We start from the raw sequence: 72,089 nt of genomic DNA on the forward strand, positions 1-72,089 counted from the left end.
GAAGAAATGTGATCTCAGTGACTTTGACCATGGTGTGATTGTTGGTGACAGATGAGCTGGTTTGAGTGTTTCTGAAACTTTCACAACATCCAGTGGGCAGCAGTTTTGTGTATATAAGAGAGGTCAGAGAAGAATGATCTGACTGGTTAAGCTGACAGAAATGTAACGTTAACCCAGATAACCATCTCAGAATAAACAGTGCATCTAACCTTGTGGTGGATGCTTCTAGAACAGCAGAGACCACGTCCTGTCAGCCAAGAACAGAAATGTGAGGCTAGCGGTGACACAGACTCACCAAACACTGGACAGATGAAGACTAATGCATGCAGCCTGGTCTGATGAATCGGTTTTTTTTGCTGAGGCTGCAGATGTTAGAGTCACAATCTGCAGCATGAATCCATAGAGCAGAGGTGGATCTAGATTTTTCTAAATCAGGGGCTAAACGGGTGCTACAATTTACACTGAGGGGCCAATTATCTGTCAACATTCATGCACAATTCCTGATTGAGTAAGGTGAACATTTAAGTAATTCCTTGTTCACTATTAGCTCTATAACTTTGAATATATTTTAAAAATGGTTTCTTCATTAAGCACATTATGTACTTCAAAAAAAGCCTAGAAAATAAACATTTTATTTATGGTTAGTATAATTGGTAAGTTACTAGTTTAGTTGAAATGAAAAATGAATACAAAATAATAGGGAGAGGACAATCAGATTTCATCTGGGGCCCCCCTGCCCCCACCCCTGGATCCACCCCTGCCATGTGTCACAACCCAGGCTGCAGGTGGTGTCATGGTGGGTATCTGAGTATTGTTGCTGTTGCTTGTTCGTGTCATGAAACATGACGGTGAGTTCAGTGACTCCACTGACCTCCACAGTCACCAGACCTGAAAGTAGTAGAACACATTTGACATGTGGTAGAACAGGAGATTGCAGCATGAATGTGCCGCTGACAAATCTGCAGAAATAATGTGATGCAGTCATGTCAACATGCGGCAGATTATTAAAGGAACGTTTTATTTTCTGCACCCATGACATGAAGAACCGAGGCTGTTTTGAAAACAAAGGGAGGAACTGCCCACTGATAGTAAGAGTTTCTAACAAGTGCACGGTAAGTGCATGCTCACAGTGTGTTTGCTCTGGAGGCTGTTTACAATGGTTAGGATGGATCAAACTAAGCCGCTTTGTCCTGAAGTCTAAGAGAGTTGAAAATCCTTTAAGACAGCCCAATCAACTGGGTGACAGTTCCCTGTCTCTCACCGCTCTGGCTCCGGCTGGAGATGAGAGGAGTAAACAAACAGGAGTGAATGGGGTGTGAGAGATGAGTCATCAGTTCTGGGCTTGCAGTCGCTCTCTGTGTGCCTCTCTCAGTCTGCTGCACATCCGCTCCCCTGAAGGCCCTCGTCACCACAGGCATACTTCAGCAATTACCTTCTCGCCCACGACACTGTCAGTCACATGGGGCCATAATAACAGGCTGTCGTACTGTCCCACTGCAAACTCACTCACCAGCACTCTGGAGCTCAGCCTAACACACACACACGCACGCACGCACGCACGCACGCACGCACACACGCACACACGCACACACACACACACGCACACACACACACAGGTTTGCATCACTATCCTTATCAGTACGTTTGCATTGACTTCCTTTCAGCATGGATGGCCTAACCCAAGACTACTCCAACTAACACTAACCTTAACCCAACATCATATCGTATCGTACCCCAGAAATTAGATTTTGCTTCATTAGGAAATCTGGTTCTCATGGGGAATTCTGGTCATGACAAGGTCGGTGTTTACAGTGGAAAAGGTCCCAAATCGCCTATTTATTATCTATTTATCATCTTTTATTATGCCTCCAGTTTACTCAAGCAAACTGAATACATAAATGCACTCCAGACCAAGCCAAATCAAGCAGTAAATAAAACACAATCTTGACATTTGACCTTTTGTTTGGCTTTTCGTGGAGCTTCTCTCATGCAAAACTGTGCAGGTTGGATGCAGGCTTTGTGTTGACATGTCAAGAACCTGGCTTGTTGTCAGTTTGAACTCCTCAGTCAGCGTGACCTTCTGCTGAAAAACAACCGCCCGCTGTGGTGTGAAGAGCTTTATACTCTAACAGCAAAGTCTATAGCTGAGAGAAAACTGTTATATTTTCAAATCAATATTGCTTCTGACGCTGTTCCACACCTTGCATACTGCATATACAATGTTGGGGATTTGCTGATGCTGTACAATAGACATTTCCTTTTCTTTTAGCACTTCCCACTCATTCAGTATTGAACCTGTGGGAATCGGTTAATCTCACTGTCGCTCAAAGATGCCTCAACTCTTACTCATACAGTTCTCTCCATGAGGCGGCACATTCAACACATCAAAGGCAGGTGATACCTTGACTAGTGGATGTAAATGAATAGGACAACTCACTTGGGGTTGTCCAGACAGTTAGTGATCTGCACCCTCACAGTCTTATTTACCCCTTTTATTGTTATTCTGCATCGGTTTATATCAAGATAACAAAATGCACCTAGATAGTCTGTGCAAACATACATACACTCTTACACACATGATGGTCTGCCCATGTGCCAAGTGAAACCATTTCCTGTGCAGAGAAACTACCAACTGACAATCTGCCAAGGTGTAGTAGCAGTTGCAGCAGTTGGCTCTAAAGACAATGGTAGATGACACCCTGATTGATTGATTTTGTTTTGCACCCAAAACACACCCTTTTAAAACATGCGTGTGGCACAGTAACCTTTTTTTTTTACCACTGTTGAACTTGCAAAAGTGGATTTGGAAACGTTCTAAATGCAGCTGCGCCACTGGTTGCAGAGTGTGAGCTTAGATCGTTAAATCAGAGCACTGACAGTGGGAGAGCTGGTTTGTGTGACTTGCAGGTTGAGTGGGTGGGGGCTCCTCGTCACCTTCCAGTGTGTGTGGAGTGGAAATTCAATCTACGAGTCGTACCGGCTGAGTTCCACCGGGCTGCACAGAGAGATTTGAGCTCTCTCGCTCTCTGCCATGTTTCCAATCGCAACTCTGCCACTCTTGCATGAATCATACAAACAGCCACAGACTACTGATACATAAGACTACATTATAGAAATTCTAAATAAATAAACCATCTAAATATGTATTTGTTGAAACCTTTGCTTCCAATATTGCATCAGAAAAGAAGCAGCTGCTCTCACTCTCCCTCCCATCTCCCTCATTAGTGCCCCTGTGAATAGACCCGCAGTGAAATTATGAATGGAGAATGAAGGAGTGGAGTTCTGTTCCAAATAACAAATTAATTCATGATCCCAATTAGCATATTTACACAGCTACTGAAGCTAAAATGCAATGTGTAATTACATATTGCAAGGAGTGGAGTAAACAGAAAAATGTAATGCCACAACGTGAAGACTTCTGCTCCTCTAACATCTTTGAGTTTGCAGAGGAGACCTCATAGAGCTGGTAAATAATCGCCTGCAGCCCCTCTAAAGACCGACCAGGGATTCCTGCAGATTAATGGAATCCTAACTGGCACAGAGCGCAATTTATAGACCAACATGCAAGATATTATGACCCAAATTCTGTCCATTATTGAAAACGGCAACATCTCTCTCTGCCACTGCTAGCCTATTTATGTCATCCAGTTTCCATGGCTACCATGCCATAGATAAAATCTAAAGCACACACAGGTTTTCAAGTGCAACATCAACTTTGTGTTGTAAAAAGGGAAGAGTGATGACACTTCTTCCTTACATGCATTAATACACTTAAACAAAAGACAGATATGGATGTTAGCATCCATTAGCTCATTATCTGCATAAAGATGAAAGCAGGACACATTGTGTTTGTGTTTATTTAAAGATCTGAAAACAGAGTAAATCAGCCTATGTGTAGATGTGTACCCTACGCATAGCCCTACACTGTACCCTGACGTTCATCTCCCCAAAAATGTGACTATGCGTCGAGAGCTGTGATTGGTCCGATTGGTAGCATCGCATTTTCGTCAGACTCAACACCATTTTTGAATTGAGTTGAAGGAACAAACACAGACAACGTCTTTCTCTTCTCCGTTGCTGTTCAGTTTTCAGTTGCTGAAAAGGTGTTTGCTCTTCAACATCTATAAGCTCCAACTCCAACATGATTCCCTTAGTAGCACTCACCATTATTCTGAAGTAAACATCTCTCATCTCTCAGTGGATGTCCGCACACCACCTGAAAATTAACGTTGATAAGACTGAACTGCTTTTCCTTCCAGGGAAAGACTCTCCCACCCATGACCTGACTATTACCTTTGACAATTCCATGTTAACCCCCACCCAGACTGCTAGGAACCTGGGTGTGACACTCGACAGTCAACTCTCCCTTACTGCCAACATAACTGCAACAACCCGTTCCTGTAGATTCATGCTGCACAACATCAGGAGAATACGCCCCCTTCTCACTCAGGAGGCAGCGCAGGTTCTGGTCCAGGCTCGGGTCATCTCATGCCTAGACTATTGGATCTCCCTCCTGGCAGGTCTACCTGCTAGTGTCATCCGATCGAATGCAGCAGCTCGACTGGTCTTTAACCTAAATTGACTTACACTACTCCGATCCTCTGCTCTGTTACCAGTGGCTGCCCACATTCGTTTCAAAACACTAGTACTTGCGTACCGTGCTGCGAACGGATCGGGTCCAGTCTACATCCAGAACAAGGTCAAACGTTACACCTCAGCCCGTCCACTCCGCTCTGCATCTGCCAATCGGCTTGTTGCTCCCTCACAACCAGCTAGCCACTCAACAAAATCACTACTCTTTGCTGTCCTGGCTCCTAAATGGTGGAATGTGCTCCCCAATGACATCAGGACAGCACAAAGTCTACACATCTTCTGCCGCAGACTAAAGACACATCTCTTCCCACTATACCTTGGATAAAAAAACAAAACAAAACAAATAAAAAACACTATATTTAGTAGCACTTATATGGCACTTACATGTAGCACTTTGTAGTTGAAGAACAAAATTGTACCTTCTTGATTCTTGTTGTTCTGGGTTTGTACCCTCATGGTTGAATGCACTTATTGTAAGTCGCTTTGGATAAAAGCGTCAGCTGAATGAAATGTGATGTAAAAGTGTAACAGAGCACATCAACAAGATGACAATATTAACAACATTCAACACGTCAGCATGTTAAGAAGCAAGTTCCAAGTTAAATGTAACATGTGTGGTTTCATCTGTCCTTGTGAAAATCAAAAGCTTAAATACACAATGACACAAGCCAGATGGTTGCCTTCCTCTCCTGGTCACACACACACACACACACACACACACACACACACACACACACACACACACACACACACACACACACACACACACACACACACACACACACACACACACACACACACAGATCATCACCCTGCTCTTCCTACCAGCCTCCAGCGGGCCAACACTACATGTCCTTCTGAGAACAAAAAAGCTGAGGACAAAGCTGGCAACCACCCTTGTCTTCCGTATTTCCACCAGTTCAGTGAGGGCACACACACACACACACACACACACACACACACACACACACACACACACACACACACACACACACACACACACACACACACACACACACACACACACACACAACCTGGCTGGAGAAGGAAGATTACATCATTTCTCCAGAATGAAATGACTCATTGTTCCCCATTTAGCTGCAACTTCAAATAGCGACAGTGAATAAAACCCAGTGGTCTTTGTCAGCATATAACTTGGATCTGAAATGTGAAGCCTTCTAACCTTTGTCACTGTGTTCTCGGTGTCATCAGTCAATCGGGTCAGATTCAGGGTCCTCACTATCATGCAGTTTATGTAACTCAATCTATTCCTATGTGAGATAAATCATTTGCGTTGAAGCAGCGGCTGTGCACACACAGGCAGTAAAGTGTGTCGGGGCCGGGCCCTGTAGAATGACAGAATGAGGCCTCACACTGATACTGGCTATTGATACACTGAAGATATGTTGGCTTCTTTGTCTGTGAAAAACAACCTCGCTGACGAAGACTGGATGTTTAGCACCACCTGCTGGCTGAAGGGGATCACGTTCAATTACTGTCGGAGCTGTGTTTTCTCAGAGGCACAGTGCAGGAAAAAAACACACTTATGGAGAAAGATTCATTCTGAAAGAACCAACAAAGAAACATTCCATGTGCTACACATAAATATATAAGTATATATAATATCAGGGTGCTTCCACCTCATCTGTTCACTTGAGTGTATATAAAAATACTTCACATTGACAGACAGATAGACAGATATCCACTAGTTCTGAGATATCACGTCAAGTGTTGAATTACCTTTTCTACAACCATCTAAATTTTTAAATAAATCTAAATTTGTGCCACCGCCGACACGTCTTCTATTTCACTCCTTGTCTTTTTTGTCATTGCCAAAATAAAGGAATTTATTTTGAATTTGTCATATCTTTGTAAAAACAGGCATCAACACACTTTTCTGTCAGAGATGATCTCACAACAGCTGAACCCAAATAAGCATAATGATTTCTAAGTCATCTCTGTCATTTTCGTAGTTTCTTCTTTCTGTGTGGAGAATCAGAAGTTTCAATTGACCATCTCTGGGTTTTGTGGGGAGACGGGGATGAGAAAGGTGAAGAAAGAAAACAGAAAAGATGGTGGGTTGAGCTCTGTGGGCTCAGTCTTCAGTCTGCAGAGAGATGCTGCAGTCGCTGTTTATTTGGAGCCTGGCGATCCAGCTCCTCTTCTTCTCTGACTTTTTATCCACCACTTCCTGCTTCCTTCCTGGAGACCATGACGCTGAACCTCTCAGTCACATCCTGCTCCTTGTCCTGCAGGTTTTGCTGTAGGTGGTAGTTAACGTCTTGCAGAGAGCTCTTCTGTCTCCACTGGACCTGCAGCTGCTCCTCTGCTTTCTTCTGGGCAGCTCTTACATCACTGTTCATCTTCGTCAGGTGCTCTGAGCAGCGATAGAGGCCTGGGTTTGTTCAGCTTCCTCTCTGAGCTGCTGGTCGTTCTACAGCTGATCCACTTGTGGGTTTCCCACAGCGTTGTTCCTGTGCTGAAGCTCAGCCTGCAGTTTGTTGGCCCATGTCTCTCCAGCATTCAGCTTTTCTTTGAGCTGCTGTATTTCCTCCAGAAGAACTTTGTCCCTCTGGTTTATGTCGGCCTCCTCACCCAGGTCCTGATGTGTCTGCTGCTGCAGGTTCTGATTCGTTCAATTTCAGAGTGAGAACATCGACTTTGTTCTCAGATACCTGGACGTCACAGCGAGTCTCTTCTAACTCTTTTTATCGTGGCGATAAATCTCTGCTTTGGAGGAAGGTGTGTGTCAGTCGAAGAGAGTCTGAGCTGATCCCTCAGAATAACTCTGCTCCTCTTCAGCTCTCTGGATTTGTCCTGCTGGACTGTGGACCTGTCTTTACAGTTGTACATGGTGGTTCTGTGTTGCTTCGTTTGAAAGTGTTCAATTCTTCTGCCCTGTATTTGTCTCCTCTCAGCGTCGGCTGATGAAGAACTGACAGTCAACAGAAACTACACATAAATAACCCCTCTGTGTTCTATATGTGTTATGTAGCAGTGATCCAAGGCCACAATGACATTTTTGCATTTCGTTCAAAATTCCTCTCTGATCGCTGTTTCTTTTTAAACCTTGAATGCACAGAAAAGGAACGACCTAGAAAGAAAAAGACATATAAGTTCAACTAAAACATGTAAAGTTCACACTTTACAAGCAGCTCAGAAATGTATCTATTTTTATGGCCTTCTCGTTTTTATACAGATTTACAGCCACTGCTGAGAGTTTACATTATTGTGATGATTTCAATAGGGAGCTGGACACAGGTGTCAAAACACAGGGGCAGGTTTAAAGGGTTTTTATTCTCCCAAAGAAGGTGAGGAAGGTGGGGCCGGGGGTGGGAGGTCAGGTGAAGCTGGAGGATAAGAAGGGACGAGTGGAGGGAGAAGGCAGCGGGAGTTGGCAGTGACCAGGCTGGTCAGGCTGGGGCAGGTGGGCAGGAAGAAAAAGGACAAAGTATTAGAATTGCAAAATAGAAAACTGAGAACTTGAATTCACAATCTGGTGAAGAGCGGATGAATAGTCATGGTTTATATTCACTGCAGGGTTGATTGTAGATGGGAAGCAGGTGAGCGGCGAGCAGGAGGAGGAGGAAGAGGAGGAGGAGGAGGAGGACTGGAGAATGATGACGAGCCACACCTGCCACACACACACATACACAACACTGAGAGACACAGAAAGAGAAACAGACAGATACTATAGAAACTATAATATAATAATTTATTTGTATAGCACTTTTTAAAACACACAAGATAAAACAAGTAAAACACACAAGATAAGGTATACACAAAGACTTTATCCATCCATCCATATATACATACAGACATGCATGCAGACAAGAATAGAAAAAGAGATGATTCATAAAAAGTCTAACATATAGAAACGAGGGGAAGTCTGGTCCAAACTTCAGTTGCAGATCTACAACTGCAAAAGGCCGGTCACCTCTGGATGGACAGGTAGAAGGCCCTGATCTGTGTGTGTGTAACTTTTCTCGAAGTAAAGACTCTGCTTCTCTGATCTTTCTCTCCAGTATTACCACCTCTCATCAAAACATCCTTCTTGCAGGGTTTGACATTATGTCAAGTGATCATGTTTAAAATGAATAAAAACTCTTAAAGACAGATAATTGTGCTTACGTTTGACTTGGAAGATACAGTCTTCAGCTGTTTGAATAAAAGGGATTTTAACTACATCAACTGGTACATTTATTCATGAAATATCATGTTATTAGATTATTATTGGCCGACATTCATGGTCCCCAGAGGATGATGAACTGGTCTGATGTGTATTCCAAATATGGACTGGTCAGTTTTAAGAACCTTTTGACCTTTGGTTCATGCGATGACGAGAACAATTATCCAAACGCACATCGGTGAATGATTAACCTGGCAAGACCACAGAACGCCATGTCTCTATTCAGAGGCTGCATCCTCATGAGGACGCGGTCTTCGAGGGCTGCGTGGGCTGAACCACAATGAGATGGTCTGTCTACAGAGGATTTACACCGTGCCATCGGACGTCTCATCGGCTCACCATAATCTTTTTGAAAAATGGTTCATCCCTGAAGTGCAATGAATTCTGGGATGGGTGGGGCCACGACGGATCCACCTGATGCTGTGACACAATCATTCTTAAAATGGAGCTTCTGAAGAATGAACCTCCTGAATTGAGACGGAGCTCGAAATCGGTTCCATCAGGATGAAGCGTTTTGGTTGAAAAACTGTGCGACTTCAAACCAGTGCATGTTCCACGGGAGATCACATGCCAGCAAACGTCCTCCTGTAAACAGAGCTGTGATGACAGAAAGACTTTGGGCACAAACAACCAACAGTAGAATATATTGACATTGCACGAGTACAGCAACAGCAACGGTCCAGGCCCGAGATCCACATGAATTATGAGCAAACAAAGTGTGGAGTTTACGCAACACAACATAAACATGTGGATAATTTCACCTGTCAACAGAGATGGAGTCTATATTTAATCAAATCAAACAGACGAGTCGGTGATGAGCTGCAGCAATATGTGTCTGGCTGGGATGAATGTTTACACTCCTCATCCGAATGTATATATGCAAATCTGTCTAACTCGGGATTTGAGTGGATGGCATTTTTGAATAATACAATGTATGTTTGTTTTTTTAATAAATTGAAATATGACAAATCAAGATTCAGATAATTCAGAAAACAAATAAATAAACATTTCTGAGAAAAATTTCATGGGCCATTATCTACAAATACTGTACAAAAGGAAGTAGAATGTGCATCCCTCTGACACCACATTTAAATTCACTAGATCCAAATTTTAAATATGTCATAAATCCTCATAGATATCAGGGTAAACACAAATGTCACAATGTTAAAGAAAGTGTGTGTGTGTGTGTGTGTGTGTGGGGGGGGGGGGGGGGGGGGGGGGATCCTGGATCCGCCCCCTGATCCTGAGCTCTTTCCTGACCCATATTGCATCATTCCACAAGTGTTGAAGTAAATGTCCAGTAATGTTTGCGGATTTCTGCCAAATAACAGACAAACAAACAAACACAGACAAACACAGAACCTTGGCGGATGTAGAAAAATACTGAACAGTGAGTGAAGGTTCAGCTCTGGCACAGCAGTGGAGGAATGTTTATTTGCTGCGTGACACATGTATTCCTGTGTCACTGGCTGTCCCACTCACAGTCACACAATCGCAGTCACACACTGACATACACAACCCCACCGTGCCCTGCACACGTCCACACACTGTGCCACCTGTGGAATCTGAGAGCCCATTCATGGTGAGTGTGACATGACCTATAGGCCTAATACTTCCTGTGTGTGGCAGAGTGTGTGTGTTGTACAGCAGTGACAATTATTCACACCATACTTTACGGGGATCCCTGCCCATGAAGTGTGAAAATGTGTGTGTGTGTGTGAGTGTGTGGCGGGCTGCACACACTTCTCATTTGCTCTTACATTGTTCTTAGAAGATGTTCACTTCAAACTGTAGCTTTTGGATATCTGAAATATTTCCAGTGGACTAATCATAAGAATGTTGTTTTTTTTGTGCCTAATTTGACTTTGATTTCAACATCATATACCTATTTTATTCAGTTCTTGAAAATTGTGTAATGTTCCTTTAATCCTTGAAGCATGGAGGAAGCTTAAAGAGCTGTGGAGTCACATAGTTTTCATTCTTACTTACAGTTTTTTATACAGCAAAGACAAAATTAACACCTGTTTGTGACATTTGTGGAATAAAAGTTTTTTAACTGAAAGCTACATGGGGGGGGGGGACCTGTGTATTCCATGAGCAGCCTAACCCTAACTCACATAATATCATTTGGAGTACACACATTTATTTAGGTTTATTCAGTTAAGTTGATTTTTCATTAAAAAACTAATTCAGTTTTCTTTGAGGTTACCAGTTCCGGGGGTTTGTGCTGAGTCGTCCCTGCAGCTTCAGATCATTAAATACTACAGCTCACTAATTGGACCGTACCATGTTCCCCCTGCTTGATGGGAGGGCAGAGGTGTCTACTTACTATTTTCATTTTCACAATTGTTTTGATACCGTTGAGATAGTACTTTCTCACCATTGTGTTCAGTGATGCTGTACTGACAGGTTTTGGTCAGTGTTTTATCCCTTATGTGTCAGAATGGCCTGGATCAGCCTTGATAGGTTTCCTAGCTGTCAGGTAAGTTTGTACTTCTCACTTCTCCTTTGTTAGTGCTTGCCACATTACTGTTTTGAGTATTTTGGACATTTCTTTGCATTTAAAAATAAAATGTCTTTCCAGAAAGCACCTGTGTTGACTTGCTCTTCCTAACCCTAAGCCCATTTTCTTTCTGTGGGTGCCCCCACCCACTCATGACTCCCTGCAAGACACTAACCTACTGCTGAAAACTACTTAAGATGTGAGGGTCACTCAAAAGCTGTCATGAACAGAATCATGTTGTACTGCTGAGAGCCAGGATCGTACGTCACATAAAGACAGAGAATCTAACAAACTGTTTTCATCTCACAGATCTCTAACTGATCAGCAGCTGAACAGTGGATAGGTCAAATCTGGAGGGATATGGGACGATGTTTCATATTTGGTTGCTCATTAGCTACATTAGCATTTAACATTGTTACTTGATACAATGTGAAAGATGCTTTAATCCGGAATGCTGTGGAATCAAGCTTGTAATCTAATGCCAAAGTGCTTAAAACAAACTTTGGTGTTGATGTAAACTGTGTGAAAATGACACATTACTGTTGTAGGGAGTAGAATGGTTGTTTCATCCAAACGCAACAAAATGTGTAAAAAGAGAAGAAGTCTGATTTTCATGATCATCACAATTTGGTTAATTAAATTCCAAGTTTCATATTGCAGTAAGTATACTACACATGCATGAGAGCCAAACATTTACACAAAAACACCTTTTCACCCTTCAGTTTATTTCAGAATGCCTTGTTCTTTGTCATGTACTGTACCTCATTTCCCAAACATTCAGGAAACACTGTGTGTGTTTGTGTGGTAGCGAACAAGAAAACTGATCGGAGGGGAATCGCTGAAGATTCCTTCTGTACAGACGCAGTTTCATGATTCAGACTCGTCAATTCTTGAACTCTAAAAATAAAATTTGAACATAACCAGAGGAAAAGAAGCGATTGTGCAAAAATACTTAAGAGATGAGAGAACAAGACAAGAAATTGATATCAAATACTTCTTTTTTGAGTACTTGCCACTTTTTGGGATGTGAAGCTTTTACACCATCATCTTACAGACGTACATTCCTCTCAGTCCCCTCCTTCCATTCAATGTCCATCATGATTTTTTCAAGCGTTCGTCCCCACTAAATGTTACATAAAACAAGCACTTAAAATGCAGGCAACTCCTAAGGCAACATGTGAACTAAAAACAAACTAGATTCTGTATAGGGAATTATAGGCCCATCTACTTAGCCTTTAGGGGCATTCCCAGATAAAATATGTCCTAACGGAAAAACATGACACAAGAGCTATCATACAAAGTGAACTACTGATAGAAAAGACAAAAACATCGACACGCAAAAACAATACTGAAGTCAAAATAAAAAGGGAATCCATAGCTCGAGACTCTTTTTTTTTTTTTTTCAGGTTCACACAAACGCTGAGAGAATCCTTTTACTGTGATGTCTGACATCAAGTGCATCCCCGTGTGAACTGCACACATCAGCTGGAGGAAGTAAACCTGTGGACGGGCTCATGCTCATGATGAGAGAAGGGGGGAGATAAATACGGTGATTTGAGGAGAGTGTGTGTTTTGCATAACAGGGATTCCATGTTCACACTGTAGAGCTGGTTTCAAACCCCCTCATTTCTCTGAAACACCTGCACACGGTTTCACACTGTTTGCTGAGAAGCCTTCTGTCTTGGTTTTCACATTGTGGAGGACGGTGCGGCTGTCAGCCAATGAGGAGTGGACACACACTGACCGGGCAAACCCAAGACGCCCTGAGAGCAAACGCAAAGAGACGCCCCCAGCCCGCGCTCGTCTGCCCCCCATCACACATCCACGGACAGCGCTGCGGCTGACCCACCGGTCGGTCCTGGAGCGCGGAAGCAGGGTGGGGGGCAGTGACTGTTTGGTCTGCGGTGTCCCAGAATTCACTGCAACCATGTGCAAATGTATGTACAGTGGACGTCTCCCTGCCGGACAGGAGGACAGGTCTAAATGCAACATGCAGGACACAGTAGAGTTGCAGGTCTCTTGACAAAGCTGGACTGGGAAAAAACGAGTGTGAGTGAGTGTGTGTGAGCAGAGCATGAGGGCGGGGGGGTGTTGTAGTGCAGGGGGGAGGGAGCGTGGGGGGGGCGGTCAACGGAGGGGAGGGAGGGACAGTAGTGGTTCATAATGTGTCTCATCAGGACGTGCCCTGTCTCTTCTGTTGCTGGACTCGTATCAGCTCCAGCTGTTTTTTGCACTTCTGGTAGTACGTGGACAGACTCTTGTTCTCCTCCAGCAGCTTCTTGTGCTCCTGCACCAGGCGAGATGTGTTCTGCTGGTCCTTCTCATCTTGGTCCAGTTCAGCAATCAGCTCCTTCCTGCACACACAGGAGTCATCATCATCATCATCATCATCATCATTACATTTGAGACTGGTTTTCTTCACTTACTGTATCAGCCATTGGGATTTTGGAAGCCATCCAATAAGGTTAAATTGAGGCAGCGTTTCCCCAATAGTGATCTAGACTTCTAATTTGTCCCACAGCAGCTTCGTAATGAAACAAATTCTTTTTACACTTCTAATCATAACATAAAATACTTCTCAGTTGGTCTGTTGCTCTATCGCAGCCTCGTATAACTGTGTGCACTGTTATTTGCCGCATGCATGCTCCTGCGCTTGTGTATCATCCATAAAGTTGTTACTGTCCATGCAGACTGTCAGACCTCAGAGTTGCGATGCAGTTCTCTCACATGTAAGTACTTTTCTTTCACTGATCACATAGCAAATGTATCAGTGGCAGACCTCCACTTGCCGTTCCCTCCCAATGTGTGCGAGGGAGCGAGTAAATCTATTGCTTCCTATGGCGAAGCAAAGCCGCGTGGCTTTGCAGTTTGGTTTTCTTACTTGATTCTTGTTGTTACACAAACAACAACAGCCTTTAGAGCAGTGAAGTGCTGGACAGAAACACTGAACCACTGGATGCAGATCCAGAGTAAAGACAGGATGTGTGAACGCAGCAGTGATCTTTGTAGAAAATGCTGATTCCATCATGTTCTATAAATACCAGATGAGCTGTTTAGTCAAACACTTGTTGTGTGTGCGGCTTCTGCCTTGGATTTGTCTGCTAAATTTGGTGCTTGCCAACAGTTGACTTTTTCTACTCTCACCGCTCCGCATTAAGATAATGTTAAGTTGTCGTGGCGTGGTGACATTTATTCTGCTCAACTTGTGACAACGCACACAGAGTAGAACATTTTTCCCTTCAGTGGTGATGCACTCAAGTGAACTGATTTGATTCCACATGAAAGCCAAACACACAAAAAGAACAGAAGAGGAAAAGTGGCTGCTTTGTTCTTACTTTCTCTGGATCAGCAGGGCGATCTCTGTCTGCACCTTCAGATATTCCTGCGCCATCTTGCAGTGCTGCTCAAACACAGCCATGGACTCTTTGGAGTTGGGACAGGGAGCGAGGGGCTGCAGACACAGAAACACATGCAACAGCACGTTGCTGTTAATCGACTTAAATGGTCTGCTTGTGCATCACTGCAGCTGGAGCCTGAGCAGAGGACAACACACCTCACTGATTTACAGTGTGTATGTATATTCACATAAGCGCCACCTTTTCAGGGACAGTCCCTTTGTAATCCAGATGCTACCAGCAATTTACAGTGTCCTTAAATTCATGTTTGAGAGGAAAGAGGTTGGCTGCAACACCACCAGGACATAACTAAAATTGTCAGTATTCAAATGTAACACACAAAATAATGGTCGACTGTTGTGTTTGCTGGAGGCTGAAAGGATGTTGTACCTGCAGCTGGTGATCCAGGGTGAGATACGCCATGGGAATGGAATTGTCTGAGCCGTTGGTGTCTGAGAAGAGAGAGGGAGACAGAGAGCGAGCGAGGACTGTTGTTGTTATCATTTGATGCGTCAAATCCATTTTCTCATGACTTCCACTTGGGTATAAGGCTGAACGTAGAGTCAAAACGCAGGACCATGTAAGAAAGCATTCATAGGGAGGACTGATAGAAAACTACTGCTGCTACCGCTGATTACATACTGTAGCTGGGAAGTGGAAACACCGTCTACGCAGAAGGTGTTAGCATGAGCAGCTCCTTGCCCTGCGTTTCTGTGCTCGGAACTTGAAACATTACAAATCCTTTGGATCATGTTTATTAGTGTATAGTATTAATACACTAAAGTTTCTGCACAGGCGTAAGGCTTTTACGCCTGTGCAGAAACTGGAATGATAAAAAAACAAGTTAGGAAATCCATATACACATAGTTTGACCATGTTGTCAAGTTATTTCATTTTTAAAGACATGAAGAAAACAGAGGAAAATGTAGACATATTCAATGTTTTCATTCTACTTTTCTTTTGTAGGTACAGTTGACATTCACTCTGGTGTAATGTTGTTGTGAGTACCTGTGGGATCCTCAGGGGAGAAGTAACCTCTGCTGCCCGTCTTATCAGGTGGCATCATCCTCACACTAGGACTGGAAGACCTGCTGCTGTTCCTGCTCCCCTGCAAGATGACGCACACGCACACACACAGTCAGTCATGTGGGAAGCCAATCACAGCCTCTTAAGACTTGCAGCAGCAACATGTGATCTAGGCCGTTAAAAAAAAACAATCCAGCGCACCAATCAGCTTATCGTACACTTTTGAGACAGGCTTTTATATTTCTGTGATAGTGATACAGTCATCAACTTCACAGGGGTGTAGTTGAGATTTAAATGAAGAAAATAATTGATTGTGCATAGTAAAGAATAACTAGTTATACCCCTTAGGAACTAAAGAGCATTGTTTCTAAGAAATATCAAATGTTACCCACATTTAAGTCTTGAGTGTGTCTCTCTAGATCCCATCATAGGAAAGAGAATGGTACCAAATGAAATTTAAAGAAAACCCATAATCAATAACATAAACACACCGCTGGGAATCCGGAGGTCAGATTGATCCCACAAACAACACAGCACAATCTATCTTCCTTAGCGATAGCATTTTTGTACAAAGTCCTTATGGTGAACTCTGAATGAACTTTTTGTTTCTAGAGCCCTGTGGATTTTCTTCTAAACAAATGGAGACAAATGTTTGGGAAAGCAGGAGAAATGCTTCAAGCCGAGGAGCTTATTTGAGAAACTGTGAGAGTGTGTGTCAGAGTGTTTGTATGTGGAGGAGCACTGTGCTGTTCCTCCACTAATATCTTCATTTTCCTGGCTCTGACATATCAATCACACATCTCCCCAAGGATTTCTCTCTCCAGACCCAGAATGCATCCAACACTTAAAAAAAAAAAGACAGCATCAGTCAAACCTCCATGAGGCTTCACAGGAGGAGAGGAAGTCAACAGTGAACACAGCAGCTGCACGCAGGTCTCTGGTCGGTCTATAACCGTCATGAAACTGCACAGATCCCTCACACACAAGCTGAATGTTCACATGTCTACTTCCAGAGGTAAAAGACAGTTTATGTAAACTGAGAGAAATGTTAAATTTAAACCAGTGTGTTGCTGCTATTGTTGATGGGCAGGTGTTTGTCATTATACTAAGTCACTGTGCACTGATCAGGTTATCATTGGTTTGACCCACTTTCACAGCTGTTGTTGTTCATTTTCATAATGGAAAACAAATAAATAGAGCTGTTAGGGACAAATCAGAAATTCTCCTGTAGTGTCAGCGATACTGGGCGTGTCTGACACTTGGTAATGGTGCGATCATCCTAACAACAAATCAGTTTCGTGCTCAGGACACACAACATAGCCAGCTCTGGCTCTAGCATGCCATGCTAGCTGTCAATGCCATACCAAAGGGAAGTACACAGGAAATAAACGGCACAACCACGTGAACACACACCAGGTTCACCAGCTGCCTCTGCCTCTTCTCTCCAGGTTATTCCAATGTTTTGTGTCAGACAAGTGCCTGAAAACCTTTTCTTAACTTTTACCGCATAGCAATAGAACCATACTGCAGTGCAGCAATGGATGGGTGGGCTGATTGAGCCTCCTGCTGGATATGCTGGAACGTCAGGGGGGATGGGCAGTGACTTGGGCAACACTTTCCACCCTGCGGGCGAGTGTCATGGTTGAGGATATAAACACTAACTTCAGATTGGATACCACATGCTCCAGGGCGAATTCCACGGTTGCCTCATAAGGAAACTGGAGAAAGCTCACCAACAGGTGTCTGCCCCAAGTCACAAGTAATCCCCCATAAGTCAGTGTCACTGTCAGTCAATAATAAAACAGTGATGGTAACCGCTTTATATAGATATTTAAAATATATTGACCTGTCTGCACAGGCAGAGAAACAGATGGGACATTGTAATACATATAAACATACTCTCTTTTAGTACATTTCCTAATGTAAAAAGCAGCTGTAGCTAAAAAATATTCAAATGAGACTAATGTCAATTCCCTGCCCCATAAGTCACTCTAACCATCAAGAGAGCAGTTCTCGCATTCATTTCTTTTGCCCGACTGTGTCTTACCTGGTTGGACTCTGTGCTGATGCCTGGCAGATCCTGCACGGAGCGACGTCTCTGAGACTCACACGTGGCTGTGAACGGGATGGACGGGGCAGGGGAGAGAATGAAATCAAGAACAGTTCGAAGTTAGTAACTGTGGGGGATCGATTCTGGTGTTTGCTGGTGGGTAGGGGAGCATCCAGACCCACGGGGAACAGCTGCACTGATTTAACCATTTACATTCTGGCCTGTCGACATGTGCTGCGGCATGGCTGGAACGCAACCGCAGTGCTCCAAGAACTCAGCTGCACTGCCGGTGCACGACAAATATACACATCAGTCATTGAAGAGCAAATCTATCCACAGAAATAGCTGAGCCTGCTTATATGATTGGTTTGCACTGACTGGCTGGTTTGGGTTACAGGGCAGTGGTGAGGTGAGGACAAGGTCCCCAGGACCTGGCAGGTACCGCACTGACTTATCACTTGTTTGCCTGCTGCTCGGCGGAACACCAGGGTGAAACTAACGTCCCTGAGCTCTCACCTGTACAGGAACTGCCGTCAAAACATAAAACCTGCTTTACACTTGAAGTTGTATTATAGGAATTTACCAGCCCTGAAGCCCATATTTTCCTCCCAATTTTTATTATTGATCTCATAACAAAAGTGAATGTCAATCAAGTGATCATGTGGTAAATAATAGTTTTTTATTTTTTTTCCCAAGCAGGATCATAGTTAATGAATCTGGAGTCAAATATCATCACTGGATCGGAAGATGTTTTTATGAGTTTAAAATATATGTATAAATGAATTTACCAAATGCTTCAATTTGGTTCTGTAGTTTTTCTGTTTAACTGAGAACTAAACACAAAAATAACAAATATGAGCATTCCTATACTTTGTTTAGCAGCAATTAGCTTTTTCCCCGAAAGGGTGTGTATTTTCCAAACTCTGCATGACCCAGAACTGATCATTGCACACTTACTCACACAACAGACACAGACTGCTGGGTTTCTCTGTCTAAGCTGTATAGAAGCTCTATCTACGACACAATGAAGACAACAAAACACAAAGACACACACTAAAACTAGAATTACCGCACTGCGGTTGTATGCCTCTGCCAACCAGTGCAGTTTCTAAATATTTCTACATAGTTTTTATTCCATATTTATATAACGACAGGTCACTGTGACCTTTGACCTCTGAAATGTGATTACTTTATCTTTAGTCCAAGTGACAGCTGATCAAAAGCTAAATAAATTCCCGTAAGCAGTCTTGAGATATCACATTCAAGAGGCCAAAAGCATGTTTTTGGAGGCCAAAGTGACCTTAAAGGGAAAGTTTTTCACTCATTATCTACTCACCACTAGAGCTGGTCGATATGGAAAAAGGTTTTATCGCAATATTTGTTTCCATGTCAGTCGATATTGATACATATATCGCGATATAAATCAAATAACCAGAAAATATTTTTTTTGCACATTTGTGTTTATGTACAGTGTTCTTATGTACAAAAGTTTTTTCTTATGCACAAAACAGATTTTACTTGCTTGTACAATCATCCTGTGCCACTGCACTTTACTTATAACAATTAATACAAACCACTAGAGTAAAAGAAGGAGTATACAATGTTCCTGCATTTTTATTATTATATCTTTTTTTAATATTGCCTTTTTCTACTTCTTTATTCTGTTGTTTACCAGATTCTGACGTGCCTGCTGCTGTGACAACTGAATTTCCCCGGTGTGTGGATTAATAAAGTTTTATCTTATCGTCACATAAATCAGCGCCACAGCACTTCACACACAAACTGATAATCACATGGGATATTCACCATCTAGTCCTATATTCTAAAATAGTTATCAATCGATGATCGGATCAGGTTAACCCTGATGTCCTGACTGTGTTACGTCTCGTGTTGTGTAGCAGGTTTAAACATGTGTCTCATAAACTCTGGAGCGAATAAATCCAACACAAAGTAAACATCAGTCCTGTACGTGTCCTAATAACTTGTGATCAGTGATGGTGTTCATTGTTAAAGTGTAAAGTGACGCATGTCAGGGGGGGAGTGAGGAGCAAGCAGACTCCGACACATGACTGGACCTTAAATGTTTGTCTGTCCTGAAGCAGCGCTGGTTATAATTATTCAGCGGTGTAAACCTGCTACATTTATGTTTAGTCACTACATCAATGCAGAGTCGTCCACCTCTGTGCAGGAGCCCAAACATTAACACGTGTGCTGCTCCTCCTCCTACGCTCTGTGCTGTGTGCGTCAACCTAACCTGATGTTGGTGTAACTTTATTCCAGCCACGATTGATTCTCATTATCATTGGCTGTTCGTGTTGTCCGCCAAAACTTGGATGGGATGAGTTCTTAAATTTCTATCAAGGAAAAGTGATATCACGATAATTATCTCTATCGTTTTATCACCCAGCCTTACTGACATATATGCCAATGGAGGGGTGGGGGAAGTGTTTGAGTCCACAAAACACTTGTGGACTCAAAGGGGGTAAACAGTGTTGCAGCCAAAGTTTCCCCTTCTTCAGACATAATAAAACTGAAAAAAACACAACATGCCTACATACTGCTTGTGTGGGGTCATCCTAGTCGGGGCTTCTGGACACTTGGATGACACCACACAAGCAGTATGGATGCATGTTACCCCTGAGACTCCAAAAGTGTCACCCTCGGCATAGTGGGGAGTGGATAATGAGTGAATTTTCATGTTTTGGTGAACTATCCCTTTAATTTTGAGATATTCCTGACATATTCCATTCACAAGGCAAAACATGTGTTTGAGAGGTCACAGTGATCTATGACCATAAAATTATAATCAGGTCAAAAGTGAATTGTGCCAGATGTAAGGAAATTTACTACTGGCAGTCTCGACATAAAACATTCACAGGAACATGAGGTCACTGTGACCTTGACGTTTGACCTCCAGGCACCAATATCTAATCACTTTATCTTTGAGTCCAAGTGACGTTTATACCAAATTTGAAGACATTCCCTCAAGGCCTTCTTGAAATATCGCATTCACAAGAATGGGATGGACGGACGGTCAATCTGAAAACATAATGCCTCCGGCCACTGGCTGCAAGGAAGCATAAAAAACACAAAAAACTTCTTGGATCTCATCTGGATCTGCTGTTGTTGCAAGATTTCCAATACAATGCTCAACCTGCGTTGTTTGCCATTAAACCAATACATTAAAACACACCATTTAATAAACTCAGACTGCTGCTGTACTAATTCATCATCGTCACCAATAGGTGGACCACGGTCCGGACCGGACACAGACGCCGTTCTATACGGACCCAGACCTATTATTAGATTTTGACGGAGTATTTCTATTTTATCCTGAACTATTTTTCTCGTATTTACGGTTGTCTTATTTTCACATGCGCAGCATTTTTGTCTTTACTGTAGTAAATCCTGGCAGCACACAGTAGAATTTACTTCTGTTATTAAACAAGGGAAAGTGGGAACAAAGACAAAAGTGTTAAAGCTGTTAATATTTGTTGAGATTGTTCATATGTGAAATGTAGTTAAGAAAAAGAAAAAACCAGGATACGCAGACTACATCTTTTTTCTTCTTCTAAAATTAAACACTATTTTAAGATGCCAAAGCTCTTTATTTTGTTTTTAAATGCAAACCTTATTTCACTTGAAATGAGAAAATAACATTTATATTAGTATTAGAGTACCCTCCAGTTCAGTGTGAAAATTCATAATAAACATTGTTGAAATACTATTGAATTGTACTTTCTTTATTTTAGTTTTTTTGGTCAGTTTTTGACTTCATAAAGACATTGATATAACTACCAGGCTACTTCAAAATATATGGCACTGAATCATAACGATCTTAGACATTATGATGTTTCGGACCTTTGTTTGAGGAGATTTATTTTGGATAAATTATTATATTAATCAATAATGAAAAATAATTGTTAGATTAATAGAAAAATTAATCGAAAAAATAATGGTTGGATTAATCGTTTAAAAAAATAATCGATCGGTGCAGCCCTCCATGCGAATGACAAATGCAATATGTTAGTAGAATGTTTGGATTTCTGCTGGCAAAGACTGAGAATGTGGCCAAGCTCGTTTTATGGTGAATTTAACTTGACTGTAGAGACTGTAGCGCTTATCAGAATAGGACATTTTTAGAGAGAACTACAGCCAAAAAGCTGCCATTTAATGTTTAGATATATATATTTTGTTACTTCCCTGTTAAAACATTTTACCAGGACCCTATGCCAGAGGTACATACCCAACAGTGGACTTTGTAATCCATTACCAATACTCAACGTCTGCCAGGGATATGAGTGCTGGGGAAGAAAGGCCTGATGTCCAAATGTGTACATGCAATTATTAAAGTGCTCTTACTTGGATAACATGCAACAGCTGACTCCTTTAGTCACTGGATTAGATTAGTCTCTTATTCAACGCGTCTCACACGGATCCAAAAAAGAAACCTTTTCTGTCATCCAGAGCTGTCCCCAGTCCTTTCATCTGTATCTCTGCTTGTAATAATAGCTCTGACCTTCAATCTGAGAGAGATTAATCAAAATGACTTTTTCAAAGTTAATGGATGTTAAGAGAGCAAGAGGAGGAGGGGGGGATGCCATGCTTCCTCACTGTCCTCTGTGCATGAAAGGCAAGGACAAGCTCAAATACAGATAAGTGGTGTGTTGTGGTTTACTCCTGCTGTCCATGATCCAGTGCAGCCAAGCCAGAGAGATGACAGGGCCATGAGTTAGGGAGTTGTCTCATCTGTGACACCTGATGTGACGAAATGTGGATTTCCTCAAGTCAGCTTTTGGCTCTTAATGAAATTCTAAATGGAAGGTTCATTAGCCTCAGAGGAGGATAAATTAGCTGCCACTAAATTTTAGATAATAAAGGTGATAACAGATGAGAAAGCTCCAATTTCAACTCTGCCCAATAAAGGAATCACAGAGGGCAAAGACATAAGGCAACTCTGATGTGTGTTACTCCAGAACCTGCTCGATTCTATCCGAAATTTCTCATTATTGTGTCTATAGTGACAAATTTAATAGGAATGGAAATTCTGTGAGGGGCATAACATGGAGTGACACACAGGAGCACAGCAACCTACAGGCTGAGCCAAGCCAGCTCCACCCAGTCATCAGGAAGCCCAGTGGTCCAGTGGTACCTGTTATGACGATCTTGGGGACATCCAGAATGGTGCCGTATGATGCCGTTTTACGGTGGCCTCGTTTATACTGTGGGCGTGCTGCGGAAAAACATACACACATACAGCTGCGTACACAAAAAGCATGCAGACTGAGACAAACTGGGGGGACGGAGCCCACAGCTGGACTGGACTGGAAATGTAGGCCACACACATGCAGAGCATACAGTGCATGTGCAAGGGCAGCATGCACCCCGTCCATTCCAGGCACTGTGCAGCCACTGCACTATAGCAACAGACAACAGCATGCATGAATTACACAAACTCTCTCATGAAATGAAATTTTTCTTTTAAATAAATAAATTTAATCAACAAAACAAAAAATAGACATAAACTGTGTGCTGTGCTGTGCTGTAATCAAGTTTAAATCAGAACTATACGAGGGAACTCCTGAGGTGAAATTTCATCATGACACCACTGGCGAATCCGTTTCTTTCTCTCAGAGCATTCGAAGGGGGGGGGTTTGACAGCTGGGCCTGGCTCAGATGTTTTTAGAGACCAATCTTTACCTCAGAGCAATGTAAGCACATGACAAACAATCTGACTCAGGTGTTGGGGTAGCAGCTTCTTGCGGACTCAGAAAGGCCTCATTCCAGCAAGGCTCGCCTCGACCATAACGCTGCATGCCTTTCATGTATACATGTTTTATCACAATAATTATAAAATCTAAAATTGTAAGAAACTAACATCATGCCAATGTCCCTTCATAGGCTCCCTTCTTACTTTTCATGACGTTAAACTTTGTGCTTTGTAATGTGTGACATTACCTGCAGGTGCAAATGGCATCTTGGGCTCCAGCTCTGAAAGGTCAGCACTCATTCTTTTGCTCTCAGATGATGCCAGGCACTGTGTCCGTGAAGGCAGACTCTCAACGCTGCCTCCTCTGGACAGAGGCAGACTCCTCAACGGGTCTCCCTAAAACAGCAGAAGAAAACTCACTCCAGTAGATGTTTTTCATATTTAGGTTTTATTTTCTTTGTTTATATTTGCTGTAAATGACAATGTTTGGTTTTGATAGGACTGGGAAGGACGGCCGTACCTTTGGCTTGAAGTAAGGTGCAAACTGAGGAGTAATCTTGATTGTGTCGTTGCTCCCTTGAGAATCGCTGCGCTCCATGTTTACATCACTTTTGGTGCTTGTGCTGGTGCCAGTGTAGTCCACATACGAACCTGTTATTCCCAAGAAACAGGACATAATCAACTTTTGCTCATTTAAAAACCAAACTCTTGTTTGTAATGTTTACAGCCTGCAACTGTAATGCTCCAGTATTGTTTTCTGTACTGTGAGGTATCTAAAATAAGAAAAGTGCAGTGACTCTTTTCCACTGTTCTATCAATGCTGATAACCACTGTTACAAGTTTGACAAAATCTCTTGTACCTGTACTAGTTGCAGAGTTGCTCTGTCCATCATCTGAATACTGGTATGGATATTGCAGGGGTACATCGTATCCAGGGAAGTACTGCAAAAAGTCAGAACGAAGGGCAGGTAAAGCTGGATTCAACAAATATTTTTATCCAAGCTCACTGTATGAAAAAGTGTCCAAAACAATAACTAATAATAAACTTCAGTTCTTTCTGTCCAGTGTACTAGATGCTAAGGAAATTGGAATAAATCACATTGGGTGAAAGTGTGTTTTTGTCAACTGGATTGAACAAGCAGGCAAGCCTGTGTGTTACGCAATTAGGTGTTGTGTTGTGGTGTGAATACTACACAGACTTTTTGTGTTCAACTGGTTTAGGCTTGTGTGAAAGCTGTCAATCAAACTTTTGTTCGCTTCAGTTTGTTTGTGGCTCGAAAGCAAAGCAGGAAAAACCTCACACAGGGCAAGAATATTATTTTTGGTCAGGAGCATTTCATCCTAACAAGACTGAAATGCTATTAGAAGCACTGTAGTCTATTGTATTGTCATACATGTATGATAATAACTCTGATTACCTGATTAATTCTATCATTTTGTGAAATCTGTCCTGAACTAATGTTCAGTCCACAGAATTAGATTCTCTCTCCTCTCTACACACGGAGCCAGGTTGTATTTACATGACAGTGTTAGTCACTGTTCAACATTCCTCTCATGCTACTCAAGTCGCTGTATGAGTGAAGGCATTCACTCAAGACCATTCCTTAAAACTGGTTAATGCTTCCCATGTTATTAAAGACTGCATGTACATTTAAAGTTTTACCTTTTCTTATTCTGCTCTCTGTGATTCAACTGCTTAGGTGAGGTTTATTGATTCATTCCCTTCAGTTTAATGGCAGCCTTTACAGATGGTAAGCAGTATGTGGGGACAGATTACCTTCATTAGATGAGTCATGATCTTCACAATCTCCTCCATAGAAGGCCGCTGAGAGGGGTCTTTAGACCAACAGCGAGTCATCAGACTCTCAATGGGCTTGGGCAAGTTTGTGATTAAAGGAGGTCTTGTACCTGAATGTAGAGAAACATTATTTTGTTAAATGCTCACACACAGCCAAAGGAACAAATAACATCAAACAAGTCAAGCAAAGAAATATTCCAAATGTATTCTAAGTTTCTTGTGAGCTGCTGAACGAGCCAGTAATGACTCAGGCAGGAAGATTCAGTGGTGAAAATTATCAGACTTATCCCCAGGTATTATTAGTGTCGCATTAGTATTCTCCTTCATCCATCTCTTTACAAAATAAACTGCAGGGAGTGCGGCTCTTTACTTTCACAGTCGCCCAGCAGGCCTGGCTGTGCGGGCACATCTGGGAACTCCCAGTGGCTCACAGCTGGACGTGGCCTTTGCTTCCTAACCCCACCATGAGCGGTCGGTGACTCACCATTGTGCACAGCCCACATGATGCGAAAAGCCGGTCCTCCAATTTCGTCAAAGGGCTTCCTGCGAGTGATCACCTCCCAGAGAATGATCCCCCAGCTGAACACATCACACTTCTCGCTGTAATTGCTGCCTGCAAGTACAGAGGAACCCACAGCAACACTTAGGAACCTTGCAAACAAAGAAAAAAACACATTCTCCGTTTGACATCACTGGTAACAGTTATTCTCCGTGGCACAGTAGGGATGAGAAGGAGGATGTGTTTAGGAAAGCACAGCACCTTTTGTGCCATTTCTGTTTTCAAAAGGGAAGGAGGAGGAAAATAAGGAAGCAATTTTTTTTCCCAAGGAACAGCTCCTGTGTTGCTTAATTACACGGCCTATTCTTGCAACATCACACACCTACTTTAAAGTTGCTGCACTGAGGCTTTCTGATAACATTTCACACTGATGTTAATTACTTGTTCAAGAGTTCACCCAGAGGGCAGCAGTGCATCGTTAAGCTGCACGGGAACCTTGTAACTTGCCTCCAAATATAAGATAATGACTTGGCTTCAATTCATCTTTTCTGCTGACCCCTTCGCCAAGAACATGTCTCATCACACAGAAATACATTTGGGCTTCTGGCCGAATGAGAACACCAATTCTATGCTTCCCGAGGGAAAATAAAGCCACCAGCATCAGTCCATTTATCTTCTCACTATGCTTAGGAGAATATACCACCATCAATAAGGCGGGAGAGTATGATGATGAATCAAAATGAAATGCGTAAATGGTGGGACGTTAAGTGAAAGAAAGAACGCGTACAAATAAGTGAGTATGTTCAATGGTTTGTGGTGATTCTGATAATTTATCGAAAGGAAACAGTGGATACATATGAATATGTTTTAGTCGAGAAAAGAAAAACAGCGGACAGGGAAGTTATCTAAATAAATGCTTGGAATGCCGCTCATACTTGCCTTCAAATACCTCTGGGGCCATCCATGCTGCACTTCCTTTGTTGTTGGTCATGTGCGTCTGAATGTCGCAAGCTGTTCCAAAGTCACATATCTTCAGCACGGTGCCGCCTGCCACTAGAAGCAGACTGAAACAAAGACGGCAAGAAATAAACACAAAGAAGCTTTGAACATGAAAAGAAAAGAGTATTTGGTGGAGTGAAAACACAGTGCCGTTATCAGCTACAGGTACCACACAGTAGATTTTTCACCTTAACTGCAACCCCACAAAAAGTTAACAATAACCAATATATGGCAAATAAAGCAAAATATTTGCAAAAAGGTCAGAACAAAGATGCAGTTGTCTTACTTATTCGTTTGATTGACTTGTGAACCCAAAGACCAAATTGACCTACAGGCTTGCAACCACTGTGCTAACATGTTGAGGTAAAGCATTTGTATTTTAAGTGATATTCCAGAACTAAAAGCTGAAGGTTATTTTATTTTATACAATCACACATTAAATTATGTAGCTTAAACTAACATGATATATTAACGTAATCTCATCATGGAAATAGGAAGTGTACTCCAGGAAGAATCACTGAACAGTTTGTCCCTAAATAAATTCATGTATAATAACCAAAAGTTGGCTAGATTTGTCACTATGTGTAACTTTGTCATTCTTGGAAACTGCACAACACTTTACAACAGCTGGTCTTTCCCTGAGAATCCTGCCAGGAGCGTTCTCTCCATCAGACAACAACCTCTGGATATCCTCAGTAGTGCTGTGTTACTTAAGCGCTGAGGGGGGCTGAGCGTGTGAGAGTCTGTTGTTTTAAGTTCTGTTCTGAATGGCCACACACACACACACACAACAGTCATGGCAAAGAAATATTTGTGCAGTCCTTGTTGGATGAGGTTGCAATGCTTTGTGACATAAACTGAGTCAGATTAAATTTGACTTGATGAAGTGCATCAAAGTTTTTTTCATCAAATGTTAATGCTATTCTGACCATGGGGCGGTTCAACGATGACTGAGGGGCGATTCAATCCCAGTCTTCCCCATCTACAGGCTGAAGAGACCTTGGGCAAGATACTGAACCCCTAATAGCCCCTCATAGAAAAAGTGCTGCCCATAGATGCACTGTAGGAATGTGTGTGAATAAACTGTACTGTAAAGTACAGTTTATTTATTACTGTTTTGACTGTTTGAGTGACTGTTTTGAGTGGTCATCAAGACTAGAAAAGGACTACATAAATACAGACCATTTACCATATCTTACCTTACATTTCAATATAAAAGATAGAGAAATGAAAAGTCAGAGTAGTTGTAGCAGCAGTAGTTTTTTGTATTTCTATTCTATTTATCCTGTTTTTTTAATATATATTTTTTACAGGCTTTTTTATTTTCGTTCTAAGCCTGTTCAGCACTTTGATCAACAGTGGTTGTTTGAAACATGCTATATAAATAAACTTTGAATCTAGTAGAAAGTAAAAGGTAAACTTTTGTCAATGAAAACAAGAACAAATATTTCTGATTAAGTTGCGACACTATATTGAGATAATCACACATTTCTGCACTCAGAAAGCCTGACCAACAGAATGAATGACATCAAAGTAGCTTAAGGGAATAAGGCCCTTTGTTGGCACAGTGAACCTGGAGACAGGAGTGTGTAAGGTGAGGAGGAGCATACTTGGGTGGCTTGAGGTCCCTGTGAATGAGAGCCTTTGGTTTCATGCCATGGAGATAGGCCACGCCTTGGGAACACTGTAAACACCAGCTCATGGCATGGGAAGCAGTGTAATAAGGGAGGGGTTCAGCACCATGCAGCACTGTGGACAAGAGAGCACAGTCACAACAACCACAACAGATAATACATGTCCAGAGGAACCAAGCAGCCACATACAAACATAACACACAGGGCCAGCTAATGTCGTGGTATAGTTTCTTTTACGAGTTTATTCAAGAGGGGAAGACCTGAGAATACATTGTTACAAGACTTCCAGGATAAATTCTCATGAGTCTGTAACTAAGGAGGACAGGTAAATGTAAAACACAGCAGACATCCTTATGGAGATATTCACAGTGCTTTTCAGAGCTGAGAAACCTCTAAAGCTGCTTTCAGACATGCACTGAACTCCGGAGATTCTCTGCACTTTCTCTGGAGGAGGTGCATGTGTGAACGCAAATGTCCAAGTGAGCGATTCTGGATTATCTGCAGACTTTCTTCGCCTGGCGCCGTAGTATAAAGTCAGCAGCAAGTCATCAGAAACCGATTTGAGAACACAGTAGCATTTCCCCCGCTGGATTCACCGTGAGCGAGTGAGGGGGTTGTTGACATGTCTAACACGCATCAGACGTAAAATAAATAAAAAATCTATGTGTCATACACATAGAAGACACCGACGAAGATGTCAAGAAGGTTTGTGGTGATAAGAGCCAACGACTGTGTGGACATGCTGCAAACAAAATCATGTGATCTCTGCAGCGGAGTTAATAGGTACTTTCTGACTCTGCACCCGCCTGTGCCACCCCTCGTCTGAGGATTTGTTGCTGTTGTGAAACGCGTCGTGCCGCGTTGTGCAGGTGTGAAAGGCAAAGTGAGGATAAAATCCGGACCGATTTATCCGGATATTATCCGCAGGTCGTGTGTGAAAATGGCAAGATTTTGTGGTTCACACTGGTCTTCTGTTAAGGTGAGAGTTGTTTAAAACGGACTGATTGGGGTTCTTGAACCTATCAGACATCTTTTTAGTGCTGCTGCCACATTCTCAGATCTCAGCAGTTGACTTTGGAAATGCATCTTTTTAGTATCGACAGTGGTGAGCAGTCTGCTGTGAGAGGGGAGAAACTCGATGGTCACGATATAGTCATTTAATATATCTCAAGTGGAACAAGCAGTAGTACATCGAGTATATTCGATATATCGCCCACCCCTATGACCATCAGTTATATGATTTTAGCTGAAACACTGGCCTAACCTTACAGAGGTAGAGACAACTTGTTTCTGCTCTATGCTGTGATACTCTCAGCTCCAGTGTCTGGCGGACAGAGCTGGCAGCCGCCCAGAGGCGGAGACGCACCGTAGTGTGGTAGGATGCCAACTTTTACTTTTGACTGTGTATTTACATCTAAGATGAACATGAACCACGAAAGGCAAGCACCTTACAAATTAGTAAATGTAAACGTGCCAACATGGGGACAGCCCTAGAAATGATAGCATCACTACATATTGCTGTTTACTACATGTCTCAATTTACCAGATTCTTTTGAATGTATAACGCAAGAAGAAACCCGACATTTACAGCATGTCACTGTGCAAAGTATTTAACAAGTATTCGATAAAGGAACTGGACGAGGGACTAAACATGCACACAGTGGGAGGATTAACTGAACAGGGCTGCTTCTCATGTCTGTGCAAGGCTGTGTTCATTTCACCACTAGCACAGTGGAACAAGTGCAGTCACTGGTAATACAACAGTATCTTTCTTGAGCAAAACATGAAGACTCACCATTATACAAAGACCCGCCTTCAGCATATTCCATCACTAGGCATACCTGAGAGGGAAAGAAAATCATAGAGCAGAATTAACCAAACAGACAAAACAATCAGACAGAAACACAGTGACATACACCATTGGTGAGTTGGCGCATCATTGTGGCTATAAAGCTAAAAGAGTGTTACATATAATAATGATCCAAGTAACTTACTGGATTATTGCAGGAACCATACAACTTCACGATGTTGGGGTGATTCACACGTGAAAGCTGCCGGAGCTGAAGACAAAAGGGGGAAAATGTTACACAGAATTCCATCTGAATGCATCATGTTCAACACCTTGAGACTGTCATTATTCTGCTCCATGGGGGGTGCACAATGGGCAGGATTATGGAGATCAAGCCTCCAAAGTTTTCAGCAAAGTTGCTCATCACTGGAATAACAGAAAAATGAACGGTCTGACTGAAGTACTGGTGGAAAGGAAAACAGACGCCCTCCTCTCCTCCCCTTGTAATCTTATTTTGCCCAGCCTCTTTTACTTTAACATGAGCCAGGAGAACTCCCATTGGCCAGCTTTTACATGCATGTTGTCCAAACACTTGCAGTTGGGGGGGCATTTTTTGCATGTACACATTTGAATCTACAGGAACTTGCAGACTGATAAAAAAAAAGGCTGAGAGTGCTGAATGACAGCCGATGCTAGCTCCTCCCTGGTAATGATGATACTGAGGTACAGAAAGGGCACCAGCCACAGCATAGCTCTAGCATGTGTTCTAGGTCCAACCTATAGACCACCAGACTTAACCCCTTCCCCAGATCCCACACAACAAGTGGCACCAGAAGACCTGCAGGTGTGTCTGAATACACAACATTACTCAGTTTGTTCATATTAGCTCAGAGTGGCTGGATGAAAGAACTGGATGGAACAGTTTGTCTTACTTGCCATACAATTTAAATAATGTTAATTTGATTCACTGTAATGTGGACATTTGGTTGTTCATTTTCTAAATCATACTGATAAAAAAAAAAGGGAATGTATTGTTTGTGAAGACAAACCACCCCTAGATTGTTTCAGTGAAATAAAGGCAACAGTAATATTGCTTTCTTTTATTTAGTTTCATATACACTCAGTTGCCCCTTTACTGGGTTGACCTGTAAGATGTAATGCAATCCAAAACAAGAGCTCACCCAAAATGTTCAATTTAGACTGACACAGTCAGAGAGGTATGGAATTAACTAGTTTGCCTTTCACATGTGAACGATAGAGCAGGAGATTCTCCGGTCAGGTGCATTCACAACAACAAAGCGTTCAGGTGAGGGGTGACAGCACAACGACACAGGCGTCAGCCCTTATCACCAAAAGCTCTCTTAACATCTTGGTCAATGTCTTCTACGTGTATAGCACCACTTTTTCATCTTGAGATGTTTCTATTCTTTGGGGTTTTTTTCAGTTTTGCGTCTGTCCCTTGTTACAAACGTCATCAACACGACCACTCGCTCGAGGTGAATCTTTTGCTGTGTTCTCACATCACCTCATTCGGACATTAACCGCAGTATTTACTTGCGGGCTGGCAGGAGAAACCCAAACTCAAAAGCTGCTTTCAGACATGCACTGAACTTCACAGATACTCTGTATTCACTCTGGAGGAGGGGCATGTGTGAACGTAAAAGTCCAAGCAAGAGGCTCCGGATTATCTGCGAACTTTCTCCGCCTGGCCCTCTAGTATAAAGGAGGATTCGATACGTGAAGCAAGTGAGTGGGTTGATGCCACTACTAACACACGACAGACACGAAAATTAAAAAAAAACTAAATAGAAAACTAATACCTCCAGTGAAAAGGCGGGGACAAGAGTGTGTGTTCGAAAATCCTGTGATCTATACAGCGGAATTAATACATTACTGAAGCACCTGGCTGCTCCACCTCTCGCCTGAAAATGCTGAGGATTTGTTGCTGTTGTGAACTTGTCTGTGCAGAGAACCTCCGGCTGCATTGTGCATTGGTGAAAGGCAAACTGTGGGTAAATACTGCATCCAATTCTCTAGACTTTACCTACAGTTCATGTTTGAAAATGGCTAAATAAATTGGGTCCGGATAATGTCCTCAGGAGATTATTCAGGTTTCAGTGCATGTCTGACAGAGTCTTAAGTCCACTAAACTTGTGGTAGGAGTGAGAAAAGAAGAATAACAACAGTACCTCAACAATGAAGGCTTTCCTCTCCGATTCGCTCTCGATGGTCTTGATTGCCACATCTTTGCCCTTCCATTTGGCTTTGCATACAACCCCGAACGCTCCTCTCCCCACAACCTGAAAATGGACAGTCAACAAGACAGTTACTTGTAGATATTCTGCTGCTGATGTTTTAACAGTCAGTTGTTTTGCGAGCGCCCTCTTGTGTGCTGTGGTGTGCTGGGGAGGCAGCATGAAGAAGAGGGAGGCTATGCGACTGGACAGACTGGTGAGGGGAGCTGGCTCTGTGGTGGGCAGGGAGCTGGAATCCTGGACATTCAGTGTAGTACATTCAGTGGTAGACTATTACTGCATTACTTTTACTCTTGCACTGTTTTCACAAAAAAAACCAGATACTTACATCTGCTATACCATAACTTAACAGGTTATGTTAGTCAAATGCACAGCTTGGAATCCAGCTTTAGTTTTGTTTGTTTTTTAAATCTGTATTTATATTTGGCTTCAATACCTCCGCCTCAGTTTTTTGTGCCTTCCAATCACCTTACACTTAAAATATGTGTATTGTCAATATCCCCATTAGCACATACTTCTTGACAGTGACAGCTTTGTAGTAGTTCTGGTGACTTTCATCTCACTGCCAGTGAACTTATTATTTACTCATTTCGTCCTTTTTAATGAATCGATATTCAACCTTCTACACCTTTGGCTTCTAAATGTTGTAGAAAAGTACTCTTGCGACATCCCTGGACATGAACAGACCACAGGACTAAACACAACATACCTCCTCAACTTCAATATCCTCATAGTTGATTTCTTCAAAGGGGTACCCAGGTGGTGTTTCAAGCATGTCGGCGGAGGGCAGCGTTTGCGACATTACCAGCTAACGTCAGCTAGTAGCTCACTGCACACAAACAAACCACAGACAAACAAACACAGGTTACAGGTCAGCGTTCCGATCGCAGTTCAATTCAGTTCAAGGATGCCCGGACTTGCTTCGAGACCAGTATCTTCACTGTAAGACTGTCTAACTGACTCGTTACGTGTAGCCATGGTTTAACAACACTATAGCTGCATAGACAAGTAGCTGCTGGGTTAGTTACACATTATGTCGCGACCTGTCAAACGAGATAGTGATGCAGCCAACCAGCTGGCTAACTGCGTAGCTTAACTAGCAGAGCTAAGTGTAGCTGCCTGACACAGACTCACGGAAAGTTACGTAACAACACATTTACCTTTTGACATACGTAAAGGCAAGTTACGGATCCATAGCACCACTGTGCACCGGTGCTGGGCACAGTTTTATATTATATTATTACAGTTGCAGGTAAAAATAAGACACCTAAGGCCTAGGCTGTGTTAGCTAGCCAGTTAGCTAGCTGGCCTGGCTGCTAACGCTAGCTACCGGGACTTGTTAGCTTCAACTCTCCAACCCTTCGCAGTTGACTTGTCACCGGTGCCGGCTCTCTGGGCATGGGGGTGTTTTCTTCTATTCATGCACGGTAACCCGAGGAATAGCGCCCATGTCTAAAATCGTTCGCTCTCTATCCACTTGATAGCAGAAACATAACTTTTTTCATAACTCGGCTAGCAGGCTAAGCTAGGAGAGTATTTTTATTCTCCGCAGGAGCATCAGGAAGTGAGTGCGCACTGCAATCCTGTCCCCAGCACACGGAACTAAAGTTCTCACTCCAACCTAAAGAAAAGAAAGAGTCACTTTAAAGTTACATTTACTTTATTTACATCGTTTAAATCACCACGTTGTAGTGAAGTTAACGCTACTTTAACTTTCACTCATCGGTTAGCTTTCCACAGACTCCATAGTCATATGAGGGGACCCAGCGTATTTGCTGATTTTATTTTTGAATGTATTTTACATTAGTCATTTGTTAGACAACCACTTTTCTTTTCTTATTCTATTGTCATTTTACTTTACAGCTCTTTGGTCAGTTCTGGTTGTTTTAACACTTGACTTGAACTTTTCTTTTCTTTTAATATTCTGAATTTGAATGAACTTTCTATTTTACACTAAACTATATGGTCACTCAGACACACCCACTATAACAATGATGTTTGTCAAATATTGTACTTATTGTTATTGTAGCAGTGGAGGAATAACAACAAAACATCCCTCTGCTCAAGTATTCTGCTTTGTAGTTTAGACTTTTTACTCTCTTATTTTACTAACAACTATAATTACTAGTTTGATTCTGATTTTATACAAAACAAATGATCATCTTATCAAATATGAGGCTTTAGAAATTTGTTTTAGATTAAGCAGTGTAAATAAAGTATTCAAAAATAGCTCCACCTCAGAAGGTTCCATAATTAAATGAAGCTTACGTGATAATTAGAATCAAATATTATAATTTGTATTCATTTAACACTGACAGAGTGCTATGAAATCATTTTACTGTAAATACCATTGTGCCTTTATTGTATTATACATTTGTATGTATCACCTTAAAGAAAAGATGTAAATACTTCATAATGTCTGTACACTTTTTTATATTTTGGGTTTTCTATGAATTCCTTCTTCTGTTCATAAATTTTCTTTTTTTTCCAGCTCAGGCTGGTTCAATAATATTTGTTGAACATCTCAAAGGGCCTATAAACATGGGATAAGACACTAAACTTCAAGTTTGTCATAACTTGAGATTAATACAACTTGTTGGTTAAGAGCACTTTTGTTGGACAAAAGTTCCGTTGACCTTCGATGTAACAATTCAGCCTCGCAAGCAAGACACCCCTTGATCAGGCAGGTAACACTTATGTAAAATCTAAATTAAATTTATGAGGAGGGATGTTATATAAACACAACACTTGATGAATGCTAATTACATGCTCCACACACAGGGAGTAATAAGCAAGTTCCCAATGGAGGCTTTCCAAACCACTAGGCAAGCACAACTCATACTAATGAGCATGAACTAATTTGTTGTGATATTGAACAGAGGGTTGTTAATAGCAGGAGCCATCTCTCTCCCCTGAAATAATTATTCTAATCGCTCATTTCAAAGGTGATTAAAATGTTCTCACCTGGCAGTTTTCTGGGACTTCCTGCACTGGCATATGGTTTGGGACCTGAGTTCAACAGGAATTTGCATGTTTGTTTATTCTCCCAGCGGCCGAAAACCTTTCAGGAGTCAGATCTTATAAAGAACTCTCCTTCTGGATAGATGACATGGACTACTCGCAAAGGAGGCATCCTTTGCAGCACATGGCATCATCCTGCAGCAACGTGATGTGAGTGATGAATCTGGGTAATATCCTGCCATTCCAAAGGTACTTTAGCCAGCTAGGAATGGAATTTAGTGTGATGCTTGAGAGGTACTATTGGGCTTTCAGGGGATGCTGCCGCCACTGAGAGTGAGAAGAAAGAACAATCATTGAGAAGTGATAACAATGCGCACTTTCGGTCTCTTTTCAAACATACATGAAAAGTGACAGAGAAAGTTATGTAAAGATGGTCACCTCTTCTTATTTTTCTAGAGCAACTTTAGTTGGTCAGACACAGCTCCCTTCTTCCCAAATCTGCGCATTCTCATCTGAAACTTGTGGTGAGCCCCAAGACTCTGTCCTGGGCCCCAGTTCATTTTGCCTATGCCTGCCCATGGACAGATAATACATCAAGTATTTCTAAAGGTATTTCATTTCAGAGCTTTATTTATATGGCACCAAATCATAATAGAAGTAAGGTCAGGGCACAGAGCAAGTCCAGACTGTGCTCGTTAATTAAAAAATGCTAAAAATACGAATTAATTTCCCATCCCCAACGCATAATTTTCTCTTTAGCTAAATATACCCTATAATCTCTACAGGTCTCTGTGGATGAGGAGTTAACTATTGGCCAGCATGTGAAGTGTTTGATTGTATCCTATTGTTTTTTTCCGACCCCAAATTCAAAAAACAGTATTAATATACGAGCCCTACTGTGTCTCGTATTAAGATATAGGTGCTAATACTCACAGTCATCCTGTCTAAACTCTTGTTACTCCCATTTTGCCTGCAGTGAGACATTCATGTTTTGGAGTTTGTTATCTTGAAAGCTGCAAATCTTCACACACAATGTCTCATGTGACACAATCTAGAGGAACCAGCCACTATCATAGAACTGCTGCAGTCCATAATCCCAGATATAAGGTCTTCTAATGAGGGGGTTGCTCTTTGCTCCAAGTCAAAATAGTAATAGGAATAGAGATTGTGTTTTTAAAATTACAGTTCTTAACCTCCGATTTAGGGACACTGTGGACAACCACGTGTATACACTAACCATAGTTTAGTTTTATTACTTTTTTACACAGTTCTCATGTCTGTATTTATTTATATTTTTTTTGTTGTAGTGTTTGCTCTTGACTGTAAATCCTTGTATTTTGAAGCCGTGCACAGGAGGAAACAGGCTGTTATGTCCTCACATGGCCACTGGGTGCTGCTGTTGCACTTCCAACAGCTGGCTTCACCTTCAGATGAGCCCCGATAGTGATGAGACACAATTCCACTTATGTAAAGCCTGGTTATTTCATTTGTTTGTGCGCCACCATACAAAGAAATTTCTCACAATTACAATGCATTCATTTATATTCTTATGTCAGCATCAGCATTCCCCTACATAGGAAATAATACATTTCCTCTGCTAAGTTGTATGATTGATTATGGTTCACTTGTGCAGCTGATGAACATTTGTCTTGTTTTTATGGCTTTTAAGTGCCACAAGCTCTCCGTGCTGGTGTTATGGATATCTCTGTCCTCGATAAGACTCACGATGTTTAATTAGAGTAGAGGGGAAAAAGACCTTCGCAAATGTTCACCCAAATCATTTTCTATAAGTGGAACAACCCCCCACCCCCCCACCCCCAACAAGCAAACACTGTAAACACTGGGGACCGCTGCAAAGTCATTTTGCAATATCATTTAAGCTTTATCTAAATGCTGTGTTGGCTTACGCTGAATTTCCTTGACAGACGAAATACATCACCTGAAAAATCCCGGAGGCCAATTAGTATTAGTCTGAGCAACCGCTTCTGTAGTAGAGTCACACAGTGTGAATCAAAGAGCTCCACCTGAAAGACTGGCTTAAATCCTATACGGCTCTGTAAAGACTGCAGCAATGGGACTATTATAGCTGGGGCATGTTCAAAGCCCAGGTAGAAATTAATGCATTATTGGCCTTCAGTCTGTTCTCACTTGAGGAGCTGATTTGAATCTGATTATTATTTGGAGCATGAGTAGGTGTGGGGGACAAGAAACCAGCCTGGATTAGCCTCTGACAGGTTGGGTTATTATGTATATATTTGTACATTATATATTTTGTCATATTTAACAAGGTTAAAATATTGCTCTCAGCTGCCCTCAACTTCCATTTCTTTCTACTATGGAATTTACTTTTATTAAAAAAGGTAAATGTCTTGAGGCAATTACACACATTTCTGATGTCAAAGGTGGTGAAAATATGTTTTACTCAGAAAGCTACACTGCACTAAAGCACTTTGACAAGTTTATCCCCATAACAGATTATGGAGACATTTTATGTTGCTTTTGTGTGTGTGTGTGTGTGTGTGTGTGTGTGTGTGTGTGTGTGTGTGTGTGTGTGTGTGTGTATGTGTGTGTGTGTGTGTGTGTGTGTGTGTGTGTGTGTGTGTGTGTGTGTGTGTGTGTGTGTGTGTGTGAGTGTGTAGCATTAAAGGCTCCGTTTAGTTGAAGAATGGAGACATTATTTCACACAGCTACAAATGTTAAACATGACACTGTAATGTCCAAGTCCTGTATCAATTTGATGTATAACTCCAGATGAATGACCAAATCACACTCAACAGACTGTGGATTCTAATTAAAATTCACTCAATTCCCCATCATAAATCCATAACGTTTTTACCGGACCTGCAGTCTCTTTACAGACACTCAAATGTGTTGCATGTTCCAGGATAGGGCTCACTGGCCAATCACAACAAAGATTCACCCCGACAAGAGCAATGGAATTAAATGGCATATTCCCCAACTATGTTAAAGAACTGACTGTGGTTCCATTGCTTCAGCTGAGTAATAAGTAAATGTCTTTAGATTTTTGTTGTAGTAACTTCCATTTCTAAAAGGCAGCAAACAACCTTTCGTTTTTTTTCCCAAATCTTCTGCTCAGCATGGCCTGCGAGTTTCCTCCCCCTTGCTTTACAATGAAGAGAACAACAACGGTCTAATTTAGTGACAGGTCAACAGGGCATGCAGTCCAGAAGTGCAGTTAAAAAAATGTTGGTCACAACTACAACACATAACACATTCAATATTTTACTTCATCCTATTTTTGTTAAATTTTCAAATGATAAATGACAGGAACACTGAAAGCACACTACCCACAAACCTATTTTGGAAGTAGCTTTTCCCCTTGACCCTCATAGATACTCAAAACAATATAACAATAGAATTGGCGCAAAATCTTAAAGTTCCAACCAATCAATATTTGTAGGTCAGATTTTTTTTTAAATGTCAAAGATGCAAATGTGTTGCCAGTGATCTAACAAAAGATCTATCACCGACTCTGAGGTTCCACTGAGTTCTATTGTTTCATCTAATTGTTGTTGGTTTTATGACCCACAACTGAACTATTTCGGTTCAGTCTAACCACTCACTAGCTTTGGAGAACAAAAAACTGAATGCCGTCTGCTCAGCACCAAGCGGCAGACGAAGTTAGCATCCAGCTGGTAAACAGTGTTAGTGGCTACAGATTTTACCACTTTAAAATCTGGCGCTTTAGCAAAAAATATTTTATACACCTTCAGCTTTATTAGCTTTGCCTGAGCAAATATATGTTTTTTTTCTCAAACGTTGGTGGAATCCAAACAAGAGCTAATACGGAACATTGGGTAAACTTGAATTTGTCTGGCAGCTAGAATAAGGACTAATAACCTCACCTCCCTTAAATGTAGCTCTGTTGTTCACTTTCCTAGTGTTTTAATATCTATATATAAGAAACAGTCCAGAGAGGTTTTGACAATCTGACCATTATGGTAGATGCACTTAACATATCTGAATCTTTCTGGAAACAAACATGTGAACTCTTTGAGTATAACCAGTATCCAACAATTCTTCCCTGAAAAAGCTTTTTTGTTTCCTGTTATGTATTTTTTTTCTCTTTTTGCATTCAGCCCCGTACAGAGCCCAGTTCATTTAGCCAGATATATATTTTTTCCAGGGGAATCAATCACATTCAAGCAAATTGCAAAACTGTATGATATTATCAAAACTCATAGATTAGCTTTCTCAAAGAGCTCCCGTGGGATCCATCTGCAGGAAACACTACATTTCATCCGGAGCCACTGGCTTGACAGGCCTGTCTGCGGATATGTTTTGGCTTTGGGGTATATGATTATGGAAAGCAATCACTGGTACACAGTGGGTCAAAGCTGAAGTGGTTTTACACTCGTTTAAAAGCTTGGTGTTTTTATTGGAAACACGAGAGGTTATCACAGGGCTCATATAGCCTGTGACATCATCTCAAGGAATGTCTGGTAGCCAAGTCTTGAAACGAAATCATGACTGCTCCCACAGAGCTCCAGATAAAGACTCATTTATCAAACCTATTTTACCTGGCTGCGTCCTTGACAGTGCATCCAAAAGGCCCCGATGAAAGATAAGAATACCTTTCTTTACAGCTGCTTTCCACATTAGAGACATGTTACTACAATCTGTTATACCTGGCGTCTTGTCCTTTGGTACTCTGACCACTCATCCAGCCAAGAGTCTCTGCCTGTGATAAACACAAAGCGTCATGCCAAAGAAACGGCCGGTGCAGCAGCACATCAGGGTTGTGCATCAGAAGGCCTAGAGGAGTTGGATAAGGTAATGTCCGTACCCTTGAGCAGGCGGACAGTATCAAGGCGGGAACAGTGTGTGGCAGTCTGCAGAGGGGGGTCAGACGGGGATCAAGGTCGTCCTTGTTATTTGTGATTATTCCTCCTGGTATCTGCAGGACTGCTTTTGGCGGTGATAAGAAACAGCAAAGAAAAGTAAGACACAGTTTTAGAGCCGCTCCCTCTCAACTCAGGTGCCCCATGAGAAATCGTTACAGTGCAAGGAACTCATTTCTTTTTCGGTGCCGGTGGGTCAGACGTACAACTTCTCAGGGATTTAGGCGGATTATGGCCACCCTTTAGCACCATCCCTCTGCCTGACCACAGACTTTCCACGCCGACATCTATCTACAAGTACAGGAAGTTCACCATGCAGAGGTGACACTGGTACCTGGCCTATGCTTGGTATCCAGGCTTCAGTGAGAAAGAGTTGAGTTGATGAAATGTTCGGTAAATGACAAAGTACCGAGAGGCACAACAACATAAAGAAACAATTGAACTGCATCTCTTAAGGTCCACTTCAGCTGTTGTTAAGAAACCAGTTAAAGCTATTGGAGGGCTTGGATCAATCCTGTCTGTCTGTCTGTGGATTACCTTGCACTGTATTAGTTGTAGGTTAATATAGTTTTTCATTGTGAAGGTGTTCTTGCAGATTTGGGTCCAGAATTCAGTATTGTCAGTAAGTGATAAGTCGTTTTGCCATGATTTGATTGCGATGGAAGCTGTTTGCTCAGCTATGGATATTAATTTAGATAATTTTGAAAGAACTTTCCTTGGGTTGGAGATTCTGTTGATTTTCTCTACCAGTGACGATGGGAGTAAATTGTTGTCTGATATCTTGATTTTAGACTTTTAGACTTTTAGACTTTAATTGGAGGTAGAGGAGATATTGTTCTTTTCCAATATTGTACTTCTGGGCCAAGTGTCAAAAGTGATAAAAAGTGATGAACTGGTCGTTATGAAAGAGGTGGTGACGGTGTGGGTTCTTGTTGAGCAGAAAATCCGTGTTGTGCCATGTTGGAGTGTATTTACAGGGTTTCGTTGTGGATTTGGAGATTTCTTTCTTGTCAATACTTCCAAATCTAAACATTTCTATTCTAGGATGTACTGTCATATTAGGAGATTGATGAGTGACCCCAGTATTATCATCAACATGAACATGCTATCAAGTCTAAATAACACCTAGAAACAACTTTTCCTTCTACCTGTCATAATCATATGCGATACCCTGCTCTATAAATGTGAAAGTCTCTGAACAGTGTTGACACCAGTGATGTCTGACCATGTGTCGAACTTCTTCAGTTCCCAGAACAGCAACGACGCCGTGCGTGATGTGTGTGGGAGGAGTGGGAGGTCCCGTGGCAACACCACAAACCTTGTTAAGCATCTGAGATTTAATCACAATACAGAATATAATGAGGTTATGCAACAGCGGCCTGAAGAGGAGGAGAAGAAAGGTGTGAGACAGACTTCACTTCGCTGAGGTGTTATCCAGGTACAGAGAGAGAGAGACAGAGTGGAGCTACTGGCCACGTTTATCACTGACCGTGGGAAAGTGATTCCTGTCTGTCTAAACTCCAGATTGTGGGTTGACGTTCAATTCAATGGGTGTTCCCTGTATTCATAAAACTGCAGAATTTCATTCAGTCAAATTTATATAACCCAGATAAAGAAATAAATATGGTGATGAAGTAAGAATGAAATAAACAAAATAAATAGCTATAAAGATCATGGCTGCAACTTTTGAGTGCATCATGAAATGAGATTTGTGTTCCCGGGATCAGCTCACATCAATTCAATAAAATATTCCTCAGTTGTATTATTATTTTCAAAGCCCAGGATGCTGAAATGGCTGTTTTATTGCCAATACTCTCTGTCTGCCGGTGAGAGTACTGACGGAAATAATGTCATTCTCATGCATCTCACTGCACTCTCTCTTTCAAAATCCGGTTTAAAATGCTTTTAATCACACACAAGGTTCTGAATCATCTGGCATCATGGTTTGTAACTGAGCTCCTGATACCCTGCTGTCCAAACAGGCCCCTCAGGTCTGCTGGTCTGGGTTTTCTAACTAATCCAGAGTCCAGGTTAGAAACAAAGGGTGGTCGAGCCTTTGTGGTATACTGGCTCCTCAGCTCTGGAACCGTTTCCACATTTAAATCTTGTCTTAAAACGTACTTTTATAGAATGACGTTCCCTAACAGCTGACAGACTGCACTTCTCTGGCCTTGAGCTATTTTCTTTCATTGACAGTTTTTATCTTTTATTTTGTCTGTGTGAGAGTTTTGTACAGTGCTGTGTTTAGGTGAAAGCAACCTTCCAGACTTCTTTCTCTTCTTCTCCTCCACCGTGGAGAAAAAAAAGAGCCTCAGACAAAAAGCCCCTTTCACACTGGACAAAACACCAACACCCACCAACATCTGGCTTTTGTTTCCGGGGAACAATCAGCTTTTTACCTGCTTTGCAGCGAGCTGGATTGTTTTTTTTGTTGGTTCTCCTGTACAAAAGGTAACTTTATTCAGTTGTGCTCCTGGTTGTGCAATTCGGGGTCATCATTCACTGCTTCCAACACTTACGGATTGTAAAGACTGCACTTTACTGAAAACACAAAGAGAGGGGGAGTAGATGTGGCTCCTGAAGAGATTCTGTTTTTGTCCCAGATGTTGGTGCTGGTCTATTGACAGTGAATACCGTATGACCCTTAGTCACCTAAATAGAATCAGTCTTAACAGTGATTGTTTTACGACGATATTAAGGTCATTTGGACTAACTATCGGAACTAAGATGTTTCCAACATAATCTATGTGTGTCCGCCCAAGGTGAATTTTGAATCCTTAAAACTAGTTTGCCGACTACTTTCCATGAAATTGACACTCATCTCCATATTTCTGAGTAGTTAACATCATGGACATCATTTGGATTGTCACATTAAATACAAAAACGGAACATGGCGCTGTGATATTGTTGCACAAACACAGATACACTGAGCTGTTGTTTGAACAGAGGACACGTTGTGAAAATACGGTGTGAAATGGGGTCGCCTCCTTCGCGAGACATCTTGGAACAGCCCTGGTGCAGTCTTCCCGTTTTGTGCTGCCCTGCTGCAATGAAGCCTTTAGCAAAAGCAGCTGGTTTGAGGCAGTTTTGCAGCCTCAGAGGGACGGTGAAGTTGCACGTGTGTTAATTAATTGGTGGTCTGGATGTCCTTCACACGGTACACATCCTTCACATAGTTTGCTCCTTAGTCTCACCTTTGGTATCTAAGTAAAACCCATACTATTCCCAAATAAGGGATGTTTTCTTTGCCCCTAACTCCTCCATGTTAACATTTCACTGGCTTGCTGTGATGTAACTCCCCCCCACCCCCTTAAGATTCTCCTCTAATGCCTTGTGCTTGACTGAGTAGTTTGATTTTGCTATATGGTGGTGGCGATGGTGACCATCACACAGACCAAAAAAAAAAAAACACCCTGACAAAACATACAATACAAACAAAAGCCAGACTGTACAGAGATACAGCATTACAGCCTCTACTAATCAATCCTTCAGTGAAAATAAAGCATATGGCGGGGTATAGCCAGAATGGGTATCACGCAATATTTGGGGTGTCATTCGGGAAAGTTGAGGTTCAATCTGTAGATCATTCATTTTAGAATACCATTTAAAAATATCCTGCCAGAAGGGGACAGATGTAAATCTTCAAAATCTTTTGAAGATTTACATCTGTCACATATATCAGATACATTAGGATACATTATATTCATTTTTATATTTGAATTAAATTTGTCTTTTCTTTGGACTTTTAACCATATGCAAGGAGGCTATCGCATTTATGTAGTAGTGTTACCTCCCTATTGCTAAGGTTTGTTACCTCGGATAGAACTCTTACATACAATGACTGCCCCCTGGTGATCAAATCGTCTATCGGCGATCTCCAGTTCCGCAATTTACTGATGGATGATCAAGTCGAGCTGCATTTATCCTTTTACCATTTATCGAAACATAATTGAAAAAATACTTTTCTTATTTTCAAAGATATGCTATATTGAGTGTAAGAACAGTCCGTCTATGCGTTACAACACCTCCAAAAATAACAATTACCCTCCAATTTGCTGACATGCGTTCAAATGAGATGTGGGCTCACACTGCAGAGCCATCAGAGTGACGGAGGGTTTGGAGTATTTCCACAGCTCTGTGGCCCAGCATTTATCTCCACACGGCTCCTTTTCAGCTGAGGAGACTTGTGGCAGCTGCTTATTTTGCCCCTACCTTGGCATGGCTGATGAACTGTGACAGCTGATGTCTGAACAACCAGTCAAAGAAACTGCCTGTAATGAGGAGTCTGCTGCTTGAGAGACAGATGCCATCATATTTCAGATAAAGTTATTCCCTTTGCACTGCCGAGGCCGGGCAGGCTCAACGTGCCGGTGGCTGTCACGTGGTCGGGTTATTTCTGTTTGTGTGCGTGTGTGCATGTGTACGAGTCTTTTTCTGGGAGGCGTAGGGGGGTGGGTGTGTGAAAAATGTGGCTCTACACATATAATTTCATCGAAAATGCAAAATCTGGCCTCCACTCTGGCTTTGCTTGCCAGCTGCGTGTGGATGGAAGAAGCCAAAGTGAGATTCAAAGCCAGATTGTGCGGTTTCAGACAACAATATGAATATATCTTGGCTGGATCTGTACTGAGAGTCCTAATTGAAAAGCTGCATTTCCCTCTGGTTTAAAGGTGATTCAGTGGTGTTAACGGTCATATGACTCATATTTAAAATTAGTCATTAATGTATTCAGCTGATTAAAACTTACTAATAAGCATCTTTACTGCTGTTGCAGACTCTCTCTGTTCTAATGCCAGGTTTCCAACAGAGCTATTAGTTATCACACTTCCATATAATTGGGAACTCGTGAAAGCAAGATTAAATATTACAAATCATCAGTCTTTAAAACTCTGAGCCTCCAGTTTGTCACCCAGGCTCTGTGTCAAATTGTGTTGCAATCAACCCAAGATTGATGTTTGCAAAAATGTTGCAATATTTCAATAAGTAGTCTGTAATGTGACGGGTTCATTTTAAGTCTCAGTGCTGGAAAACATGGTGAGTCATCATGACAGCGGAGCAATCTGTCACTCATATGTCAAACAAGTGACCTGGATGACCTCAGGCTGCACCAGTGAGCAACTATAGACATTTTTTTAGAATATGGACATGAAATCATGCCAGTGATATAATGTATGTAAAAACAGTGGTGGTAGCACAGAGAGGACCTCGTTTCTCCCTGGATGTGAGAGTCCAGAATCAGGTGTTGTTATAGCGTGTTGGGAATCAAGTGAAAGTTCATGCTCTGATACTATCTCATCTGAAGCAGAGTCATATCACCAATGAGAGACACTGGTGTGACGACATATACCATGTTGTCAAAGCTCACTATATGCATGATCAAATCTACCCTAAAGAACACTGTATGTTGTAATATGCCCTTTTCTTATAATATTTTGACGTAATTCTCAATATTGTGATTTTATTTCTCCTGTTTTTTCATAAATTTAGTCTCAACTGCAGTTTTGCAAAGTAAGAACACTAGATGAAGTACTGTGCTTAAAGGTACGGTTGGTAATTTGTTTCTGAAACACTTTTTATGTAATTTGTTGAAATCCTGTCCCGAGAGCCATCAATTAATAAAGTTGTCTGGAAAAAAAGGAAAGAAGCTGGTATATTTGGTCTGAATGAAATGATTGGTTGGCGAACCTGTCCGTCACTCACTGACCTGCATGCATGCATCCTGCCCATGCGCACACTGCATTTCTTGCATTTTTTTCACAGTGTAGCCTGCTGTTGCAGCTTTTCCACTAATTATAGACTCTAGCTTTGAGTACAAGTTGAAGGTACTTGAATATTTCCATTTTAATGCAGCTTCTCACATTTACTCCTTTTAAGTACATAATATTTCTGTGTTCTGTACATAAGTAAACTTCCAAATGTAGGACTTCTAATTAAGTATTAAGTATTACATTTATGTACTCTTCTTCCACCACTACCCAAGTGTTCCAAACAGACAATCAACCAGTACACCAAACCTTAGCACTAACCCCTAACCCTAACCCACTGTTTTGTAGAAAATGTAAATGTGGGGGGATTATGTTCATACATACTGTATATTTAAAAAATATATATTTTCTAACATAATTAAGATATGTTGTTAATTAATGCAATTCGTGAGTTAAGGGAAATTCTTCTGTAACAAAAAGTTTTCCATTATAATAGCAACAGAGTATCCATTTGGTTTCCATATGTTATGGTGATGCACTCACAGCTCTTGGTGAAGGTTAGAGAAAGACTGGTCTGGTTTAATAGAAAGAGAAAAAGTTCACAGTGACTTCAGACACAACACATTTAAATGTAAACACATTCATGGTCTTTCCCTGACTTTAGCCAAAGTGGTTTTGCTGCTCAAAACACACACTGTGCTCTGGACGTGAACCCCGGCCTCCTGTGTGACAGTCGTTCTCTTAATACGCCCATCATCCACCCCAACCACCTCCTGGCCACTCTGCTCTCCAGTGTGAAGTTTGATTCATTCAAACTGGTGTGTGTGTTTCTGTGTGCATGCTGGGAAAGGTTCTCGTTACCTTTTTCTAATTTTCCCTTAAATCACATTGTATTCTCCCGGTATATGAAATGTGGTATATAAAGAGACACTGAGAATGAAATCCTGTAGCTCCGAGCCACAAACATGTTTAACATTTAAACCACTGCTGCCCCTCCTGACAACCAGAGCAGTTTGTTTTAAAACCACCTTTTTCCCCACTGGAAGGAGTCAAAAGTGCGTGTGTGTGTGTGTGTGTGTGTGTGTGTGTGTGTGTGTGTGTGTGTGTGTGTGTGTGTGTGTGTGTGTGTGTGTGTGATGGAGTCACCGCTTCTTGTGTGGTAGGTGAGCTGAAATGTTGCGTCAGGTCCACTTACAGGCAAAGTTGTAGTGACGTTTGAAATTAATAAAGGAAATTGAGATTCATTTATACACACCGGCCTCTGCAGGCACATCAGCAAATCTGTCAAGCAGAGGTCACATACTGTATATCCATGTTTCCTGTGGCGGAGGCTCCATGCCAAGGAGAAAATAACTCGTGTTTTTCAGCTCAAAAGGATGTTGTCTTCTCCGTGACCTGCAGCAGGCATCTATTCCTATGTCAAAGCAATAGATCAGCATTTTTATATGATCATAGAACTAGTCAGGGTCTGTTTCTGTGGAGTTTAGTGACAGATCTAATATAGCACGACCAGACATACTGCAGAAACACCATTGTGATCGTCAATCAGACATCGCTTTGTCATGCACACCTAAAATACTTGTCTTCACAAAATTCCCTGTTGAGATGTATTTCATTAAATCTGAATCAACCAGCCGGTTTTCTGTGATGTGATGTTGGTTGAAGCACTAACTTCATCTTTCTCATTCAAATTAGATTCACAGGATGTTGTGTCCTCTGTGTTTGGCTCACACGTTAGTTTCCTTTATGATTCTGTTAAAGCTCATTTTACATGTGAGTAGTCGCCTCCTGTCCAGCCTTGTACTGGGTTGTGACACCTATTATAATCTATATCATGAAATCAAACATTTGCACATTTATCAATTGTTTTTATTGATATATGTTCTTCTTATCATCAATATAATATATTGTATACTGAAGCTTAATTCAATGCTTGGTGTTTGTTTTTGACGTCTACATAGAGATATGCTCATTCCTCTTTGGTCCAAAATATTTTGTCCAAAATTATAAAAAAAAAATATATATATATATCATTTTAATACATTTTAATACTTCAAACACAGAGATGGAGTTAGGATATGGTTAGCTTAGCTCAGTGTAATGACAGGGAACAGAGTGGCTCTGTCCAAGTTTTTTTTTTTCATACACCTACAACTTTAAAGTTTTGCTAAAGAGCATGTTGTATCATTTAGTTTGTTCTGTCCATTAACACACATGTAAAATGTAATAGTATGGCACAGTGGTTCCCAAATGGTGTGCCGCGGCACTTTGGTGTGCCATGATTAAACAACAACTTATGAATTACATTTTAAATTATTGTGTCAGTTACTTTTATGCACTCATTTCTCAATATAGAGGTAAATTATTTACCCTAAAAAAATCATTAAAATAACCTTTGAGAACCCTACATTTCTCTGTTGGCTCAGTTGTCAGGTGGTGGGAATAATTAGTGAAGGAAACATCAAAAGGCCTTGATTGACAGCCAGTGTGAAGGAGAACAACTTAATAAAAGAGAGAAACATGGGTGAAATTGGATGATAACAAGGGTTTTTCATTAATAGGAATACAGGTGTGCCTTGAGATTTTAGTTTGCCCTTTGGTGTGCCTTAGGCAGAAAAAGTTTAAAAACCACTGGTATAGCACAAACAGTAGAAACCTCTAAATGCAGTGAAAACGTCTAGCTGGCTCTCCTGTTTTTTTATTTATAGCTTCTTTCACAATGGACAAAAAAAAAACACAAATACCCACTAACATTTGCCTTTTGTCTGCAGTGGGAAAGGGTATGAGTAGCACTCAATCCAGGGTCAAATAACAGTCATCAATCAGCTCCAGGTTCAATGGCAGTGGTGGAAACATGATCCCTGGGTGGATGCATTCATTTTTTGGCATGATGCAATTTTATCATGAAGGCAATAGAGGCTTGTCAATCAGTAACAATATTGTCAGTTAGTCATCCTGGCCAATCAATTATCTCTATCATCAACGTATCAATAAAACAATATCAATATTAAATCACCGCTTCATCTCTCATCTCAACCAAGTTCATGAGAAAACTGGGTGTCATGTTTGATGACCCAGTTGCATCTGTCTCCTTGTTGTGCTTCTCTGCACTAAACAACATTAGAGAAATCAGGCCTTACCTGAATCAGTACCACCCAGGCACAATGCCCTTCTAGAAAGATTCAGGGGCTGCATCCTTTGGACTCTACATTCGTAAACCGATTGCGTCACAGCGGCACGACTAAACTGTCCTATTTCGAAGGCCCCTTCAAATACGTCCTTCAATCGACGGGAAACAAAGGCTCCAACTGGTGAATTATTCCTGGCACAACCTATCCAAGGATTCATTGCGTTTCAGTGACAAAACATTTTTTAAAAAGAGGTAATTCCGCCGGTTGGCAACAAGACGTCACTAACGGTACACATGCTACAAAACCAAGGTTCATTAAAACGTTCTCGTTGTGTTCAACTTCAGCTCTGTTGCTAGGCAACGGCAATAACTGAGGGACGAGCTGGTGGTGCCGATCAAGAAAATCCTCTATAGATCAGATCATCTCATTTCGGCTCGGCCTTCGCGGTCTGCACAGCCCACAAAAGAGGCCGCATCGACCACGTCCTCCGGAGGATGCGGCCCCTGAATTGAGACACAGCTAAAGGAAGCAAAATAAACACATTTCTAAATGTAATGGATTATTTATTTGTGATAAAACTAATTATCTACAAAGTATGATCACGCTAATATTTTACATTAGCAGGTAATATGCTAAATACCTGGCAGGACATTCATACAGTATGTCTGTATCTAAAAATGTTTTTCAGTTCGCTGTTTCCTGAATTATCTAACTATGATGGTCAGAGAGAGCTTGTGATCATATTCGAATGAGAAAATCCTGGCAGCTGATCCATGAAGATATAATAGAAGTTTAATGTTGAAGACCTCCTTGTTCCAACTCGGGCAACTCGTTCCTCCCATGGTCCATTCCTGAGCCAATCAATGCAATTCATTTACTGTCTATTGCTACCTTCATACTTATATCTCCTGAGTACAGTTTCACTTTCACTGTGGTTGCTCACATCATTTGACCAATCTGTTCTATTCCCAAGGCTGCACCTTATACCAAACTCTTAAATACAGCGTGCTTATTGTATTGTGTTTGGGAAACTGCAGCTGTCATCTGCAGTGTGTAGGACCTTACTTTCCACTATACTGGATGCATTTTAAAGCTCTAATACCATTAAAGATCATGTAACACCACTTCAGGATGCAACTGAATACGCTTTTCAACAGCAGTCGTACCTTGAGAGACTTCACAGCACTGAGAGTTGCAGCAGTGTAATTTGATTTCTTCTCTCGGTGATGTTCTTAGTCATTTGGTAAATTACAGATTGTGAAGTCATTTCCCCCAACACCAACAATCCATCCTTACCCTCCCTGATGAGCTGAAAGAGGCTTAATTTCCTCTGCAGAGTGGCTCCCTCTTGGGTCATTGGACACAACTATCATTGTTTCTTATCCACGTCTCAGTTTGCTGCCGCATTCAGCCCCGTCTGAACACGCGGATTAAACAGAGAACTCATCCAAGCCAAGTCAATGTATATTTTATACACCCCAGGAACAGAGGAATAGCAAAGGAAAGCATATAGTCATCCTTTGCATTTTCCCTCTAATGTTGGAGTCAGCGTTTTCATTCTCCTTTTTCATTTCCTGCATGTCTTGCTGTAGAATGAAAAATGAAATGAAAACTTTTGTCTGACTCTTCCCCGAATTCAGCACAGCTTTAATTGAATTTTTCATTTCATTAGATCATATAACTGAAGCTGGTGGGCAACTTTAAATTGATCTGGAGGACATGACCAGCTACATATATTAAAGATGTTGTGACTTTTTTTTGTAAGTTGGATATATTGTTAAAAGAAGACTTTTATATTAAAACAGTTCATCTGCTCTGAAACAGCAGGGGTTTCACAGCACCTAACAATAAATAACCTGGTTTGTACTGTGAATGCTATTGTGCTGAACTTTTGCTCAAAATTTTTCAGAAATTATGCTTTTCACGTCTGACTTCAACCTCACATCATCTTACTTCAGTTTTCTTTGTTTTTTCTATCCCTGAAGGAATGAAAGACATTTATTTTAGTATCAATCTTATCAAAGAAAACTATGAAAACTATTAATTGATGAACATTCTTTTCTCAAGATTAACCCAAGGTAAAAATGAACAAGTGTGTTAAAATGAGGAACTTGAAAAGAAATTTAAATAACAAAGGCTAAAAAGGATAAACTAATTAGTTTTTGAATGCAAAGTCAGAACATATTTGCGTCACCAACTGGATGTTGCCCACTTGTACAGCTTTGACTAAACACAACAATAAATTTCCCACTAACAAACTGTATATACCCCTTCTCAGCCATGAGTAGGTCCGCCTCCATGTATTTTTTCCCTCTAAAGTCATGTTTAATCACTCGAGTGCACGCTCCAGTTCAGAAGGTGGCTGTAATGTGCCTAAAAGTTGTTTACCAACTACCATAAAAAAAACGAAGAAGAAGATAAAGCGAGTTTCTGTGAGATTTCAAGTCTCTGGAATCGCCACTGTGAAATTGTTTCCTGCAAACGGTAAGTGTGTGGTCTGACGTTCTGGCCAAATCATCCAGTCCGATGTTGTGTAGATTATAAGATAAAAAATCGGTTAAATCTGTCATCATGTCTGTGGTCTCCCATGTTTTTAAAATCGGTCAAGAGTCAAAATACTCTAGTGTGCAGAGGCCCTTAGGGGCCAATCAAATGTCAAGAACGGACTGATCTCATCCAACCTGTTTGTAAGAGACCTGGAGCTCTGGTCTGTACGGGTTAGCCTTTAGCCTCGAACGTAGCCCGGCTCACTTCCCCCGCCTCTGTTGCCTCTCCTTCCGCCTAAACTAAAGCTTTTCCAGCCTGACTGACGTACATCGTTGCTATAACCTCGCGGGTAATCCGACCCAACCACAGACATTGAGAATAATTTATTGTATAGTTGACTTTCTTATTTGCTGTTGTAGGTCATAAAGAGGCAGCAATATAACAAAATCTGACCGTTTCATAACCAGTTATAAACATTGAGTAGGGCCTTTAAAGGAATGTTACAGCTGGATCTTTACTTACTTTCCAAGTGTGATGCAAGCAGTGATATTGATCTCATGCCTGGTATTAAGTACAAATATGACGTCTTCAAACATCACACTACTAACCCCATTAATACTGGGTTTAGTAAAGACTGGGATGAGGGGGAAACAGCTCGCCTGCCTCTAAGAGCCTCTAACAGTCTCTATTCAGCACATACCACACATAACAATATCTACAAAGATAGTGACTGCCTGCTTGCTATATGGTAATCCACGCTATAGCTGTAGACAGTGCTCAGAGGTGCTGCTCTACTATACCTGAAACGGTTCCAGCATGCAACATTGTACAACTATAGAACTATAAAATGTCGGTTTTACATCTCTGTTTTGCTTTTTCGCGCTGCTTCCATTTATTGTGCCGATATAACTCCACCTCCACAATAACTTGCAGATAATGGGATTGATATAGATCTTTTCATCTTGCACTCGGAAACAAAGGAAAAACAATGTTAAAATATATATTTTGTTTACTTTGAATGTAGATACTATGAGGTTTAAGTAAAATAAAGGTCAGAAGAACCAGATAAATGCAGTGATTTCCTGATGATAGGTTACCTTTATCTGTCTGTTGACAGGGATTGGACCTGCATACGAGCACCCACCTACTATACAGTGGCATGTACCACACACACACACACACACACACACACACACACAGTAACTCAAATCTCAGCACAAAGTTTGTCCGAGTCACTCCTAGTCTGATCAAATTATCCTCTCCTGTGTGTGAGTGTGCAGAGGTCAGCCGGCAGTCAGCTCCCTCTGAGGCTGCAAGTGTTTCCACACACTCCTTCTCTGCCATCCGGCCCGGGAGACACACAACAGAGCCGAGAGTGTGGGCGTCCACAGGAAATATTCCCCCTTAATTATTCCTGGGCTCATGTTAGACGCAGAGCACATAGGTCAGCAATTTCCTGAATGCCATATATATGTAAACTGACTTGCAAACTCTGTGCTTTCTCCGTTTCCATATGTCTTCTTAAATGACAGGGTCTCAGCGGCCCTTCTGTCGCCAGGGCTGGGAACGGAAGTTAGCAAAGCATGTCGGCATGTGCATTTACTAGGTAAGATGATCATGAGTGCAAACGTATGGCCAACATATCCTACATATCTCCATGTGGAACACCCCATACCCACAAACAGTCATATCTCTGCAGTGTAATAAAAAGCACATGACTGGAAGAAGAAGAACTGCGATTCCCTTACAGATAGACAGTGGCAGAGATCTCCCACTAGAGCCTTCGCAAACCTGAACCTCAGATTCACTTAATTTCTCTCAGCTCTACACACTTGGGTGTTAATAATAAATCAGCCTCTCCCTGTGATTTCCCATGTCATCAGATTGTGTTTAACTATGTGTTCCCACATGGATACACGAACAGTGTAGCAAACACGGCGCATTCAAAAGGAACTGACTGTCACAGCCAGGTGACAGTCATATTTAGCCATACTAAATATGTAGCTGCTGTACACTGATGTATGTTCTAATGTTCGTTTTAATTAGATATTTGATGCTAGTTAAACAGGTCAAGTGGGGGACTGGCCCCAGCTGAAACTTGATTGGCCCCTGAAGTGCCCCTGTCCTGTCAGTAAAGCTACAGAGCTAACAGTAAACATGGAATGACTTAAAGGTTCAGTGTGCAGAATTTAGTGACATCTAGTGGCGAAGTTGCATGTTGCAGCTGAATACCCCCCACCTCACCCTCCAGAGAAAGAGAACCTGTGGTAGCCTTCAGTTGTCATAACAACTCAAAAGGTGTTTAGTTTGTCCAGTTTGGACTACTGAAAAAAACATGGCGGCCTCCGTAGCGAGGACCCGCTCCTGATGTAAATATAAAGTATTTAGATATAAAGGGGCCATTCTAGGGTAAAGAAAAACACACAATTTAGATTATTTTACATTCAATTTCTGCCAATAGATCCCTTTCACCTAAATCTTAAACAGTGGACCTTTAAATGTGCACCTTGCATGGATGTTAAACATATAATTGGCCCCTCTGTGTAAATTGTGACCCCCCCTTAAGGAAAAACATCCTGTAGGAAAACAGGGTGAAAAATCCTGATTGACAGCTGAAACTGACTGGTTTGATGAATCAAGAGTGAGTGTAGCAGGACCTCGATACAGCGGCTCCACATCACTACTGCCCAGACTCTGGCTCCAAACCATTTCACCCGTAGGATATTAAGATATTTGGCTTCATTTTTGTACAGTGGGAGGAAGTGTAGACTTGTCGTCCATCTTTATATACAGTCTATGATGCAACATACATATAGTTATTTAAATTTGAATCACTTCTGACATTCTATGAAAGGCACGTTCATCATTGTCTGATAGTGAGTCACTGTCGTGTGCATAATAGTAGCACTATACCAACCCGAGCTCTTAGCAAGAAACCATGTTCGGCAGCAGAGACAATTTATGAACACCACCTTTAATGAGAAATTCCATGAATAACAGCTCTGAGGAAACCTTCACATTATAGGGTAATCTGTACTGCAGAGCGCAATCAAGACTGAGGATCTCTTTTTCAGTCATAAATGATGAAAAATGATACCACAGCAAAGCAAATCCTCATGAATAATATCATATTTAGCCCTTATCAGTTCCTGCTGTCAGTAATATTGATTTCTACAAAGATGGATGATGTTTTAGGAAGATGAAGAACGTTGACCTATTAGAAAGTGGTACACAAGTGATTCATTAACAATTAATACACAATGTTTAAGAAGTGGGAGAAACAGGAGGGACAGCAGGAGCCCCAAGACCCCACAGCAGCTTAATCCAGCACTGCACTTACTCCACTTGCACATGTCTTCTATGTTTTCTGAATAAATACAGCAGTAGTCTGCAACTGGCAGCCTGCAACCAATACAATCTCCCAGCAGATAACTTTATTATCTGATTATTTGTAGTTGTCCATATCGGGCTGAGACACAGAGCATAGGTGCTGATCTCTGTCATGGCAACAACATTCACAGAATCACTAACTCTCAATTTGTCTTCAAAGTAAAAGTACAGCATTATCTTTGTTGCTGCATTGCTTCATAATGAGCTGAGTTACAGAGGTTTTTTTAAATAAAGTTTTGAACTTGGGTCTGAAGATTGGTGTCGGTTTCTCAACAGACCCCCGAAAAGGCTGACATGCAATGTATGAAAAACTAACAATCAAGCAATTAAGTAAATCTTTCAAACTCATGTACAAACCAGTTTTCAATTGATGAAAAACACGATCTTAACTGCAGATAAACCAGGTAGGATAAATATACAGGTTTATATCATCACTCTGCACCATAGACTGTCCATAAAAAGCTCGGCACACAAACAATAAAAAGTGACAGTATATTGTAGAAGTGTTTGAGGAGGACTCGGAGAGCAGGAGTAATTCTGAAGTAGCTCCAGAGCATCAACACAGGACGAGAGAACAGAAGATTCCAAACAGGCAGGTTTAGAACGGGCACTGCACTAGTGGTGCATAATGCATTCATATATAAACAAGATATGGAATATTGGAACAAATTGAAAAGGTGAAATTACAAAAACCAGCAGCCCCACAGGACAGATAAAGAACCAGATAGTGCTGATGAGAAGTCTTTATCTCCCAGCAGATTTGATGATAGTGTGTACAGTACATACAGGCTTGTAATTAAAGAATGGTGCCAGACTGAGGCAGCGCAATGAACTGAGCATCATTATCAACCCACTCATTTCCTGTTTAAACCAAATGGTGATGGAGAGAAGCTGCCATGTGTGATAATAAGACAAGCTCTAATACATACTCAGTATTAATTGCCATGTGTTATGTAAGGCTACAGTGTTAAAGAGGAGGGATGTTCCTGTGACGATTCCAGCTTATCGGCATCGATTACCACAGCGACTGAGCGGATGGAGATGGCTCAACCTCTTCCTTCATGGATTTTCACGGAGCATATTTTTACATTTGGTTTCCCAGCTCTAAAGCGGACTGACATTTCCAGTGAACTTCAGTTGGAATCTAAATACAATCAGCATGTCAAATCCATTTTCAGGGGATGCATTTGCTGTGGTTGCTGACATCTTGAGCTGTGGTGCCAAGAAGTTGCCTCAGGGTGTTCTTTTCTTCTGCGTTTGGCTTTTTACCCAAACTGCTGCATATGCCCAAGTATGTATTCCAGGAAATGTGTGATGTGTTAATTTTAGTCTCAGTCAATGCTTTTTTCCAACCCGCATGATTCATCTTGCACATGCCATCCGACTTGTTCATTTTCACACTTCTTGCCCACACTACAGAGAAGAGCAGATGCTCATCTGTGCCATAGATGACCACAGAAGTTTGAGAAAAAGCTGGAGAACAGAACAGAAACTTCACTTGTGCAGCCTACATACTTAAGATAACATACTCAAAGTATGGAAACTGGTTGTTTTCTCTTTCCTCTCGTTGATGGTCAGTCAGGAGAGGTCCTGAAGCACTGGAACTCGTTCGAGGAGACGTGTTGTGTTCGGGCCCTGCTGTGTTTAAGTATTTTCCTCTAAGCTCTTTGATACAGCCATCTAGCTGAGAGCTGACTTCCACTTCTAATGCTGTCTCACTCCACAGCACTGCAGAGAGGAGAGCTTGTGTCGAGGATATGAGACGCAGAGGAGAGAAGACATATTTAGTCTCAGCTTGCTAGTTCACCCAATGGGGATCAAGCAAGGCAATTTTGCAGTAAATAATACCATTTTCTCCCTCCAGGCAATCAAAACGCTATCTCTGTGAAAAATAACATTGGCACACACCAGATGATTGCCCACTTTTTTTTTTTCTTACGGGAACTTGGGTGGTAGTGGCAGAGTCTGAGTTTTTGACGCTATCCACTTTCTCTCAAACACCGGGGAGAACCTGTAGTGAACTTGAGTATCCCGGACTTACACTCACCAGGAGGATAGTCAAATTAACGTTAATGTGACTATGCTGTAGTTTTAATAAAGAGTTAGCAATACCTTCTTTGTTATGGCTATATCATGTCAAGCATGTGAATCTTTTCACCCTTTCCAATTATTTTCTATAGCTGTTTTCAGATATGACCTCTCGGTAAAATCCAGAGAATGGCTACGGAGTTTACCCAGAGTTCACCTTTCACACACACACACAACACAGTGGGAGGTTCTCTGCTCAGACACATTCACAACAGCAACAAATCCTCCGCATTATTCAGGTGAGTGGCGGAGCAGCCGGGTGCAGCCGACAGAGGCAGGAAGTGACATATTAACTCCACTGCGTAGATCAATTGATTTTGTTGACAGCACCCCGACACCGTCGACAGCTCTTTTCACCACAAACTCTCTTGACATCTTCGTCTGTGTCTTCCACGTGGATGACACCACTTTTTCACCTTGGGAATATTTGTTTTCTTTTTGTTTTTTTTATTTCCAGCGGGGGATCCCCTGCTGTGCTCTCACATCAGATTCTCCTGTATTTCTACAGACTTTATACTAAAACTATATAAGGCTGAGAAAGTCTGCACAAACTGTGGAGCATCTCACTCGGACATTTGGGTTCACACATGCACCTTCTGCGCAGTCCAGCACATGTCTGAAAGCTTTGTTGTGAAATATTTGTTTGCGTGTTTAAAAGCAAGATTAAACAAAATCAGATTTCCATGAAACCTGGTGGTGGCTTAGGTCTTTGAAGAACTCATCGAATTTTGGTTCAGATCCAGGGATGTATTTTTTTTTTTTTCAGCTTGATTGAATTCAAGGAGACGGTTGATATAAATTCATATAGTATAGTTAATCATAGATAAAGTTAATCATGTTTTTTTTTTATCATTACACAAAACTAAAAGGGCACTAAGAGCAAATATCTCCCCCAAGGCTAATTTGCCATGTAATCATCATATTGAACATACATGTATTGAAATCAGATACATATGCCATGTTTAAAGATTTCTGCAAACCACTTACATTAGACGCAAACAAAATACTATTAATTGTTACTGTACAGCGACTGAAAAGAAACCACCCCTTAAAAATACAGATTTTCACTCGCTCAAGCCTGTGATTTAAAAAAAAAGAACTCTGCATTATTTCTTGAGAAATTCACGAAAATGTCTAGAAGCACCCTATCTTGCTACATTAAAGAAAGTGGGGGAAAAAAATCCAGTATCTGTTCCCTTGATCAAATGCACTCCAAAATTGAATGGGTTCTTTACACCTTTATGTACCTTTATACCTCACCCCTCCACCAAGTTTCGAAAGATAATCAGCTCAGCGGTTGTGCAAACAAACAAACAGACAATGAAAACATAACCTCCTTTGGAGGCTGGAGGGTTCAGTGATTGGACTGGCAGGATTAAATCTGGCTGGGCAACAGCTCTTGCCCCTCCTCCATGCATCAACACCACCGTGGAGCCCTTGAGCAAGGCCCAAACTCCAACAGCCTCAGTGGAGCTGTGAACGAGATCACTCAGTTACACACACACAGACACACCACATTAATGTACAAGCAAAAGTTATCCTCCCTAGTCTTTCTGCAACATGGCTACTTTTATTTATTGAACTATATTTTATTTACAAGTGGAAAAAGACACAAAGCAGGGGTTGCTTTAAGCCACGGCCAACCCCAGTGAGGGGAGCTGTCACATTGCTCTTCCCATCCTGGACGACTCTCGCAGCCTTTAGGAAGCAGGCTGTCTATTGAGAGGTGGCACACTTAGTTCTTTGTGTTGTGTTGTTTTGTGATGGGCTGTGAGGATGTGCGTGCCAGAAGCCTGACAGAGACCCACTAAACCATATCCCAGCACACCAGTGGGCAGACATAACCTGAACAAATAGATTATTAATGTCGTGCTAACACCACTACGACTAATAATAATTATAGTATTAATCATGATGAGGGCAGCTATGACATCTAGACAATAGACAATGAAAAGCGGAGGAGGGGCGATACATACCCTGCATACACTCTGTATATAACCCAATCAGGTAATGTAATTTGTTTAATGTGATAATGCCATTTCATAATGATGTCATTTACAACATATGACGATGAATGATTGGTTAATCTGAATAATATGTAGATTGTATCTCTAATGTTATTGAAACACTACTACCACACTGCACTTCATTGTGATGTTATGATGAAGTCATTCCGACTACATGATCATAAATAATTTTTTCGATCTATTTAAGCTTCAGGATGTGTCCACAGAGATACATGGAAAAATGTGTTTTTTCTCTATGCATGACTTTGTTGACACACACACACACACACACACACACACACACACACACACACACACAGACATGTCTCCATGGCTTTAGAGGACATCACATTTTCTTACATTCATTTCAGTCTAACCTGAACCTGAACCTAATCCTGAATGCCACCTAAACATGCCTTCATCTTACATTTTAATTATTTATGTTATTGGGGACTTGTTTTTTGTCCCTATAAGAAAAACAATTCCCTTTAATGTGACTGTGTAAACAGATAGGTCCCCACAACATGAGCAATACCCGGACATGAGTAACACTTCCAGCTCTGCTGACTTGCAGTGCAATTATTAATTGTACCAAAAACATAGAGATAAGGTTCATTGGGGTTATGTGCATTTTTGAATGTGTGTGTGTGTGTGAGAGAGTGTGAGTGTGAGAGAGAGAGAGAGAGAGAGAGAGAGAGAGCGTAACAGTGAAAAAAGCAGGGGCAGAGCTAATTGATGTTCTTTGACCTACAATGAAGCAACAGCATAAAACACAACAATAGAGATCTTTCATTTTATTATGAGAGGTGTAACATTTTTTCCATCATTCACTTCATTGTGAAACAGTGGTGGGACAAATTAGCCAGATTGGAAACACTGACTTTGAGTCTGTTGTGTAAAGGTAATTATCCTAAAATGTCTGCTACTATAATTGCAAAAAGGCTACATTGATACGGCTTCGACACACTCTCTGAGGGAGTGGGGGATTAAACCAGAATCCTGAGGAGACAACCAGTCCATCTCCTGCCTAATATTATCTGATCATGATTTATTAAGATAAGATTCACTGTTTCTAATCTTGCGAGGAAAGCGTTCACAAAATCTTAAGCTCTAGTGATGATTTTAGGTTCCCAAGTTCATAAGTGAGAAGAGAAGAGTAGGCGAGAAAGAGGAGGCTTTTTGAAGTCTCAGTAGATGTGATATCATAAGGGTATCAGTAGATGTGACTATTGGGAACATTTTTAATAAGTCATTCTGCAATTATATTATATTAAAGTTACTTGCCAAAGCTTTAAATACAGGGTCTAAAAACTCTGCTCTGCTACCACTGGTTTATCAAAGACAAGCATGGAGACAGTGATCGCTTCTTAAATGTTGCTAAAGACAAAATGAGATTAAAGCATAGAGATTAAAAACTATAAAAAGGAGACAGAAAAATTGAATGAAAATATGAGAAAAGTGTGTGTTCACATCTGAGGCCAGTAATGGACCCCGGAGACCGCAGCATTTGACTATTTTCTAAGCTTTCCTCTTGTGTACTTTAAACATCATTGAAAAGGATTATTTATGGTGGTAATTCACGAGTTTCACAAGACATTTAGCAGAGCAGCTGGGACTTGAAAGATAGAACCAAACACGGGCCACTTCTCTGAAAGGGGGAACTTTCGACATAATTACATAGTGTTTTGACAGGAACGGGAGGAAAAGAGGGCGCAGATAGCGCTCGGCGCTCGGCGGTGAGAGCGGGGAGCGAAGCCGCCCGAGAGTGCCGTGCTCATGCAGCTGGAGCAGATGCCGCTGTTGAGAACAGAAAAAAGGATCCACGGGTGATCGTGCAAGACTGATTAGACTTCCTCTATCTTCCCCAAATGAATTCACAGTGATTGAGGATGAGGCGACACCTCTCCTCTCCTCATCACTGTCACTCCTTAATACTCTTCTCAGCAACATCCACCTCAGTCTGGGAGGTTTCCACTGCAAATACTAAACCATGTCCTTGCAGAGGATGGAGCTGAAGGGCCCTGCTCTGATGTATGACCCAGCTGCATCACTCACAAGGAAACCTAAGCAGGAGGATTGTTGTAAGCAAATGTTAGGATCTTTGAACATATTAAATGTAGTACTGATAAAAGCTAATATTGTCCTGCCAATTATAAAGTACTATTTTTAGTTTTATTAACCTGTCTGCCCGTCATTTTCTTGCAGGGAGCAGGTGGTGGTGAATGTCACTAGACAAGAGCTGCAGCTATTGTTGCTTCCATTAGATGAGAGGCTATAATAGGCCCTCTGAGCAGTGCTACCTCCTAAGGGGCAGACTAGACGCTACAGTGACTCACTATATTTAAGTGACATGATGCGGGCCAGGTCAGCTGGTTAACATGCTCATTTCAGTAGAAGCAAAGACGAGATATAGAAATAGAAGCAAAAGAAAAGTTACCAACGGTCTTGCTTTCCACCTGGAGACAGTTTTTGACAAGTGAAGGACTGAAGTTCGATGATTAACTTCTCTGCTACACTGTTAATGCTAATGTTGCTATTTACTATATCGCAATAGCAAAGACTATACAATTCGAAACAATTACTTCCTAATGAACCCCTTTTTCTATTCAGGGTCCTATGAGGTTAAAACATATTGGTGAAACAAAAATATGTTATATATTGTTTACATACACAAAGTTATTAGCAAAATATTCCTCTGAAAGCCCCTGGTGCTGAATTTGAAAACTTCTAGTGTTAGTTTGAAAAAGGGAACTACGGTACATGCTGCTGTCTGACCCCAGGACTCGTATTCCACTTTCAGACAGTGCACGCATATTATGCAGGTCACCTCAGCTCTGCTGAAACTCCAGAGTTTCTCTTACCAGCCCCCTAGTAAAATCTCTAATTAATGTCCTAATAGACCCATATGGGAATACAGCAGGGGATCCTTCAGTAGATTCGCAGTGGCTGCAAATGTGAAAAAAAAACAAAAAAAACATCTCAGGATAAAAAAGAGGAGCCAGACACTTTGAGTTTGAGAGCTTTTGGTGATACAGACCGACATCTGTGTCGAAAAACGTGATCTCTGCAGCAAAATGTACACGTCACGTCCTGACTCTGCACGCTGCACCACTGTGTTGTTCATATGTGAAAGACAAACTCCAAGGAAAGTCTGGACCCAATTGTGTAGATATATTTTTTGGAGTGCATGTCTGAAAAGGGCTATATAATTACATGGAATAACTTAAACGTAAAAGTAAAACGATAGTTTCATTCCACTGTCCGTCTGCATGTTCGCTCTTTTGATCCCGCACGTATGCCTGCTATCTCCTGCTCTTTGTTTGTGGCTCTTTTCAATGACATTTACATTAGGTATCACGTAATGTATTTCCCTTCCTGGCAGCAACGCTACTTCAAAGCTGTTGTTTTCACGACAATCGCATCATCCTTCAGGGACTGATGGCCGGAGGGTAAAACCTGAGCGGTGCAATAAAGCTGATAAGCTATGAAAGCGTTCTCTCTTTTGGGATCTCGAGCTCTGTGTCCCAGCAGAGTTTAGAACGGGCTTTTGGGGTTTTGACCAACTTCCCAGCGTAGTCATCATTTTCCATGTGAAGCCTCTTTTACAAGCAGAAATGGTGTCAGTTGAGAAAAAGTATTTTAGTCGGTCCAATAATATTTGTAATTAGCAGCCTTCCAAATCTCAAATGCGTTGGACCATTGTTTGAAAGCACAATACACTGAGCAGAAGTGATTACGAATCATATAATGTCCCCAAGCTGAAATACAGAGGCTTAAAAATGTCTCTTCTTTTCTTTTATAGCCAAACATGAGACACTTAAAACATCTGTGGAGGTCCTTGACAGTGTTTTTTTGTTTCTTGCAGCTGTGCTCTTTTTGATTTGAGGTTACCTCTGGTTACCTTTGTGTTTTGTGTGAGATGTTGAAAAGGGAGGTGGAGGAGAAGGCACTCAGCGGATGGCTGCTGGCAGCTTTTCATTCAGAACTATTTAATTCGAGCAGAGGTGAGTGAACCGCCCAGGAGAACAAGGAAAGACGTGTGAGATACAGACAATACTGTCGACAGCCAACATCATGCTGGAGCCACCCAGTCAGTCACTTGGGGAATCAGCAAATAAAGGCAGGCTGGAGTAATTTGATCGTGATAGTTGCACAACAGTTAGTAACTGGATTGATGAAATCCACTGTGGCCAACAGTTTTATAAAGTGGTAACTGCCATAATAAACCAAGACACTTGCATCTGTCTCTACTTTCACAAATGTATTTTTCCATATTTCATGGTGCGAACGTTTTTTTAAAAACATGCCCTCATGGAGACAGCATAGTGTCAGAAACCCTCTGAAGCACGTAGATTTAGGGTTTACCAAATTTGTGCATTACATTAAAACAACTTGACCATTTGACTGAAGGACATCTTGAGTCTTGAGGAAACTGGTCACATTAACCCAGACAGGCCTAAGTCAAGTGTTAGGTCACCTGGGATCATTTCAAACAAGCTTTCAAGTCAAATCAAGACAAAATAAAATCACTTGAGACAAACTTAAGTTTTTAGTCAGTTCAGACAAGTTCAAGTCCTGTCTCAAGTCTGGCTGGATGATTTAGTTCTCAAGTGAAACTTGTTCAGTTCTTTGAATGTTCTCGTAGGCCTGACCGTGAAGCTAATGTCTCATCAGATCACACTAAAAAGAGTGTCCCCTCCGAAACAGGTGTGAGGCTGGGAGACTATCACTGGACTGGTCAGTGGTTTACCAGGACAAATCCAATGGGTTGCCACGTTGGTTGGCCAATGGACCAGCAGGAAAAATCCATAAAGTTTTTACTCTTCCTGTCTGTCTGCTCTCCATGTGCCTATCATTTGTGGTGCGCATGTCGTTCACGTGTAAGGAACAACCCTACCAACCGTTTTGGCGCTTGAAATTGAATTGAATAAGTCCCTAACATCTGCTTACCTTTTATTTCGTGTTCATTTGTTTATACTGCCATGTACTTTGTGAAGCACTTTGTAACCTTGTTTAGATAAGTGCTATACATATAAAGTTATCATCATATAATTGTAATGATAACTATCATTATTTCATATTTGTAGGTTTGACCAATCACACACATGTTCTGATCAAAACATGAAAACAAATGAATCTGCAGGCTTTTACAGATCATGTTACCCCACTACAGTTATTATGATCTGAAATTAATAATAATAATTAATTTGAGGAAATACATTTTCTGTCACAAATCATTCAACTATCTACATCAGTGCTCTTTCAGATAATTCAATTCCCCATCTGTATTTGAGTTTCTCGACTCGAACAAATTAGCAGAGAGGCAAACCTCACACGGGCTTTCTGATGAATCTTATTCTAAGTCATTAATTTGATGAAATATATTTTCTGAAGGAAACAATTTGAATATCTTTGATGATGAGGACGGCCAAATAAAATCTGTAGGCTTTCACGTGAGCAGACGATCACTGAGGTGGGAGACACAATGGCAGGAAGTGAGGATGTGAAAGTAAATGAAAAGGTAAGTGACACAAAAGGAAATAGACAAACTGACCTAGGATGTAGTGTGGGAGAAATACAAGTACACACCCAAACACACACAGACACACAGACACACAGACACACACACACAAAGCTCATAGTCTGTGGACACACAAGCAGAATTTCCTTTGGTGTCTCTCATGGTACATCCCCACGGGTTTGTGTGAATAATCGGGGAATACATCATCCATGTAGGGTGCCTGCGCAACTCAAAGTGTTTGTACAAAGTGCGTTTCAAAGACAAGCATCAAAGCCAGACTAGCAGACGCAACATGAACCATTTGAAGTGAACCAAATTCCTGACAAGGATCCTGAGGATTTTCTGTTTGTTTGTTATTAAGACTGAATTGGGAGGTTAACAACAAAGAGGGAGTGCAGGGGATGAGTGAAAAAAAGCTATTTGCCTCGTGTTTTTTCAAGATTCGCCTAGGCAATTACAAAAAGTCATTTAAATGCTAACAAGCAAGATGGGCAAAATGAACCAGGACTTAAAAGACTAAACCTCCAAATAATCCCTATGATCAAACATGAGAAAGGACACACACATTAAACAAAGAGGCACACACACACACAAACAACATTTGACTAGACATGTCTCCTGAGGTATTTGATACCAATAGTGAAAAAATACCATAGAAATGGTTCAGTGTGATGATGCGACAGCCATGTGTGCTGTAGAAATCCTCAAATAAACCTCCGAAGCTTTAGCTACTCAGTCATTCAGATAGATACACGACTGTTTGATGTACAAGGAAGCACATACATGCTGTACTGAGGTAATATTGTAATACTTTGATCACTTTGTTTTATAAAGTAATGTTAATGTTCCAAATTCAGTACTCAGGATACACTCATAACGTGTTTGGCTACCTTTTGACCATTTCAATTGTATGTACTGTATCATACCAAACAGCTTATGTAATATCTGCTGAATAGATGTAGCTACAAATGGTAATCATTCTGTTTAAATTACAACCATTTTGATAAAACCAGTGGTATGTTGATCTGCGACAAGCTAAAACAAGATTTGACAGTACTAGAGTAAGTACAATCAGAAATCTAGCTAAGCCTAATCAGTACTATACAGTACTATTGCTTACAATAATCAATACTCAATCAAATTTTATTTGAATATTCACAAATCACAATTTGCCTCATAGGGCTTAACAAGGACACCCACTGCTCTTAGCCCTCAATTAGAGAAAGGAAAAACTACAAAACAAAACCTTTTCACGTGTGACAGAGCACAGCAACAAAATAACAATATTTAAAACAGTGTCTAACATGAATGGAGAGGCGTATCAATGATTGAAGTATTAATACAAAAGAAAAAGTCTGACAGAGATGAAGGGACGAGCTGCAGAGTCTTTGAAGACCTACTGCTGGAGACCGATAAAAGGGAATGACAATAATCGAGTCTGGTGGTAACGAAGGCGTGGACACATTTTTCTGCATCTTTTTGAGAAGACAGAAAGTGCCTGATGTTACGTAGGTGGAGAAAGGCTAAATTATATCAATAATTATATTTTATTATATGTCTGAAAAAAGAATGCTATTCTTTGACATCAGTGCCGCCCTTTCTGTTGATGTGGATATGAAATGTGTGGCCCTTGCCTCTGGGCAACACTTGGAAAAACCTGCTATGACTCCAGACGACAGCAGACTGATGCTTCTGGGACTTATTGAGTGTTTGCTTGGACAGCTGTTTCTCACTAAGTGTTTTGCACTGATTAATTGGGATGCTGAATAAAAGGTGTTGCAGGTAATTGTGTTCTGAGGTGAACGAAGGTGTAAAGCAAGAGCCATTTAATTAAATATTGAACAGTCTCAGATGGACGTCTGTGTTGGTGACCCAAACTGCGAGCAATGCTAATTAAAATGCCTCTTCTGTCAGGGGACCGACTGCAGATCCTCAGCTTGCTCACCTGCGGAATCCGTTAATTGCAGCAGACAAACAGTCCCATTTAGAAGCTATTCAACACAACGGAGCTTTACACACTTTGTGTTGATGACTGGGGATTCTTTTTTTTTTTTTTCATTCATGGAAAATACCGTAAATTCTCAAATAAACAGAGGTGTTAAATTAACTCGAAATCAGTGTAATGTACATTTCCACAGCGCTAATTCCAGCAGTGGCAGTCGTTCTCACCACTCCTCCTTCTCTTCTAATGGAAATACTGCTTTCATTAACTAGCTACTTCTTAACTTCTACTCATTTGCTGGTTCTTCTCTTTTTTTTTATTAAGTAACTGTATGAAACTTGTGCTTTTTATGACTTTATAACTTTGGGTCTGAATGTTTTTTTGCAGCCCCAGCTGTATAGAATAAAGACCGTATAGAGTAGAGACATTTCTTTGCTGGTGGATTCTTTTTAGCCGTGCTTGCATTCTCAGTCTGTCGGTTTTCAACTTGAATCCACAGTGAAATATCCCAAGAACTATTGGATGGACCATATGGACCCGAGCAATGAAACAAGTGGAGCCGCATGACTCCAGGAGAAATTAAATGGAGCGAAGTTATGGTTTTGCTGACCCTCTTTTTCTCTTTATAAAAATTAAGTTACCATCACACAGGCCCTGCAATCAGGGGATTGTATCTGAGCAGTTTTCAGCAAAAGACTAAAACAAGTTTTTGAGTTGAGAGACTTTTAAGTTGTTTCAGTCCCATTTGTTGCTGATTGTTCAGAGCAGATAGACAGACAGCACAGTGACTGACAGACAGACAGACAGACAGACAGTGCAGTGACTTACAGACAGACAGTGCACTGACTTACAGACAGACAGACAGCTCAGTGACTTACAGACAGACAGACAGCTCAGTGACTTACAGACAGACAGACAGCACAGTGACTTACAGACAGACAGACAGCACAGTGACTTAAAGACAGACAGACAGCTCAGTGACTTACAGACACACAGAAAGTGACTTACAGACAGACAGACAGCGCAGTGACTTACAGACAGACAGACAATGCAGTGACTGGCAGAAAGTGCAGTCACTGACAGGTAGACAGTGCAGTGACTGACAGACAGACAGCTCAGTGACTGACAGACAGACAGTGCAGTGACTGACAGATAGACAGACAGCGCAGTGACTTACAGACAGACAGACAGCACAGTGACTTACAGACAGACAGACAGCTCAGTGACTTACAGACAGACAGCTCAGTGACTTACAGACAGACAGACAGCTCAGTGACTTACAGACAGACAGACAGCTCAGTGACTTACAGACAGACAGCTCAGTGACTTACAGACAGACAGACAGCACAGTGACTTACAGACAGACAGCACAGTGACTTACAGACAGACAGACAGCGCAGTGACTTACAGACAGACAGACAGCGCAGTGACTTACAGACAGACAGACAGCTCAGTGACTTACAGACAGACAGACAGCGCAGTGACTTACAGACAGACAGACAGCGCAGTGACTTACAGACAGACAGACAGCTCAGTGACTTACAGACAGACAGACAGCGCAGTGACTTACAGACAGACAGACAGCTCAGTGACTTACAGACAGACAGACAGCTCAGTGACTTACAGACAGACAGCTCAGTGACAGACAGACAGCTCAGTGACTTACAGACAGACAGACAGCGCAGTGACTTACAGACAGACAGACAGCTCAGTGACTTACAGACAGACAGACAGCTCAGTGACTTACAGACAGACAGACAGCTCAGTGACTTACAGACAGACAGCTCAGTGACAGACAGACAGCTCAGTGACTTACAGACAGACAGACAGCACAGTGACTTACAGACAGGCAGCTCAGTGACTTACAGACAGACAGCTCAGTGACTTACAGACAGACAGACAGACAGCTCAGTGACTTACAGACAGACAGACAGCTCAGTGACTTACAGACAGACAGCACAGTGACTTACAGACAGACAGCTCAGTGACAGACAGACAGCTCAGTGACTTACAGACAGACAGACAGCTCAGTGACAGACAGACAGCTCAGTGACTTACAGACAGACAGCTCAGTGACTTACAGACAGACAGACAGCTCAGTGACTTACAGACAGACAGACAGCACAGTGACTTACAGACAGACAGCACAGTGACTTACAGACAGACAGCACAGTGACTTACAGACAGACAGCACAGTGACTTACAGACAGACAGACAGCACAGTGACTTACAGACAGACAGCACAGTGACTTACAGACAGACAGACAGCACAGTGACTTACAGACAGACAGCACAGTGACTTACAGACAGACAGCTCAGTGACTTACAGACAGACAGACAATTAACCGTCAAATGTTGAGAAGTGTAAAGTGACTTTTTAAATTCATACAGACTTAGTATTAGTTTCAAGTCTACTTGGATACTTGGAGATCATTTATATTTAGATACGAGGATGCATCGCTCCATTAATGATCTCTGCTTTCATCCAGCAGCTCTGTGCTGAGCTCTCACTATTGTGATCATTCTCTCATTGTCATACAGGGGAAATGGTGCAAATCAACTGTAAGGGCTGGTTTCACGGTGAGTCCTCGACTGGAATCACACTTAAGTCACCTTCGGAGTTGTACACTAGAATCGTCCCTGATTTGAGATACAGCAGCTAATGATGCCACTAGAACCTATGTAAAACAAACCAGTCTAGACTGGAGCAGGTGGCTGTTTGTTGACTTAATGGTTTAGGAAACTTGACCTTTGGAATCTCCAGAGGATGAGTCCTGATGACTTTGGTGACCCTCACCTTTCCTGTAGTGTTTGGTTATTGTTTTTTTGGGGGGGGGAATTTAGGTCTAATTTGTTAATTTGGTTTTAATTCTTTTCACTTAGTTAGCTTTGTCTATTTGGACCTCTCTCCCAGGAGGACAGCACAGAGAGTAAAGTTAGAGGAGTGCGCCACATATTTGTGTCTCTTTCTTTATTGCAGAATGCGTAGGACCCAAAGTTGAGTTAGGAAGCTGGATTGATAACAACTGGAGGAAGGTACATAATATCTCAAGGCCTGATTTTCTTGTAAACTGATATAGAAGTTAACAATGGTTTGGCAAGATGAGCTAAGGTTTCACATTTATTTGTCCAACAGAGTAGCTCAACATGAAGACCAATGATATGTGGCCACTGTGATGGGGAGAGATTGTAATACTTACTTATGCATGATGATAGCAACCCAACTTGTGGCTCATCAGCCCGGTCTCCCTGATGTATTGAGAATAAATACTTATGCTAAAGACATCATCCATCCCCAGAAATAACCTTATTCCTTCTCCCTGCAGGATTTCCCTCACAGTACTGTAAATACACTGAGAGCCACTGAAAGCACAAATTTCTAGTATGAACCTTTTGGTGTTGTAGTAAACTTCTCCTCAAAAAGCTTTACCTGCAATCCTTTATTAAAGAACTGTATATTTTGTGATGCATTTTTTTAATCATTTAGACTGATTGACTGGGGACAATATCATGTTGATCTAAGTGGTGGAAGTACTTCAAGTTCATTACGTTCAGAACCACGGGCACCTGAAATCGCTTCTTCCGATTACCAATAATTACAATTTTCCAATTCTCTTGCCGTAATAAGCAGTTGCTTTTTTTTCATAGATTTTCCAAGAGCAAAAGAAAATACAGTAGATATCTCTCTACTGTCAGAAAAAGGAACACTGTGTGCGGAGAGTCTCGGCTGGCAAGGCAATAAAGATGTCTGCTGAGAGCTGAAAATATGACAGGGAAAAGTCTGGATTTTTATTTTTGACTCTGCAGAGCAGAAGTGACAACCTCTTTCTGGCTGAAAAAATAATGAGCCAGGAATGCCTGCTCATCACTTCAGGAGCAGCGTCTCTTAGCGATTAGACAGGAAAAGGGTCCGGCCCATCCGCGCTCCGCATGCCCGCGTTCTGTTGTTTCTGGAGAACTCAGGAAGTAGCTCAATCCTTTCCCACCCCTGGGAGAGCAGTCAGGTACCTCACCTTATGAATGCACCGCTCCATGCCTCAATGCGCCTGCAGAAACCTTAAATGGCATGCGGCTGTATAGAAGGAGTGATGAAACAAAGTTCCTGTCATGGTTGGGAGTCAGTGGCCGTGACCCCCGGGTAATAACTTCTATTGTGGTGCCTTTTCTCTGTCCTGTGGCCTGTGTGTAAATACAGACGAGGACAATGAATGGTGAAAAGTAGCAATTATCAGGCAGGTTTCACCGGTGAGTGCACTCGAAGTTGCCCTGGATGAGCACACAGCCTTACGTGGGAAGTACACAGAATCAAATATGATTTCCACTTTTTGACACTAGCTAAAATATCTCTATTGGAACTGGAGGTGAATAAAACTGGCACGGTGGATAATCCTCTCGGAGAGGATTGCAGAGGAGTAAACCTGCCCGGCAGAAGCAAATTATGATGTCAGCAGCAGCGGCGTGTGGAAGTGGAAGTGCTCTCATGGGCTCAGATTTTAGACTATTTTTGACCCCACCACCGCAGCTCCCTTATTAAATCAGACTCAATGAAAGCAATACCGCTCCCATTAATGCCACACTGGCTTTTACATGGATTTCTCATCAGGCTTAACTGCTTCAATTTACATACACCGATCAGCCACAACATTTAAACCAGTTACGGGTTTTAATGTTGTGGCTGAATGGTGTATGGCCTGTGCACTTTTTGGAAAAGTGCAGGGTTGATCCTGGAGTTTGTACCAAGTGAGAGAAAATAGGGTCATTTGTTTATTTGTAGTATTTCTTCAGACTGTGTTTAAGGCAGAGGTCTTTGCTGGTTCACTCGGATCACAGTAACTGAGACCTGAGCCAGTGTTTGTTTAATTTATAACTGTTCTGCAACTATATCACCAGACAAGCCTGAAGATATTGGATGATGATCAGGATTCTGCAAAAGCAACTGAAACCCGTGATTAAAAGACCCTTGGAAAGATTGTGGTTTGGGTGAATGAAAGGGTGAATGATAGGTGCATATTATACTTACAAATGATTGTGTGAAAGTGATGATGTGTTCCTCCATGTGATGGAAAAATCAAGCTTATGAGCTTATGGATACGAGTTAACAGAGTCTCATGGCACCTAATGCCCAAGCCACACTGGTTCTGTGTGCAGCGTGTGACGACTGCGTCGCAGATCTTCTGCATCTAACGCATGTCTGTTGTTCACGTGCATAAGGAGTGTGTCTGCTATGTGTGGTTGCTGGTTTAATTACTGTATTTCCTTGGATAAAAGAAGCCTATGTTCTAAACTAAATGCCAGGACTCTATGGTATGAAGATGTGCATCTTCCAGTCCTGCAATAACAATAAAAACCTTGTTATGACAAATGAATGGCTTCAGTCTTCAGAAATGAATGAGTGCTTTTACTTTAGAACAGGTACAGGTACATATTTGACAGACACACATTGAAACTGTGGTAAAGGTCATTTTCTCTGTCTATTTTGCTGTGAACTGTGCACAGTATGAGGAGAAAATAGGCGAGACCCCGACTACCCGAGAAGAGCAGCTTGAGGCGGCAGTG

The 72,089-nt window shown here is 41.5% G+C and overlaps 1 protein-coding gene and 1 long non-coding RNA gene across 4 annotated transcripts; one reads left to right on the plus strand and one right to left on the minus strand.

The window, feature by feature from the left end:
- Window positions 1-3,943: 3,943 nt before the first annotated feature.
- On the plus strand, window positions 3,944-20,200 carry LOC117758202. Its single transcript, XR_004613248.1, has 4 exons — window positions 3,944-3,954; window positions 8,673-8,679; window positions 9,953-9,961; window positions 18,464-20,200. It is a non-coding gene; the product is annotated as an uncharacterized LOC117758202 (long non-coding RNA).
- map3k7 (mitogen-activated protein kinase kinase kinase 7) lies at window positions 11,971-34,029 on the minus strand. 3 transcript variants are annotated; one of them, XM_034579636.1, is made up of 18 exons: window positions 33,708-34,029; window positions 33,150-33,269; window positions 32,375-32,485; window positions 30,391-30,456; window positions 30,192-30,237; window positions 28,373-28,511; window positions 26,703-26,827; window positions 25,749-25,877; window positions 25,244-25,374; window positions 24,327-24,408; window positions 23,987-24,117; window positions 23,715-23,862; window positions 22,909-22,989; window positions 17,754-17,821; window positions 15,689-15,788; window positions 15,071-15,132; window positions 14,621-14,736; window positions 11,971-13,639 (listed from the first exon to the last, which is right to left on the minus strand). In XM_034579636.1, the coding sequence occupies exons 2-18, from the start codon at window positions 33,240-33,242 to the stop codon at window positions 13,459-13,461; spliced, it is 1,809 nt and encodes a 602-aa protein (XP_034435527.1). In that variant the 5' UTR covers window positions 33,243-33,269; window positions 33,708-34,029; the 3' UTR covers window positions 11,971-13,458. The 3 variants fall into 3 exon arrangements, with proteins under 3 accessions (XP_034435527.1, XP_034435526.1, XP_034435529.1); XM_034579635.1 differs by having other exon boundaries at window positions 33,601-34,029; XM_034579638.1 differs by lacking the exon at window positions 22,909-22,989 and having other exon boundaries at window positions 33,601-34,028.
- Window positions 34,030-72,089: the final 38,060 nt, after the last annotated feature.

The sequence above is a fragment of the Hippoglossus hippoglossus genome, chromosome 24, assembly GCF_009819705.1.
Source record: "Hippoglossus hippoglossus isolate fHipHip1 chromosome 24, fHipHip1.pri, whole genome shotgun sequence".
In the NCBI taxonomy this organism is placed as follows: Eukaryota; Metazoa; Chordata; class Actinopteri; order Pleuronectiformes; family Pleuronectidae; genus Hippoglossus; species Hippoglossus hippoglossus.

What these genes read in the sequence shown, in the direction of transcription:
- map3k7 (XM_034579636.1), bottom strand. Translation starts at nt 33,242, where the DNA reads ATGTCGCAAACGCTGCCCTCCGCCGACATGCTTGAAACACCACCTGGG. An exon ending in CAACTCTGCAACTAGTACAG is followed by an intron (nt 24,118 to 24,326) that starts GTACAAGAGATT and finishes TGGGAATAACAG; the next exon opens with GTTCGTATGTGGACTACACT. An exon ending in CTCCCCTGAGGATCCCACAG is followed by an intron (nt 15,133 to 15,688) that starts GTACTCACAACA and finishes CTCTCTTCTCAG; the next exon opens with ACACCAACGGCTCAGACAAT.